General features: G+C 34.6%; 5 non-coding genes across 5 annotated transcripts; all 5 read right to left on the reverse strand.

Moving 5' to 3' along the window:
• Positions 1 to 16992: 16992 nt before the first annotated feature.
• Positions 16993 to 17064, reverse strand: TRNAD-GUC (transfer RNA aspartic acid (anticodon GUC)). Its single transcript has one exon. It is a non-coding gene; the product is annotated as a tRNA-Asp (tRNA).
• Positions 17065 to 28746: 11682 nt separating this feature from the next.
• TRNAD-GUC (transfer RNA aspartic acid (anticodon GUC)) lies at positions 28747 to 28818 on the reverse strand. Its single transcript has one exon. It is a non-coding gene; the product is annotated as a tRNA-Asp (tRNA).
• A 14370-nt stretch (positions 28819 to 43188) lies between these two features.
• TRNAD-GUC (transfer RNA aspartic acid (anticodon GUC)) lies at positions 43189 to 43260 on the reverse strand. Its single transcript has one exon. It is a non-coding gene; the product is annotated as a tRNA-Asp (tRNA).
• Positions 43261 to 50149: 6889 nt separating this feature from the next.
• Positions 50150 to 50221, reverse strand: TRNAD-GUC (transfer RNA aspartic acid (anticodon GUC)). The gene has a single exon. It is a non-coding gene; the product is annotated as a tRNA-Asp (tRNA).
• Positions 50222 to 62446: 12225 nt separating this feature from the next.
• Positions 62447 to 62518, reverse strand: TRNAD-GUC (transfer RNA aspartic acid (anticodon GUC)). Its single transcript has one exon. It is a non-coding gene; the product is annotated as a tRNA-Asp (tRNA).
• Positions 62519 to 72089: the final 9571 nt, after the last annotated feature.

The raw sequence follows: 72089 nt of genomic DNA on the forward strand, positions 1-72089 counted from the left end.
AAACATGTCATGGTTAGCTATCGAAATGTGTATGTCATTGGCCAAAGAGATTATATGCTACATTTTTTCAAGCTATTTTAAAACCTTAAAGAAATATTTAACCTATTATTTGGAAAATGAAAAGTCAGTAATATTGACAACATAATTTTACTCTTGCAATGCATAGCACTCTAAAGTCTTTTCTCCTGCTCTAACCAAGCAGTGTATTGAATCACTATTTATTACTTTGATAAATATACCCAAAACCAGGTCATGGGGACCTCGTAAATTCTACTTGTAGCACTGGCCATGAAGCTTACATGCAAGATTTTTTTCAAGTTGACATAATCCCTTTATTCAATTTAGATAAGGCATTTTTGTTATCTCAATGAAACAAAGTGAAACAGCATGCAAAAAAAGAGATTAAAAGTTCAAAACTCCCCATCAGGGTATTGAACCCCAGCCTCCCACATGACAGGCGGAGACACTTCACACTATACTAACGAGGACTTACTTGGTCAAATTTTGGCAAAATATGATCAAAATATATACCCAAAAAACATGTCATGGTTAGCTATCGAAATTTGTATGTCATTGGCCAAAGAGATTATATGCTACATTTTTTCAAGCTAATTTAAAACCCTAAAGAAATATTTAACCTTTTATTTGGCAAATGAAATGTCAGTAATATTGACAACATAATTATACTCTTGCAATGCATAGCACTCTAAAGTCTTTTCTCCTGCTCTAACCAAGCAGTGTATTGAATCACTATTTATTACTTTGATAAATATACCCAAAACCAGGTCATGGGGACCTCGTAAATTCTACTTGTAGCACTGGCCATGAAGCTTACATGCAAGATTTTTTTCAAGTTGACTTAATCCCTGGATTCAATTTAGATAAGGCATTTTTGTTATCTCAATGAAACAAAGTGAAACAGCATGCAAAAAAAGAGATTAAAAGTTCAAAACTCCCAGTCGAGAAATCAAACCCCGGTCTCCCGCTGGTCAGGCGGGGATACTTCACACTATACTAACGAGGACTTACTTGGTCAATTTTTGGTAAAATATGATCAAAAAATATACCCAAAAAACATGTCATGGTTAGCTATCGAAATGTGTATGTCATTGGCCAAAGAGATTATATGCTACATTTTTTCAAGCTAATTTAAAACCCTAAAGAAATATTGAACCTATTATTTGGCAAATGAAAAGTCAGTAATTTTGACAACATAATTTTACTCTTGCAATGCATAGCACTCTAAAGTCTATTATCCTGCTCTAACCAAGCAGTGTATTGAATAACTATTTATTACTTTGATAAATATACCTAAAGCCAGGTCATGGGGACCTCGCAAACTGTACTTGTAGCACTGGCCATGAAACTTACATGCAAGATTTTTTTCAAGTTGACATAAACCCTGGATTCAATTTGGATAAGGCATTTTTGTTATCTCAATGAAACAACGTGAAAGAGCACACAGAAAAGAGATTAAAAGTTCAAAACTCCCCGTCGGGGAATTGAACCCCGGTCTCCAACGTGACAGGCGGGGATACTCACCACTATACTAACGAGGATTTACTTGGTCAATTTTTGGCAAAATTTGATCAAAAAATATACCCAAAAAACATGTCATGGTTAGCTATCGAAATGTGTATGCCATTGGCCAAAGAGATTATATGCTACATTTTTTCAAGCTAATTTAAAACCCTAAAGAAATATTTAACCTATTATTTGGAAAATGAAAAGTTAGTAATATTGACAACATAACTTTACTCTTCCAATGCATAGCACTCTAAAGTCTTTTCTCCTGCTCTAACCAAGCAGTGTATTGAATCACTATTTATTACTTTGATAAATATACCCAAAACCAGGTCATGGGGACCTCGTAAATTCTACTTGTAGCACTGGCCATGAAGCTTACATGCAAGATTTTTTTCAAGTTGACATAATCCCTGGATTCAATTTAGATAAGGTATTTTTGTTATCTCAATGAAACAAAGTGAAACAGCATGCAAAAAAAGAGATTAAAAGTTCAAAACTCCCCATCGGGGAATTAAACCCCAGCTCCCGCATGACAGGCGGAGACACTTCACACTATACTAACGAGGACTTGCTTGGTCAATTTTTGGCAAAATATGATCAAAAAATATACCAAAAAAACATGTGATGGTTAGCTATCGAAATTTGTATGTCACTGGCCATAGAGATTATATGCTACATTTTTTCAAGCTAATTTAAAACCCTAAAGAAATATTTAACCTATTATTTGGCAAATGAAAAGTCAGTAATATTGACAACATAATTTTACTCTTGCAATGCATAGCACTCTAAAGTCTTTTCTCCTGCTCTAACCAAGCAGTGTATTGAATCACTATTTATTACTTTGATAAATATACCCAAAACCAGGTCATGGGGACCTTGTAAATTCTACTTGTAGCACTGGCCATGAAGCTTACATGCAAGATTTTTTTCAAGTTGACTTAATTCCTGGATTCAATTTAGATAAGGCATTTTTGTTATCTCAATGAAACAACGTGAAACAGCATGCAAAAATAGAGATTAAAAGTTCAAAACTCCCAGTCGAGAAATCAAACCCCGGTCTCCCGCTAGTCAGGCGGGGATACTTCACACTATACTAACGAGGACTTACTTGGTCTATTTTTGGTAAAATATGATCAAAAAATATACCCAAAAAACATGTCATGGTTAGCTATCGAAATGTGTATGTCATTGGCCAAAGAGATTATATGCTACATTTTTTCAAGCTAATTTAAAACCCTAAAGAAATATTGAACCTATTATTTGGCAAATGAAAAGTCAGTAATTTTGACAACATAATTTTACTCTTGCAATGCATAGCACTCTAAAGTCTATTCTCCTGCTCTAACCAAGCAGTGTATTGAATAACTATTTATTACTTTGATAAATATACCTAAAGCCAGGTCATGGGGACCTCGCAAACTGTACTTGTAGCACTGGCCATGAAACTTACATGCAAGATTTTTTTCAAGTTGACATAAACCCTGGATTCAATTTGGATAAGGCATTTTTGTTATCTCAATGAAACAACGTGAAACAGCACACAGAAAAGAGATTAAAAGTTCAAAACTCCCCATCGGGGAATTAAACCCCAGCTCCCGCATGACAGGCGGAGACACTTCACACTATACTAACGAGGACTTGCTTGGTCAATTTTTGGCAAAATATGATCAAAAAATATACCAAAAAAACATGTCATGGTTAGCTATCGAAATTTGTATGTCACTGGCCAAAGAGATTATATGCTACATTTTTTCAAGCTAATTTAAAACCCTAAAGAAATATTTAACCTATTATTTGGAAAATGAAAAATTAGTAATATTGACAACATAACTTTACTCTTCCAATGCATAGCACTCTAAAGTCTTTTCTCCTGCTCTAACCAAGCAGTGTATTGAATCACTATTTATTACTTTGATAAATATACCCAAAACCAGGTCATGGGGACCTCGTAAATTCTACTTGTAGCACTGGCCATGAAGCTTACATGCAAGATTTTTTTCAAGTTGACATAATCCCTGGATTCAATTTAGATAAGGTATTTTTGTTATCTCAATGAAACAAAGTGAAACAGCATGCAAAAAAAGAGATTAAAAGTTCAAAACTCCCCATCGGGGAATTAAACCCCAGCTCCCGCATGATAGGCGGAGACACTTCACACTATACTAACGAGGACTTGCTTGGTCAATTTTTGGCAAAATATGATCAAAAAATATACCCAAAAAACATGTCATGGTTAGCTATCGAAATGTGTATGTCATTGGCCAAAGAGATTATATGCTACATTTTTTCAAGCTAATTTAAAACCCTAAAGAAATATTGAACCTATTATTTGGCAAATGAAAAGTCAGTAATTTTGACAACATAATTTTACTCTTGCAATGCATAGCACTCTAAAGTCTATTCTCCTGCTCTAACCAAGCAGTGTATTGAATAATTATTTATTACTTTGATAAATATACCTAAAGCCAGGTCATGGGGACCTCGCAAACTGTACTTGTAGCACTGGCCATGAAACTTACATGCAAGATTTTTTTCAAGTTGACATAAACCCTGGATTCAATTTGGATAAGGCATTTTTGTTATCTCAATGAAACAACGTGAAACAGCACACAGAAAAGAGATTAAAAGTTCAAAACTCCCCATCGGGGAATTAAACCCCAGCTCCCGCATGACAGGCGGAGACACTTCACACTATACTAACGAGGACTTGCTTGGTCAATTTTTGGCAAAATATGATCAAAAAATATACCAAAAAAACATGTCATGGTTAGCTATTGAAATTTGTATGTCACTGGCCAAAGAGATTATATGCTACATTTTTTCAAGCTAATTTAAAACCCTAAAGAAATATTTAACCTATTATTTGGCAAATGAAAAGTCAGTAATATTGACAACATAATTTTACTCTTGCAATGCATAGCACTCTAAAGTCTTTTCTCCTGCTCTAACCAAGCAGTGTATTGAATCACTATTTATTACTTTGATAAATATACCCAAAACCAGGTCATGGGGACCTTGTAAATTCTACTTGTAGCACTGGCCATGAAGCTTACATGCAAGATTTTTTTCAAGTTGACATAATCCCTGGATTCAATTTAGATAAGGCATTTTTGTTATCTCAATGAAACAATGTGAAACAGCATGCAAAAAAAGAGATTAAAAGTTCAAAACTCCCAGTCGAGAAATCAAACCCCGGTCTCCCGCAGGTCAGGCGGGGATACTTCACTCTATACTAACGAGGACTTACTTGGTCAATTTTTGGCAAAATATGATAAAAAAATATACCCAAAAAACATGTCATGGTTAGCTATTGAAATATGTATGTCATTGGCCAAAGAAATTATATGCTACATTTTTTCAAGCTAATTTAAAACCCTAAAGAAATATTTAACCTATTATTTGGCAAATGAAAAGTCAGTAATTTTGACAACATAATTTTACTCTTGCAATGCATAGCACTCTAAAGTCTTTTCTCCTGCTCTAACCAAGCAGTGTATTGAATCACTATTTATTACTTTGATAAATATACCCAAAACCAGTTCATGGGGACCTCATAAATTCTACTTGTAGCACTGGCCATGAAGCTTACATGCAAGATTTTTTTCAAGTTGACATAATCCCTGGATTTAATTTAGATAAGGCATTTTTATTATCTCAATGAAACAAAGTGAAACAGCATGCAAAAAATGAGATTAAAAGTTCAAAACTCCCCGTCGGGGAATTGAACCACAGCTCCTGCATGACAGGCGGAGACACTTCACACTATACTAACGAGGACTTACTTGGTCAATTTTTGGCAAAATATGATCAAAAAATATACCCAAAAAACATGTCATGGTTAGCTATCGAAATGTGTATGTCATTGGCCAAAGAGATTATATGCTACATTTTTTCAAGCTATTTTAAAACCTTAAAGAAATATTTAACCTATTATTTGGAAAATGAAAAGTCAGTAATATTGACAACATAATTTTACTCTTGCAATGCATAGCACTCTAAAGTCTTTTCTCCTGCTCTAACCAAGCAGTGTATTGAATCACTATTTATTACTTTGATAAATATACCCAAAACCAGGTCATGGGGACCTCGTAAATTCTACTTGTAGCACTGGCCATGAAGCTTACATGCAAGATTTTTTTCAAGTTGACATAATCCCTTTATTCAATTTAGATAAGGCATTTTTGTTATCTCAATGAAACAAAGTGAAACAGCATGCAAAAAAAGAGATTAAAAGTTCAAAACTCCCCATCAGGGTATTGAACCCCAGCCTCCCACATGACAGGCGGAGACACTTCACACTATACTAACGAGGACTTACCTGGTCAAATTTTGGCAAAATATGATCAAAAAATATACCCAAAAAACATGTCATGGTTAGCTATCGAAATTTGTATGTCATTGGCCAAAGAGATTATATGCTACATTTTTTCAAGCTAATTTAAAACCCTAAAGAAATATTTAACCTTTTATTTGGCAAATGAAATGTCAGTAATATTGACAACATAATTATACTCTTGCAATGCATAGCACTCTAAAGTCTTTTCTCCTGCTCTAACCAAGCAGTGTATTGAATCACTATTTATTACTTTGATAAATATACCCAAAACCAGGTCATGGGGACCTCGTAAATTCTACTTGTAGCACTGGCCATGAAGCTTACATGCAAGATTTTTTTCAAGTTGACTTAATCCCTGGATTCAATTTAGATAAGGCATTTTTGTTATCTCAATGAAACAAAGTGAAACAGCATGCAAAAAAAGAGATTAAAAGTTCAAAACTCCCAGTCGAGAAATCAAACCCCGGTCTCCCGCTGGTCAGGCGGGGATACTTCACACTATACTAACGAGGACTTACTTGGTCAATTTTTGGTAAAATATGATCAAAAAATATACCCAAAAAACATGTCATGGTTAGCTATCGAAATGTGTATGTCATTGGCCAAAGAGATTATATGCTACATTTTTTCAAGCTAATTTAAAACCCTAAAGAAATATTGAACCTATTATTTGGCAAATGAAAAGTCAGTAATTTTGACAACATAATTTTACTCTTGCAATGCATAGCACTCTAAAGTCTATTATCCTGCTCTAACCAAGCAGTGTATTGAATAACTATTTATTACTTTGATAAATATACCTAAAGCCAGGTCATGGGGACCTCGCAAACTGTACTTGTAGCACTGGCCATGAAACTTACATGCAAGATTTTTTTCAAGTTGACATAAACCCTGGATTCAATTTGGATAAGGCATTTTTGTTATCTCAATGAAACAACGTGAAAGAGCACACAGAAAAGAGATTAAAAGTTCAAAACTCCCCGTCGGGGAATTGAACCCCGGTCTCCAACGTGACAGGCGGGGATACTCACCACTATACTAACGAGGATTTACTTGGTCAATTTTTGGCAAAATTTGATCAAAAAATATACCCAAAAAACATGTCATGGTTAGCTATCGAAATGTGTATGCCATTGGCCAAAGAGATTATATGCTACATTTTTTCAAGCTAATTTAAAACCCTAAAGAAATATTTAACCTATTATTTGGAAAATGAAAAGTTAGTAATATTGACAACATAACTTTACTCTTCCAATGCATAGCACTCTAAAGTCTTTTCTCCTGCTCTAACCAAGCAGTGTATTGAATCACTATTTATTACTTTGATAAATATACCCAAAACCAGGTCATGGGGACCTCGTAAATTCTACTTGTAGCACTGGCCATGAAGCTTACATGCAAGATTTTTTTCAAGTTGACATAATCCCTGGATTCAATTTAGATAAGGTATTTTTGTTATCTCAATGAAACAAAGTGAAACAGCATGCAAAAAAAGAGATTAAAAGTTCAAAACTCCCCATCGGGGAATTAAACCCCAGCTCCCGCATGACAGGCGGAGACACTTCACACTATACTAACGAGGACTTGCTTGGTCAATTTTTGGCAAAATATGATCAAAAAATATACCAAAAAAACATGTCATGGTTAGCTATCGAAATTTGTATGTCACTGGCCATAGAGATTATATGCTACATTTTTTCAAGCTAATTTAAAACCCTAAAGAAATATTTAATCTATTATTTGGCAAATGAAAAGTCAGTAATATTGACAACATAATTTTACTCTTGCAATGCATAGCACTCTAAAGTCTTTTCTCCTGCTCTAACCAAGCAGTGTATTGAATAACTATTTATTACTTTGATAAATATACCCAAAACCAGGTCATGGGGACCTTGTAAATTCTACTTGTAGCACTGGCCATGAAGCTTACATGCAAGATTTTTTTCAAGTTGACTTAATCCCTGGATTCAATTTAGATAAGGCATTTTTGTTATCTCAATGAAACAACATGAAACAGCATGCAAAAATAGAGATTAAAAGTTCAAAACTCCCAGTCGAGAAATCAAACCCCGGTCTCCCGCTAGTCAGGTGGGGATACTTCACACTATACTAACGAGGACTTACTTGGTCTATTTTTGGTAAAATATGATCAAAAAATATACCCAAAAAACATGTCATGGTTAGCTATCGAAATGTGTATGTCATTGGCCAAAGAGATTATATGCTACATTTTTTCAAGCTAATTTAAAACCCTAAAGAAATATTTAACCTATTATTTGGCAAATGAAAAGTCAGTAATTTTGACAACTTAATTTTACTCTTGCAATGCATAGCACTCTAAAGTCTATTCTCCTGCTCTAACCAAGCAGTGTATTGAATAACTATTTATTACTTAGATAAATATACCTAAAGCCAGGTCATGGGGACCTCGCAAACTGTACTTGTAGCACTGGCCATGAAACTTACATGCAAGATTTTTTTCAAGTTGACATAAACCCTGGATTCAATTTGGATAAGGCATTTTTGTTATCTCAATGAAACAACGTGAAACAGCACACAGAAAAGAGATTAAAAGTTCAAAACTCCCCATCGGGGAATTAAACCCCAGCTCCCGCATGACAGGCGGAGACACTTCACACTATACTAACGAGGACTTGCTTGGTCAATTTTTGGCAAAATATGATCAAAAAATATACCCAAAAAACATGTCATGGTTAGCTATCGAAATGTGTATGTCATTGGCCAAAGAGATTATATGCTACATTTTTTCAAGCTAATTTAAAACCCTAAAGAAATATTTAACCTATTATTTGGCAAATGAAAAGTCAGTAATATTGACAACATAATTTTACTCTTGCAATGCATAGCACTCTAAAGTCTTTTCTCCTGCTCTAACCAAGCAGTGTATTGAATCACTATTTATTACTTTGATAAATATACCCAAAACCAGTTCATGGGGACCTCGTAAATTCTACTTGTAGCACTGGCCATGAAGCTTACATGCAAGATTTTTTTCAAGTTGACATAATCCCTGGATTTAATTTAGATAAGGCATTTTTATTATCTCAATGAAACAAAGTGAAACAGCATGCAAAAAAAGAGATTAAAAGTTCAAAACTCCCCGTCGGGGAATTGAACCACAGCTCCCGCATGACAGGCGGAGACACTTCACACTATACTAACGAGGACTTACTTGGTCAAATTTTGGCAAAATATGATCAAAAAATATACCCAAAAAACATGTCATGGTTAGCTATCGAAATTTGTATGTCATTGGCCAAAGAGATTATATGCTACATTTTTTCAAGCTAATTTAAAACCCTAAAGAAATATTTAACCTTTTATTTGGCAAATGAAATGTCAGTAATATTGACAACATAATTATACTCTTGCAATGCATAGCACTCTAAAGTCTTTTCTCCTGCTCTAACCAAGCAGTGTATTGAATCACTATTTATTACTTTGATAAATATACCCAAAACCAGGTCATGGTGACTTCACAAATTGTACTTGTAGCACTGGCCATGAAGCTTACATGCAAGATTTTTTCAAGTTGACATAAACCCTTGATTCAATTTAGATAAGGCATTTTTGTTATCTCAATGAAACAAAGTGAAACAGCATGCAAAAAAAGCGATTGAAAGTTCAAAACTCCCAGTCGAGAAATCAAACCCCGGTCCTCTGCACGTCAGGCGGGGATACTTCACACTATACTAACGAGGACTTACTTGGTCAATTTTTGGCAAAATATGATCAAAAAATATACCCAAAAAACATGTCATGGTTAGCTATCGAAATGTGTATGTCATTGGCCAAAGAGATTATATGCTACATTTTTTCAAGCTAATTTAAAACCCTAAAGAAATATTTAACCTATTATTTGGAAAATGAAAAGTCAGTAATATTGACAACATAATTTTACTCTTGCAATGCATAGCAATCTAAAGTCTTTTCTCCTGCTCTAACCAAGCAGTGTATTGAATCACTATTTATTACTTTGATAAATATACCCAAAACCAGGTCATGGTGACTTCACAAATTGTACTTGTAGCACTGGCCATGAAGCTTACATGCAAGATTTTTTCAAGTTGACATAAACCCTTGATTCAATTTAGATAAGGCATTTTTGTTATCTCAATGAAACAAAGTGAAACAGCATGCAAAAAAAGCGATTGAAAGTTCAAAACTCCCAGTCGAGAAATCAAACCCCGGTCCTCTGCACGTCAGGCGGGGATACTTCACACTATACTAACGAGGACTTACTTGGTCAATTTTTGGTAATATATGATCAAAAAATATACCTAAAAAACATGTCATGGTTAGCTATCGAAATGTGTATGTCATTGGCCAAAGAGATGATATGCTACATTTTTTCAAGCTAATTTAAAACTCTAAAAAAATATTGAACCTATTATTTGGCAAATGAAAAGTCAGTAATTTTGACAACTTAATTTTACTCTTGCAATGCATAGCACTCTAAAGTCTATTCTCCTGCTCTAACCAAGCAGTGTATTGAATAACTATTTATTACTTTGATAAATATACCTAAAGCCAGGTCATGTGGACCTCGCAAACTGTCCTTGTAGCACTGGCCATGAAACTTACATGCAAGATTTTTTTCAGGTTGACATAATCCCTGGATTCAATTTAGATAAGGCATTTTTGTTATCTCAATGAAACAAAGTGAAACAGCATGCAAAAAAAGAGATTAAAAGTTCAAAACTCCCCGTCGGGGAATTGAACACCAGCTCCCGCATGACAGGCGGAGACACTTCACACTATACTAACGAGGACTTACTTGGTCAATTTTTGGCAAAATATGATCAAAAAATATACCCAAAAAACATGTCATGGTTAGCTATCGAAATGTGTATGTCATTGGCCAAAGAGATTATATGCTACATTTTTTCAAGCTAATTTAAAACCCTAAAGAAATATTTAACTTATTATTTGGAAAATGAAAAGTCAGTAATATTGACAACATAATTTTACTCTTGCAATGCATAGCACTCTAAAGTCTTTTCTCCTGCTCTAACCAAGCAGTGTATTGAATCACTATTTATTACTTTGATAAATATACCCAAAACCAGGTCATGGTGACCTCACAAATTGTATTTGTAGCACTGGCCATGAAGCTTACATGCAAGATTTTTTCAAGTTGACATAAACCCTGGATTCAATTTAGATAAGGCATTTTTGTTATCTCAATGAAACAACGTGAAACAGCACACAGAAAAGAGATTAAAAGTTCAAAACTCCCCGTCGGGGAATTGAACCCCGGTCTCCAACGTGACAGGCGGGGATACTCACCACTATACTAACGAGGATTTACTTGGTCAATCTTTGGCAAAATTTGATCAAAAAATATACCCAAAAAACATGTCATGGTTAGCTATCGAAATGTGTATGCCATTGGCCAAAGAGATTATATGCTACATTTTTTCAAGCTAATTTAAAACCCTAAAGAAATATTTAACCTATTATTTGGAAAATGAAAAGTTAGTAATATTGACAACATAACTTTACTCTTCCAATGCATAGCACTCTAAAGTCTTTTCTCCTGCTCTAACCAAGCAGTGTATTGAATTACTATTTATTACTTTGATAAATATACCCAAAACCAGGTCATGGGGACCTCGTAAATTCTACTTGTAGCACTGGCCATGAAGCTTACATGCAAGATTTTTTTCAAGTTGACATAATCGCTGGATTCAATTTAGATAAGGCATTTTTGTTATCTCAATGAAACAAAGTGAAACAGCATGCAAAAAAAGAGATTAAAAGTTCAAAACTCCCAGTCGAGAAATCAAACCCCGGTCTCCCGCTAGTCAGGCGGGGATACTTCACACTATACTAACGAGGACTTACTTGGTCAATTTTTGGTAAAATATGATCAAAAAATATACCCAAAAAACATGTCATGGTTAGCTATCGAAATGTGTATGTCATTGGCAAAAGAGATTATATGCTACATTTTTTCAAGCTAATTTAAAACCCTAAAGAAATATTTAAAATATTATTTGGCAAATGAAAAGTCAGTAATTTTGACAACATAATTTTACTCTTGCAATGCATAGCACTCTAAAGTCTATTCTCCTGCTCTAACCAAGCAGTGTATTGAATAATTATTTATTACTTTGATAAATATACCTAAAGCCAGGTCATGGGGACCTCGCAAACTGTACTTGTAGCACTGGCCACGAAACTTACATGCAAGATTTTTTTCAAGTTGACATAAACCCTGGATTCAATTTGGATAAGGCATTTTTGTTATCTCAATGAAACAACGTGAAACAGCACACAGAAAAGAGATTAAAAGTTCAAAACTCCCCATCGGGGAATTAAACCCCAGCTCACGCATGACAGGCGGAGACACTTCACACTATACTAACGAGGACTTGCTTGGTCAATTTTTGGCAAAATATGATCAAAAAATATACCCAAAAAACATGTCATGGTTAGCTATCGAAATTTGTATGTCATTGGCCAAAGAGATTATATGCTACATTTTTTCAAGCTAATTTAAAACCCTAAAGAAATATTTAACCTTTTATTTGGCAAATGAAATGTCAGTAATATTGACAACATAATTATACTCTTGCAATGCATAGCACTCTAAAGTCTTTTCTCCTGCTCTAACCAAGCAGTGTATTGAATCACTATTTATTACTTTGATAAATATACCCAAAACCAGGTCATGGTGACTTCACAAATTGTACTTGTAGCACTGGCCATGAAGCTTACATGCAAGATTTTTTCAAGTTGACATAAACCCTTGATTCAATTTAGATAAGGCATTTTTGTTATCTCAATGAAACAAAGTGAAACAGCATGCAAAAAAAGCGATTGAAAGTTCAAAACTCCCAGTCGAGAAATCAAACCCCGGTCCTCTGCACGTCAGGCGGGGATACTTCACACTATACTAACGAGGACTTACTTGGTCAATTTTTGGCAAAATATGATCAAAAAATATACCCAAAAAACATGTCATGGTTAGCTATCGAAATGTGTATGTCATTGGCCAAAGAGATTATATGCTACATTTTTTCAAGCTAATTTAAAACCCTAAAGAAATATTTAACCTATTATTTGGAAAATGAAAAGTCAGTAATATTGACAACATAATTTTACTCTTGCAATGCATAGCAATCTAAAGTCTTTTCTCCTGCTCTAACCAAGCAGTGTATTGAATCACTATTTATTACTTTGATAAATATACCCAAAACCAGGTCATGGTGACTTCACAAATTGTACTTGTAGCACTGGCCATGAAGCTTACATGCAAGATTTTTTCAAGTTGACATAAACCCTTGATTCAATTTAGATAAGGCATTTTTGTTATCTCAATGAAACAAAGTGAAACAGCATGCAAAAAAAGCGATTGAAAGTTCAAAACTCCCAGTCGAGAAATCAAACCCCGGTCCTCTGCACGTCAGGCGGGGATACTTCACACTATACTAACGAGGACTTACTTGGTCAATTTTTGGTAATATATGATCAAAAAATATACCTAAAAAACATGTCATGGTTAGCTATCGAAATGTGTATGTCATTGGCCAAAGAGATTATATGCTACATTTTTTCAAGCTAATTTAAAACTCTAAAAAAATATTGAACCTATTATTTGGCAAATGAAAAGTCAGTAATTTTGACAACTTAATTTTACTCTTGCAATGCATAGCACTCTAAAGTCTATTCTCCTGCTCTAACCAAGCAGTGTATTGAATAACTATTTATTACTTTGATAAATATACCTAAAGCCAGGTCATGTGGACCTCGCAAACTGTCCTTGTAGCACTGGCCATGAAACTTACATGCAAGATTTTTTTCAGGTTGACATAATCCCTGGATTCAATTTAGATAAGGCATTTTTGTTATCTCAATGAAACAAAGTGAAACAGCATGCAAAAAAAGAGATTAAAAGTTCAAAACTCCCCGTCGGGGAATTGAACACCAGCTCCCGCATGACAGGCGGAGACACTTCACACTATACTAACGAGGACTTACTTGGTCAATTTTTGGCAAAATATGATCAAAAAATATACCCAAAAAACATGTCATGGTTAGCTATCGAAATGTGTATGTCATTGGCCAAAGAGATTATATGCTACATTTTTTCAAGCTAATTTAAAACCCTAAAGAAATATTTAACTTATTATTTGGAAAATGAAAAGTCAGTAATATTGACAACATAATTTTACTCTTGCAATGCATAGCACTCTAAAGTCTTTTCTCCTGCTCTAACCAAGCAGTGTATTGAATCACTATTTATTACTTTGATAAATATACCCAAAACCAGGTCATGGTGACCTCACAAATTGTATTTGTAGCACTGGCCATGAAGCTTACATGCAAGATTTTTTCAAGTTGACATAAACCCTGGATTCAATTTAGATAAGGCATTTTTGTTATCTCAATGAAACAACGTGAAACAGCACACAGAAAAGAGATTAAAAGTTCAAAACTCCCCGTCGGGGAATTGAACCCCGGTCTCCAACGTGACAGGCGGGGATACTCACCACTATACTAACGAGGATTTACTTGGTCAATCTTTGGCAAAATTTGATCAAAAAATATACCCAAAAAACATGTCATGGTTAGCTATCGAAATGTGTATGCCATTGGCCAAAGAGATTATATGCTACATTTTTTCAAGCTAATTTAAAACCCTAAAGAAATATTTAACCTATTATTTGGAAAATGAAAAGTTAGTAATATTGACAACATAACTTTACTCTTCCAATGCATAGCACTCTAAAGTCTTTTCTCCTGCTCTAACCAAGCAGTGTATTGAATTACTATTTATTACTTTGATAAATATACCCAAAACCAGGTCATGGGGACCTCGTAAATTCTACTTGTAGCACTGGCCATGAAGCTTACATGCAAGATTTTTTTCAAGTTGACATAATCGCTGGATTCAATTTAGATAAGGCATTTTTGTTATCTCAATGAAACAAAGTGAAACAGCATGCAAAAAAAGAGATTAAAAGTTCAAAACTCCCAGTCGAGAAATCAAACCCCGGTCTCCCGCTAGTCAGGCGGGGATACTTCACACTATACTAACGAGGACTTACTTGGTCAATTTTTGGTAAAATATGATCAAAAAATATACCCAAAAAACATGTCATGGTTAGCTATCGAAATGTGTATGTCATTGGCCAAAGAGATTATATGCTACATTTTTTCAAGCTAATTTAAAACCCTAAAGAAATATTTAAAATATTATTTGGCAAATGAAAAGTCAGTAATTTTGACAACATAATTTTACTCTTGCAATGCATAGCACTCTAAAGTCTATTCTCCTGCTCTAACCAAGCAGTGTATTGAATAATTATTTATTACTTTGATAAATATACCTAAAGCCAGGTCATGGGGACCTCGCAAACTGTACTTGTAGCACTGGCCACGAAACTTACATGCAAGATTTTTTTCAAGTTGACATAAACCCTGGATTCAATTTGGATAAGGCATTTTTGTTATCTCAATGAAACAACGTGAAACAGCACACAGAAAAGAGATTAAAAGTTCAAAACTCCCCATCGGGGAATTAAACCCCAGCTCACGCATGACAGGCGGAGACACTTCACACTATACTAACGAGGACTTGCTTGGTCAATTTTTGGCAAAATATGATCAAAAAATATACCAAAAAAACATGTCATGGTTAGCTATCGAAATTTGTATGTCACTGGCCAAAGAGATTATATGCTACATTTTTTCAAGCTAATTTAAAACCCTAAAGAAATATTTAACCTATTATTTGGCAAATGAAAAGTCAGTAATATTGACAACATAATTTTACTCTTGCAATGCATAGCACTCTAAAGTCTTTTCTCCTGCTCTAACCAAGCAGTGTATTGAATCACTATTTATTACTTTGATAAATATACCCAAAACCAGGTCATGGGGACCTTGTAAATTCTACTTGTAGCACTGGCCATGAAGCTTACATGCAAGATTTTTTTCAAGTTGACATAATCCCTGGATTCAATTTAGATAAGGCATTTTTGTTATCTCAAAGAAAGAAAGTGAAACAGCATGCAAAAAAAGAGATTAAAAGTTCAAAACTCCCCGTCGGGGAATTGAACCCCAGCCTCCCGCATGACAGGCGGAAACACTTCACACTATACTAACGAGGACTAACTTTTCAAATTTTGGCAAAATATGATCAAAAAATATACCCAAAAAACATGTCATGGTTAGCTATCGAAATTTGTATGTCATTGGCCAAAGAGATTATATGCTACATTTTTTCAAGCTAATTTAAAACCCTAAAGAAATATTTAACCTATTATTTGGAAAATGAAATGTCAGTAATATTGACAACATAATTTTACTCTTGCAATGCATAGCACTCTAAAGTCTTTTCTCCTGCACTAACCAAGCAGTGTATTGAATCACTATTTATTACTTTGATAAATATACCCAAAACCTGGTCATGGTGACCTCACAAATTGTACTTGTAGCACTGGCCATGAAGCTTACATGCAAGATTTTTTCAAGTTGACATAAACCCTGGATTCAATTTAGATAAGGCATTTTTGTTATCTCAATGAAACAAAGTGAAACAGCATGCAAAAAAAGAGATTAAAAGTTCAAAACTCCCAGTCGAGAAATCAAACCCCAGTCTCACGCATGTCAGGCGGGGATACTTCACACTATACTAACGAGGACTTACTTGGTCAATTTTTGGTAAAATATGATCAAAAAATATACCCAAAAAACATGTCATGGTTAGCTATCGAAATGTGTATGTCATTGGCCAAAGAGATTATGTGCTACATTTTTTCAAGCTAATTTAAAACCCTAAAGAAATATTTAACCTATTATTTGGCAAATGAAAAGTCAGTAATTTTGACAACATAATTTTACTCTTGCAATGCATAGCACTCTAAAGTCTATTCTCCTGCTCTAACCAAGCAGTGTACAGAATAACTATTTATTACTTTGATAAATATACCTAAAGCCAGGTCATGGGGACCTAGCAAACTGTACTTGTAGCACTGGCCATGAAACTTACATGCAAGTTTTTTTTCAAGTTGACATAAACCCTGGATTCAATTTGGATAAGGCATTTTTGTTATCTCAATGAAACAACGTGAAACAGCACACAGAAAAGTTCAAAACTCCCCGTCGGGGAATTGAACCCCGGTCTCCCACGTGACAGGCGGGGATACTCACCACTATACTAACGAGGACTTACTTGGTCAATTTTTGGCAAAATTTGATCAAAAAATATACCCAAAAAACATGTCATGGTTAGCTATCGAAATGTGTATGCCATTGGCCAAAGAGATTATATGCTACATTTTTTCAAGCTAATTTAAAACCCTAAAGAAATATTTAACCTATTATTTGGAAAATGAAAAGTTAGTAATATTGACAACATAATTTTACTCTTCCAATGCATAGCACTCTAAAGTATTTTCTCCTGCTCTAACCAAGCAGTGTATTGAATCACTATTTATTACTTTGATAAATATACCCAAAACCAGGTCATGGGGACCTCGTAAATTCTACTTGTAGCACTGGCCATGAAGCTTACATGCAAGTTTTTTTTCAAGTTGACATAATCCCTGGATTCAATTTAGATAAGGCATTTTTGTTATCTCAATGAAAGAAAGTGAAACAGCATGCAAAAAAAGAGATTAAAAGTTCAAAACTCCCCGTCGGGGAATTGAACCCCAGCCTACCGCATAACAGGCGGAAACACTTCACACTATACTAACGAGGACTTACTTTTCAAATTTTGGCAAAATATGATCAAAAAATATACCCAAAAAACATGTCATGGTTAGCTATCGAAATTTGTATGTCATTGGCCAAAGAGATTATATGCTACATTTTTTCAAGCTAATTTAAAACCCTAAAGAAATATTTAACCTATTATTTGGCAAATGAAAAGTCAGTAATTTTGACACCATAATTTTACTCTTGCAATGCATAGCACTCTAAAGTCTTTTCTCCTGCTCTAACCAAGCAGTGTATTGAATCACTATTTATTACTTTGATAAATATACCCAAAACCAGGTCATGGTGACTTCACAAATTGTACTTGTAGCACTGGCCATGAAACTTACATGCAAGATTTTTTCAAGTTGACATAAACCCTGGATTCAATTTGGATAAGGCATTTTTGTTATCTCAATGAAAGAAAGTGAAACAGCATGCAAAAAAAGAGATTAAAAGTTCAAAACTCGCCGTCGGGGAATTGAACCCCAGCCTACCGCATAACAGGCGGAAACACTTCACACTATACTAACGAGGACTCACTTTTCAAATTTTGGCAAAATATGATCAAAAAATATACCCAAAAACATGTCATGGTTAGCTATCGAAATTTGTATGTCATTGGCCAAAGAGATTATATGCTACATTTTTTCAATCTAATTTAAAACCCTAAAGAAATATTTAACCTATTTTTTGGCAAATGAAAAGTCAGTAATTTTGACACCATAATTTTACTCTTGCAATGCATAGCACTCTAAAGTCGATTCTCCTGCTCTAACCAAGCAGTATATTGAATAACTATTTATTACTTTGATAAATATACCTAAAGCCAGGTCATGGGGACCTCGCAAACTGTACTTGTAGCACTGGCCATGAAGCTTACATGCAAGATTTTTTCAAGTTGACATAAACCCTGGATTCAACTTAGATAAGGCATTTTTGTTATCTCAATGAAGCAAAGTGAAACAGCATGCAAAAAAAGAGATTGAAAGTTCAAAACTCCCAGTCGAGAAATCAAACCCCGGTCTCCCGCAGGTCAGGCGGGGATACTTCACACTATACTAACGAGGACTTACTTGGTCAATTTTTGGCAAAATATGATCCAAAAAAATACCCAAAAAACATGTCATGGTTAGCTATCAAAATGTGTATGTCATTGGCCAAAGAGATTATATGCTTCATTTTTTCAAGCTAATTTAAAACCCTAAAGAAATATTTAACCTATTATTTGGCAAATGAAAAGTCAGTAATTTTGACAACATAATTTTACTCTTGCAATGCATAGCACTCTAAAGTCTATTATCCTTCTCTAACCAAGCAGTGTATTGAATAACTATTTATTACTTTGATAAATATACCTAAAGCCAGGTCATGGGGACCTCGCAAACTGTACTTGTAGCACTGGCCATGAAACTTACATGCAAGATTTTTTTCAAGTTGACATAAACCCTTGGATTCAATTTGGATAAGGTGTTTTTGTTATCTCAATGAAACATCGTGAAACAGCACACAGAAAAGAGATTAAAAGTTCAAAACTCCCCGTCGGGGAATTGGATCCCGGTCTCCCGCTTGACAGGAGGGGATACTCACCACTATACTAACGAGGACTTACTTGGTCATTTTTTGGCAAAATTTGATCAAAAAATATACCAAAAAAACATGTCATGGTTAGCTATCGAAATGTGTATGTCATTGGCCAAAGAGATTGTATGCTACATTTTTTCAAGCTAATTTAAAACCCTAAAGAAATATTTAACCTATTATTTGGTAAATGAAAAGTCAGTAATTTTGACAATATAATTTTACTCTTGCAATGCATAGCACTCTAAAGTCTATTCTCCTGCTCTAACCAAGGAGTGTATTGAATAACTATTTATTACTTTGATAAATATACCCAAAACCAAGTCATGGTGACCTCACAAATTGTACTTGTAGCACTGGCCATGAAGCTTACATGCAAGATTTTTTCAAGTTGACATAAACCCTGGATTCAATTTAGATAACGCATTTTTGTTATCTCAATGAAACAAAGTGAAACAGAATGCCAAAAAAGAGATTAAAAGTTCAAAACTCTCAGTTGGGGAATTGAACCCCAGCCTCCCGCATGACAGGCGGAGACACTTCACACTATACTAACGAGGACTTACTTGGTCAACTTTTGGCAAAATATGATCAAAAAATATTCCCATAAAACATGTCATGGTTAGCTATCGAAATGTGTATGTCATTGGCCAAAGAGATTATATGCTACATTTTTTCAAGCTAATTTAAAACCCTAAAGAAATATTTAACCTATTATTTGGCAAATGAAAAGTCAGTAATATTGACAACATAATTTTACTCTTGCAATGCATAGCACTCTAAAGTCTTTTCTCCTGATCTAACCAAGCAGTGTATTGAATCACTATTTATTACTTTGATAAATATACCCAAAACCAGGTCATGGTGACCTCACAAATTGTACTTGTAGCACTGGCCATGAAGCTTACATGCAAGATTTTTTCAAGTTGACATAAACCCTGGATTCAATTTTGATAAGGCATTTTTGTTATCTCAATGAAACAAAGTGAAACAGCACACATAAAAGAGATTAAAAGTTCAAAACTCCCCATCGGGGAATTGAAGCCCGGTCTCCCACGTGACAGATGGGGATACTCACCACTATACTAACGAGGACTTACTTGGTCAATTTTTGCCAAAATTTGATCAAAAAATATACCCAAAAAACATGTCATGGTTAGCTATCGAAATGTGTATGTCATTGGCCAAAGAGATTATATGCTACATTTTTTCAAGCTAATTTAAAACCCTAAAGAAATATTGAACCTATTATTTGGAAAATGAAAAGTCTGTAATATTGACAACATAATTTTTCTCTTGCAATGCATAGCACTCTAAAGTCTTTTCTCCTGCTCTAACCAAGCAGTGTATTGAATCACTATTTATTACTTTGATAAATATACCCAAAACCAGGTCATGGGGACCTCGTAAATTCTACTTGTAGCACTGGCCATGAAGCTTACATGCAAGATTTTTTTCAAGTTGACTTAATCCCTGGATTCAATTTAGATAAGGCATTTTTGTTATCTCAATGAAACAAAGTGAAACAGCATGCAAAAAAAGAGATTAAAAGTTCAAAACTCCCAGTCGAGAAATCAAACCCCGGTCTCCCGCTGTTCAGGCGGGGATACTTCACACTATACTAACGAGGACTTACTTGGTCAATTTTTGGTAAAATATGATCAAAAAATATACCCAAAAAACATGTCATGGTTAGCTATCGAAATGTGTATGTCATTGGCCAAAGAGATTATATGCTACATTTTTTCAAGCTAATTTAAAACCCTAAAGAAATATTTAACCTATTATTTGGAAAATGAAAAGTTAGTAATATTGACAACATAACTTTACTCTTCCAATGCATAGCACTCTAAAGTCTTTTCTCCTGCTCTAACCAAGCAGTGTATTGAATTACTATTTATTACTTTGATAAATATACCCAAAACCAGGTCATGGGGACCTCGTAAATTCTACTTGTAGCACTGGCCATGAAGCTTACATGCAAGATTTTTTTCAAGTTGACATAATCGCTGGATTCAATTTAGATAAGGCATTTTTGTTATCTCAATGAAACAAAGTGAAACAGCATGCAAAAAAAGAGATTAAAAGTTCAAAACTCCCCATCGGGGAATTAAACCCCAGCTCCCGCATGACAGGCGGAGACACTTCACACTATACTAACGAGGACTTGCTTGGTCAATTTTTGGCAAAATATGATCAAAAAATATACCAAAAAAACATATCATGGTTAGCTATCGAAATTTGTATGTCACTGGCCAAAGAGATTATATGCTACATTTTTTCAAGCTAATTTAAAACCCTAAAGAAATATTTAACCTATTATTTGGCAAATGAAAAGTCAGTAATATTGACAACATAATTTTACTCTTGCAATGCATAGCACTCTAAAGTCTTTTCTCCTGCTCTAACCAAGCAGTGTATTGAAAAACTATTTATTACTTTGATAAATATACCCAAAACCAGGTCATGGGGACCTTGTAAATTCTACTTGTAGCACTGGCCATGAAGCTTACATGCAAGATTTTTTTCAAGTTGACTTAATCCCTGGATTCAATTTAGATAAGGCATTTTTGTTATCTCAATGAAACAAAGTGAAACAGCATGCAAAAATAGAGATTAAAAGTTCAAAACTCCCAGTCGAGAAATCAAACCCCGGTCTCCCGCTAGTCAGGCGGGGATACTTCACACTATACTAACGAGGACTTACTTGGTCAATTTTTGGTAAAATATGATCAAAAAATATACCCAAAAAACATGTCATGGTTAGCTATCGAAATGTGTATGTCATTGGCCAAAGAGATTATATGCTACATTTTTTCAAGCTAATTTAAAACCCTAAAGAAATATTTAAAATATTATTTGGCAAATGAAAAGTCAGTAATTTTGACAACATAATTTTACTCTTGCAATGCATAGCACTCTAAAGTCTATTCTCCTGCTCTAACCAAGCAGTGTATTGAATAACTATAACTTTGATAAATATACCTAAAGCCAGGTCATGTGGACCTCGCAAACTGTACTTGTAGCACTGGCCACGAAACTTACATGCAAGATTTTTTTCAAGTTGACATAAACCCTGGATTCAATTTGGATAAGGCATTTTTGTTATCTCAATGAAACAACGTGAAACAGCACACAGAAAAGAGATTAAAAGTTCAAAACTCCCCATCGGGGAATTAAACCCCAGCTCACGCATGACAGGCGGAGACACTTCACACAATACTAACGAGGACTTGCTTGGTCAATTTTTGGCAAAATATGATCAAAAAATATACCAAAAAAACATGTCATGGTTAGCTATCGAAATTTGTATGTCACTGGCCAAAGAGATTATATGCTACATTTTTTCAAGCTAATTTAAAACCCTAAAGAAATATTTAACCTATTATTTGGCAAATGAAAAGTCAGTAATATTGACAACATAATTTTACTCTTGCAATGCATAGCACTCTAAAGTCTTTTCTCCTGCTCTAACCAAGCAGTGTATTGAATCACTATTTATTACTTTGATAAATATACCCAAAACCAGGTCATGGGGACCTTGTAAATTCTACTTGTAGCACTGGCCATGAAGCTTACATGCAAGATTTTTTTCAAGTTGACATAATCCCTGGATTCAATTTAGATAAGGCATTTTTGTTATCTCAAAGAAAGAAAGTGAAACAGCATGCAAAAAAAGAGATTAAAAGTTCAAAACTCCCCGTCGGGGAATTGAACCCCAGCCTCCCGCATGACAGGCGGAAACACTTCACACTATACTAACGAGGACTAACTTTTCAAATTTTGGCAAAATATGATCAAAAAATATACCCAAAAAACATGTCATGGTTAGCTATCGAAATTTGTATGTCATTGGCCAAAGAGATTATATGCTACATTTTTTCAAGCTAATTTAAAACCCTAAAGAAATATTTAACCTATTATTTGGAAAATGAAAAGTCAGTAATATTGACAACATAATTTTACTCTTGCAATGCATAGCACTCTAAAGTCTTTTCTCCTGCACTAACCAAGCAGTGTATTGAATCACTATTTATTACTTTGATAAATATACCCAAAACCTGGTCATGGTGACCTCACAAATTGTACTTGTAGCACTGGCCATGAAGCTTACATGCAAGATTTTTTCAAGTTGACATAAACCCTGGATTCAATTTAGATAAGGCATTTTTGTTATCTCAATGAAACAAAGTGAAACAGCATGCAAAAAAAGAGATTAAAAGTTCAAAACTCCCAGTCGAGAAATCAAACCCCAGTCTCACGCATGTCAGGCGGGGATACTTCACACTATACTAACGAGGACTTACTTGGTCAATTTTTGGTAAAATATGATCAAAAAATATACCCAAAAAACATGTCATGGTTAGCTATCGAAATGTGTATGTCATTGGCCAAAGAGATTATGTGCTACATTTTTTCAAGCTAATTTAAAACCCTAAAGAAATATTTAACCTATTATTTGGCAAATGAAAAGTCAGTAATTTTGACAACATAATTTTACTCTTGCAATGCATAGCACTCTAAAGTCTATTCTCCTGCTCTAACCAAGCAGTGTACAGAATAACTATTTATTACTTTGATAAATATACCTAAAGCCAGGTCATGGGGACCTCGCAAACTGTACTTGTAGCACTGGCCACGAAACTTACATGCAAGATTTTTTTCAAGTTGACATAAACCCTGGATTCAATTTGGATAAGGCATTTTTGTTATCTCAATGAAACAACGTGAAACAGCACACAGAAAAGAGATTAAAAGTTCAAAACTCCCCATCGGGGAATTAAACCCCAGCTCACGCATGACAGGCGGAGACACTTCACACTATACTAACGAGGACTTGCTTGGTCAATTTTTGGCAAAATATGATCAAAAAATATACCAAAAAAACATGTCATGGTTAGCTATCGAAATTTGTATGTCACTGGCCAAAGAGATTATATGCTACATTTTTTCAAGCTAATTTAAAACCCTAAAGAAATATTTAACCTATTATTTGGCAAATGAAAAGTCAGTAATATTGACAACATAATTTTACTCTTGCAATGCATAGCACTCTAAAGTCTTTTCTCCTGCTCTAACCAAGCAGTGTATTGAATCACTATTTATTACTTTGATAAATATACCCAAAACCAGGTCATGGGGACCTTGTAAATTCTACTTGTAGCACTGGCCATGAAGCTTACATGCAAGATTTTTTTCAAGTTGACATAATCCCTGGATTCAATTTAGATAAGGCATTTTTGTTATCTCAAAGAAAGAAAGTGAAACAGCATGCAAAAAAAGAGATTAAAAGTTCAAAACTCCCCGTCGGGGAATTGAACCCCAGCCTCCCGCATGACAGGCGGAAACACTTCACACTATACTAACGAGGACTAACTTTTCAAATTTTGGCAAAATATGATCAATAAATATACCCAAAAAACATGTCATGGTTAGCTATCGAAATTTGTATGTCATTGGCCAAAGAGATTATATGCTACATTTTTTCAAGCTAATTTAAAACCCTAAAGAAATATTTAACCTATTATTTGGAAAATGAAAAGTCAGTAATATTGACAACATAATTTTACTCTTGCAATGCATAGCACTCTAAAGTCTTTTCTCCTGCACTAACCAAGCAGTGTATTGAATCACTATTTATTACTTTGATAAATATACCCAAAACCTGGTCATGGTGACCTCACAAATTGTACTTGTAGCACTGGCCATGAAGCTTACATGCAAGATTTTTTCAAGTTGACATAAACCCTGGATTCAATTTAGATAAGGCATTTTTGTTATCTCAATGAAACAAAGTGAAACAGCATGCAAAAAAAGAGATTAAAAGTTCAAAACTCCCAGTCGAGAAATCAAACCCCAGTCTCACGCATGTCAGGCGGGGATACTTCACACTATACTAACGAGGACTTACTTGGTCAATTTTTGGTAAAATATGATCAAAAAATATACCCAAAAAACATGTCATGGTTAGCTATCGAAATGTGTATGTCATTGGCCAAAGAGATTATGTGCTACATTTTTTCAAGCTAATTAAAAAAAACCCTAAAGAAATATTTAACCTATTATTTGGCAAATGAAAAGTCAGTAATTTTGACAACATAATTTTACTCTTGCAATGCATAGCACTCTAAAGTCTATTCTCCTGCTCTAACCAAGCAGTGTACAGAATAACTATTTATTACTTTGATAAATATACCTAAAGCCAGGTCATGGGGACCTCGCAAACTGTACTTGTAGCACTGGCCATGAAACTTACATGCAAGATTTTTTTCAAGTTGACATAAACCCTGGATTCAATTTGGATAAGGCATTTTTGTTATCTCAATGAAACAACGTGAAACAGCACACAGAAAAGTTCAAACCTCCCCGTCGGGGAATTGAACCCCAGTCTCCCACGTGACAGGCGGGGATACTCACCACTATACTAACGAGGACTTACTTGGTCAATTTTTGGCAAAATTTGATCAAAAAATATACCCAAAAAACATGTCATGGTTAGCTATCGAAATGTGTATGCCATTGGCCAAAGAGATTATATGCTACATTTTTTCAAGCTAATTTAAAACCCTAAAGAAATATTTAACCTATTATTTGGAAAATGAAAAGTTAGTAATATTGACAACATAATTTTACTCTTCCAATGCATAGCACTCTAAAGTCTTTTCTCCTGCTCTAACCAAGCAGTGTATTGAATCACTATTTATTACTTTGATAAATATACCCAAAACCAGGTCATGGGGACCTCGTAAATTCTACTTGTAGCACTGGCCATGAAGCTTACATGCAAGATTTTTTTCAAGTTGACATAATCCCTGGATTCAATTTAGATAAGGCATTTTTGTTATCTCAATGAAAGAAAGTGAAACAGCATGCAAAAAAAGAGATTAAAAGTTCAAAACTCCCGTCGGGGAATTGAACCCCAGCCTACCGCATAACAGGCGGAAACACTTCACACTATACTAACGAGGACTTACTTTTCAAATTTTGGCAAAATATGATCAAAAAATATACCCAAAAAACATGTCATGGTTAGCTATCGAAATTTGTATGTCATTGGCCAAAGAGATTATATGCTACATTTTTTCAAGCTAATTTAAAACCCTAAAGAAATATTTAACCTATTATTTGGCAAATGAAAAGTCAGTAATTTTGACACCATAATTTTACTCTTGCAATGCATAGCACTCTAAAGTCTTTTCTCCTGCTCTAACCAAGCAGTGTATTGAATCCCTATTTATTACTTTGATAAATATACCCAAAACCAGGTCATGGTGACTTCACAAATTGTACTTGTAGCACTGGCCATGAAACTTACATGCAAGATTTTTTCAAGTTGACATTAACCCTGGATTCAATTTGGATAAGGCATTTTTGTTATCTCAATGAAAGAAAGTGAAACAGCATGCAAAAAAAGAGATTAAAAGTTCAAAACTCGCCGTCGGGGAATTGAACCCCAGCCTACCGCATAACAGGCGGAAACACTTCACACTATACTAACGAGGACTCACTTTTCAAATTTTGGCAAAATATGATCAAAAAATATACCCAAAAACATGTCATGGTTAGCTATCGAAATTTGTATGTCATTGGCCAAAGAGATTATATGCTACATTTTTTCAATCTAATTTAAAACCCTAAAGAAATATTTAACCTATTTTTTGGCAAATGAAAAGTCAGTAATTTTGACACCATAATTTTACTCTTGCAATGCATAGCACTCTAAAGTCGATTCTCCTGCTCTAACCAAGCAGTATATTGAATAACTATTTATTACTTTGATAAATATACCTAAAGCCAGGTCATGGGGACCTCGCAAACTGTACTTGTAGCACTGGCCATGAAGCTTACATGCAAGATTTTTTCAAGTTGACATAAACCCTGGATTCAACTTAGATAAGGCATTTTTGTTATCTCAATGAAGCAAAGTGAAACAGCATGCAAAAAAAGAGATTGAAAGTTCAAAACTCCCAGTCAAGAAATCAAACCCCGGTCTCCCGCAGGTCAGGCGGGCATACTTCACACTATACTAACAAGGACTTACTTGGTCAATTTTTGGCAAAATATGATCAAAAAATATACCCAAAAAACATGTCATGGTTAGCTATCGAAATGTGTATGTCATTGGCCAAAGAGATTATATGCTACATTTTTTCAAGCTAATTTAAAACCCTAAAGAAATATTGAACCTATTATTTGGCAAATGAAAAGTCAGTAATTTTGACAACATAATTTTACTCTTGCAATGCATAGCACTCTAAAGTCTATTCTCCTGCTCTAACCAAGCAGTGTATTGAATAACTATTTATTACTTTGATAAATATACCTAAAGCCAGGTCATGGGGACCTCGCAAACTGTACTTGTAGCACTGGCCATGAAACTTACATGCAAGATTTTTTTCAAGTTGACATAAACCCTGGATTCAATTTGGATAAGGCATTTTTGTTATCTCAATGAAACAACGTGAAACAGCACACAGAAAAGAGAATAAAAGTTCAAAACTCCCCGTCGGGAAATTGAACCCCGGTCTCCTGCGTGACAGGCGGGGTTACTCACCACTATACTAACGAGGACTTACTTGGTCTATTTTTGGCAAAATTTTCTCAAAAAATATACCCAAAAAACATGTCATGGTTAGCTATCGAAATTTGTATGTCATTGGCCAAAGAGATTATATGCTACATTTTTTCAAGCTAATTTAAAACCCTAAAGAAATATTTAACCTATTATTTGGCAAATGAAAAGTCAGAAATATTGACAACATAATTTTACTCTTACAATGCATAGCACTCTAAAGTCTTTTCTCCTGCTCTAACCAAGCAGTGTATTGAATCACTATTTATTACTTTGATAAATATATCCAAAACCAGGTTATGGTGACCTCACAAATTGTACTTGTAGCACTGGCCATGAAGCTTACATGCAAGATTTTTTCAAGTTGACATAAACCCTGGATTCCATTTAGATAAGGCATTTTTGTTATCTCAATGAAACAAAGTGAAACAGCATGCAAAAAAAGAGATTGAAAGTTCAAAACTCCCAGTCGAGAAATCAAATCCCGATCTCCCGCAGGTCAGGCTGGGATACTTCACACTATACTAACGAGGACTTACTTGGTCAATTTTTGGCCAAATATGATTAAAAAATAAACACAAAAAACATGTCATGGTTAGCTATTGAAATGTGTATGTCATTGGCCAAAGAGATTATATGCTACATTTTATCAAGCTAATTTAAAACCGTAAAGAAATATTTAACCTATTATTTGGCAAATGAAAAGTCAGTAATTTTGACAACATAATTTTACTCTTGCAATGCATAGCACTCTAAAGTCTATTCTCCTGCTCTAACCAAGCAGTGTATTGAATAACTATTTATTACTTTGATAAATATACCTAAAGCCAGGTCATGGGGACCTCGCAAACTGTACTTGTAGCACTGGCCATGAAACTTACATACAAGATTTTTTTCAAGTTGACTTAAACCCTGGATTCAATTTGGATAAGGCATTTTTGTTATCTCAATAAAACAACGTGAAACAGCACACAGAAAAGAGATTAAAAGTTCAAAACTCCCTGTCGGGGAATTGAACCCCGGTCTCCCGCGTGACAGGCGAGGATACTCACCACTATACTAACAAGGACTTACCTGTTCATTTTTTGGCAAAATTTGTAAAAAAATATACCAAAAAAACATGTCATGGTTAGCTATCGAAATGTGTATGTCATTGGCCAAAGTGATTATATGCTACATTTTTTCAAGCTAATTTAAAATCCTAAAGAAATATTTAACCTATTATTTGGAAAAAGAAAAGTCAGTAATATTGCCAACATAATTTTACCCTTGCAATGCATAGCACTCTAAAGTCTTTTCTCCTGCTCTAACCAAGCAGTGTATTGAATCACTATTTATTACTTTGATAAATATACCCAAAACCAGGTCATGGTGACCTCACAAATTGTACTTGTAGCACTGGCCATGAAGCTTACATGCAAGATTTTTTCAAGTTGACATAAACACTGGATTCAATTTAGATAAGGCATTTTTGTTATCTCAATGAAACAAAGTGAAACAGCATGCAAAAAAAGAGATTGAAAGTTCAAAACTCCCAGTCGAGAAAACAAACACCGGTCTCCCGCAGGTCAGGCGGGGATACTTTACACTATACTAACGAGGACTTACTTGGTCAATTTTTGGCAAAATATGATCAAAAAATATACCCAAAAAACATGTCATGGTTAGCTATCGAAATTTGTATGTCATTGGCCAAAGAGATTATATGCTAAACTTTTTCAAGCTAATTTAAAACCCTAAAGAAATATTTAACCTATTATTTGGAAAATGAAAAGTCAGTAATATTGACAACATAATTTTACTCTTGCAATGCATAGCACTCTAAAGTCTTTTCTCCTGCTCTAACCAAGCAGTGTATTGAATCACTATTTATTACTTTGATAAATATACCCAAAACCAGGTCATGGGGACCTCGTAAATTCTACTTGTAGCACTGGCCATGAAGCTTACATGCAAGATTTTTTTCAATTTGACATAATCCCTGGATTCAATTTAGATAAGGCATTTTTGTTATCTCAATGAAACACAGTGAAACAGCATGCAAAAAAAATAGATTAAAAGTTCAAAACTCCCCGTCGGGGAATTGAACCCCAGCCTCCCGCATGACAGGCGGAAACACTTCACACTATACTAACGAGGACTTACTTGGTCAACTTTTGGCAAAATAATATCAAAAAATATTCCCAAAAAACATGTCATGGTTAGCTATCGAAATTTGTATGTCATTGGCCAAAGAGATTATATGCTACATTTTTTCAAGCTAATTTAAAACCCTAAAGAAATATTTAACCTATTATTTGGCAAATGAAAAGTCAGTAATATTGACAACATAATTTTACTCTTGCAATGCATAGCACTCTAAAGTCTTTTCTCCTGCTCTAACCAAGCAGTGTATTGAATCACTATTTATTACTTTGATAAATATACCCAAAACCAGGTCATGGGGACCTCGCAAACTGTACTTGTAGCACTGGCCATGAAACTTACATGCAAGATTTTTTTCAAGTTGACATAAACCCTGGATTCAATTTGGAATAGGCATTTTTGTTATCTCAATGAAATAACGTGTAACAGCACACATAAAAGAGATTAAAACTTCAAAACTCCCAGTCGGGGAATTGAACCCCGGTCTCCCACGTGACAGGCGTGGATACTCACCACTATACTAATGAGGACTTATTTGGTCAATTTTTGGCAAAATTTGATCAAAAAATATACCCAAAAAACATGTCATGGTTAGCTATCGAAATGTGTATGTCATTGGCCAAAGAGATTATATGCTACATTTTTTAAAGCTAATTTAAAACCCTAAAGAAATATTTAACCTATTATTTGGCAAATGAAAAGTCAGTAATATTGACAACATATTTATACTCTTGCAATGCATAGCACTCTAAAGTCTTTTCTCCTGCTCTAACCAAGCAGTGTATTGAATCACTATTTATTACTTTGATAAATATACCCAAAACCAGGTCATGGTGACCTCACAAATTGTACTTGTAGCACTGGCCATGAAGCTTACATGCAAGATTTTTTCAAGTTGACATAAACACTGGATTCAATTTAGATAAGGCATTTTTGTTATCTCAATGAAACAAAGTGAAACAGCATGCAAAAAAAGAGATTGAAAGTTCAAAACTCCCAGTCGAGAAAACAAACACCGGTCTCCCGCAGGTCAGGCGGGGATACTTTACACTATACTAACGAGGACTTACTTGGTCAATTTTTGGCAAAATATGATCAAAAAATATACCCAAAAAACATGTCATGGTTAGCTATCGAAATTTGTATGTCATTGGCCAAAGAGATTATATGCTAAATTTTTTCAAGCTAATTTAAAACCCTAAAGAAATATTTAACCTATTATTTGGAAAATGAAAAGTCAGTAATATTGACAACATAATTTTACTCTTGCAAAGCATAGCACTCTAAAGTCTTTTCTCCTGCTCTAACCAAGCAGTGTATTGAATCACTATTTATTACTTTGATAAATATACCCAAAACCAGGTCATGGGGACCTCGTAAATTCTACTTGTAGCACTGGCCATGAAGCTTACATGCAAGATTTTTTTCAATTTGACATAATCCCTGGATTCAATTTAGATAAGGCATTTTTGTTATCTCAATGAAACACAGTGAAACAGCATGCAAAAAAAGAGATTGAAAGTTCAAAACTCCCAGTCAAGAAATCAAACCCCGGTCTCCCGCAGGTCAGGCGGGCATACTTCACACTATACTAACAAGGACTTACTTGGTCAATTTTTGGCAAAATATGATCAAAAAATATACCCAAAAAACATGTCATGGTTAGCTATCGAAATGTGTATGTCATTGGCCAAAGAGATTATATGCTACATTTTTTAAAGCTAATTTAAAACCCTAAAGAAATATTTAACCTATTATTTGGCAAATGAAAAGTCAGTAATATTGACAACATATTTTTACTCTTGCAATGCATAGCACTCTAAAGTCTTTTCTCCTGCTCTAACCAAGCAGTGTATTGAATCACTATTTATTACTTTGATAAATATACACAAAACCAGGTCATGGGGACCTCGTAAATTCTACTTGTAGCACTGGCCATGAAGCTTACATGCAAGATTTTTTTCAAGTTGACATAATCCCTGGATTCAATTTAGATAAGGCATTTTTGTTATCTCAATGAAACAAAGTGAAACAGCATGCAAAAAAAGAGATTGAAAGTTCAAAACTCCCAGTCGAGAAATCAAACCCCGGTCTCCCGCAGGTCAGGCGGGCATACTTCACACTATACTAACAAGGACTTACTTGGTCAATTTTTGGCAAAATATGATCAAAAAATATACCCAAAAAACATGTCATGGTTAGCTATCGAAATGTGTATGTCATTGGCCAAAGAGATTATATGCTACATTTTTTCAAGCTAATTTAAAACCCTAAAGAAATATTGAACCTATTATTTGGCAAATGAAAAGTCAGTAATTTTGACAACATAATTTTACTCTTGCAATGCATAGCACTCTAAAGTCTATTCTCCTGCTCTAACCAAGCAGTGTATTGAATAACTATTTATTACTTTGATAAATATACCTAAAGCCAGGTCATGGGGACCTCGCAAACTGTACTTGTAGCACTGGCCATGAAACTTACATGCAAGATTTTTTTCAAGTTGACATAAACCCTGGATTCAATTTGGATAAGGCATTTTTGTTATCTCAATGAAACAACGTGAAACAGCACACAGAAAAGAGAATAAAAGTTCAAAACTCCCCATCGGGAAATTGAACCCCGGTCTCCTGCGTGACAGGCGGGGTTACTCACCACTATACTAACGAGGACTTACTTGGTCTATTTTTGGCAAAATTTTCTCAAAAAATATACCAAAAAAACATGTCATGGTTAGCTATCGAAATGTGTATGTCATTGGCCAAAGAGATTATATGCTACATTTTTTCAAGCTAATTTAAAATCCTAAAGAAATATTTAACCTATTATTTGGAAAAAGAAAAGTCAGTAATATTGCCAACATAATTTTACCCTTGCAATGCATAGCACTCTAAAGTGTTTTCTCCTGCTCTAACCAAGCAGTGTATTGAATCACTATTTATTACTTTGATAAATATACCCAAAACCAGGTCATGGTGACCTCACAAATTGTACTTGTAGCACTGGCCATGAAGCTTACATGCAAGATTTTTTCAAGTTGACATAAACACTGGATTCAATTTAGATAAGGCATTTTTGTTATCTCAATGAAACAAAGTGAAACAGCATGCAAAAAAAGAGATTGAAAGTTCAAAACTCCCAGTCGAGAAAACAAACACCGGTCTCCCGCAGGTCAGGCGGGGATACTTTACACTATACTAACGAGGACTTACTTGGTCAATTTTTGGCAAAATATGATCAAAAAATATACCCAAAAAACATGTCATGGTTAGCTATCGAAATTTGTATGTCATTGGCCAAAGAGATTATATGCTAAATTTTTTCAAGCTAATTTAAAACCCTAAAGAAATATTTAACCTATTATTTGGAAAATGAAAAGTCAGTAATATTGACAACATAATTTTACTCTTGCAATGCATAGCACTCTAAAGTCTTTTCTCCTGCTCTAACCAAGCAGTGTATTGAATCACTATTTATTACTTTGATAAATATACCCAAAACCAGGTCATGGGGACCTCGTAAATTCTACTTGTAGCACTGGCCATGAAGCTTACATGCAAGATTTTTTTCAATTTGACATAATCCCTGGATTCAATTTAGATAAGGCATTTTTGTTATCTCAATGAAACACAGTGAAACAGCATGCAAAAAAAATAGATTAAAAGTTCAAAACTCCCCGTCGGGGAATTGAACCCCAGCCTCCCGCATGACAGGCGGAAACACTTCACACTATACTAACGAGGACTTACTTGGTCAACTTTTGGCAAAATAATATCAAAAAATATTCCCAAAAAACATGTCATGGTTAGCTATCGAAATTTGTATGTCATTGGCCAAAGAGATTATATGCTACATTTTTTCAAGCTAATTTAAAACCCTAAAGAAATATTTAACCTATTATTTGGCAAATGAAAAGTCAGTAATATTGACAACATAATTTTACTCTTGCAATGCATAGCACTCTAAAGTCTTTTCTCCTGCTCTAACCAAGCAGTGTATTGAATCACTATTTATTACTTTGATAAATATACCCAAAACCAGGTCATGGGGACCTCGCAAACTGTACTTGTAGCACTGGCCATGAAACTTACATGCAAGATTTTTTTCAAGTTGACATAAACCCTGGATTCAATTTGGAATAGGCATTTTTGTTATCTCAATGAAACAACGTGTAACAGCACACATAAAAGAGATTAAAACTTCAAAACTCCCAGTCGGGGAATTGAACCCCGGTCTCCCACGTGACAGGCGTGGATACTCACCACTATACTAATGAGGACTTACATGGACAATTTTTGGCAAAATTTGATCAAAAAATATACCCAAAAAACAAGTCATGGTTAGCTATCGAAATGTGTATGTCATTGGCCAAAGAGATTATATGCTACATTTTTTCAAGCTAATTTAAAACCCTAAATAAATATTTAACCTATTATTTGGCAAATGAAAAGTCAGTAATATTGACAACATAATTTTACTCTTGCAATGCATAGCACTCTAAAGTCTTTTCTCCTGCTCTAACCAAGCAGTGTATTGAATCACTATTTATTACTTTGATAAATATACTCAAAACCAGGTCATGGGGACCTCGTAAATTCTACTTGTAGCACTGGCCATGAAGCTTACATGCAAGATTTTTTTCAAGTTGACATAATCCCTGGATTCAATTTAGATAAGGCATTTTTGTTATCTCAATGAAACAAAGTGAAACAGCATGCAAAAAAAGAGATTGAAAGTTCAAAACTCCCAGTCGAGAAATCAAACCCCGGTCTCCCGCAGGTCAGGCGGGCAAACTTCACACTATACTAACGAGGACTTACTTGGTCAATTTTTGGCAAAATATGATCAAAAAATATACCCAAAAAACATGTCATGGTTAGCTATCGAAATGTGTATGTCATTGGCCAAAGAGATTATATGCTACATTTTTTCAAGCTAATTTAAAACCCTAAAGAAATATTGAACCTATTATTTGGCAAATGAAAAGTCAGTAATTTTGACAACATAATTTTACTCTTGCAATGCATAGCACTCTAAAGTCTTTTCTCCTGCTCTAACTATGCAGTGTATTGAATCACTATTTATTACTTTGATAAATATACCTAAAGCCAGGTCATGGGGACCTCGTAAATTCTACTTGTAGCACTGGCCATGAAGCTTACATGCAAGATTTTTTTCAAGTTGACATAAAAGCTGGAATCAATTTGGATAAGGCATTTTTGTTATCTCAATGAAACAACGTGAAACAGCACACAGAAAAGAGATTAAAAGTTCAAAACTCCCCATCGGGGAATTGAACCCTGGTCTCCTGCGTGACAGGCGGGGATACTCACCACTATACTAATGAGGACTTATTTGGTCAATTTTTGGCAAAATTTGATCAAAAAATATACCCAAAAAACATGTCATGGTTAGCTATCGAAATGTGTATGTCATTGGCCAAAGAGATTATATGCTACATTTTTTAAAGCTAATTTAAAACCCTAAAGAAATATTTAACCTATTATTTGGAAAAAGAAAAGTCAGTAATATTGCCAACATAATTTTACCCTTGCAATGCATAGCACTCTAAAGTCTTTTCTCCTGCTCTAACCAAGCAGTGTATTGAATCACTATTTATTACTTTGATAAATATACCCAAAACCAGGTCATGGTGACCTCACAAATTATACTTGTAGCACTGGCCATGAAGCTTACATGCAAGATTTTTTCAAGTTGACATAAACACTGGATTCAATTTAGATAAGGCATTTTTGTTATCTCAATGAAACAAAGTGAAACAGCATGCAAAAAAAGAGATTGAAAGTTCAAAACTCCCAGTCGAGAAAACAAACACCGGTCTCCCGCAGGTCAGGCGTGGATACTTTACACTATACTAACGAGGACTTACTTGGTCAATTTTTGGCAAAATATGATCAAAAAATATACCCAAAAAACATGTCATGGTTAGCTATCGAAATTTGTATGTCATTGGCCAAAGAGATTATATGCTAAATTTTTTCAAGCTAATTTAAAACCCTAAAGAAATATTTAACCTATTATTTGGCAAATGAAAAGTCAGAAATATTGACAACATAATTTTACTCTTGCAATGCATAGCACTCTAAAGTCTCTTCTCCTGCTCTAACCAAGCAGTGTATTGAATCACTATTTATTACTTTGATAAATATACCCAAAACCAGTTCATGGTGACCTCACAAATTGTACTTGTAGCACTGGCCATGAAGCTTACATGCAAGATTTTTTCAAGTTGACATAAACCCTGGATTCAATTTAGATAAGGCATTTTTGTTATCTCAATGAAACAAAGTGAAACAGCATGCAAAAAAAGAGATTGAAAGTTCAAAACTCCCCATCGAGAAATCAAACCCCGGTCTCCCGCAGGTCAGGTGGGGATACTTCACACTACTCTAACGAGGACTTACTTGGTCAATTTTTGGAAAAATATGATCAAAAAATATACCCAAAAAACATGTCATGGTTAGTTATCGAAATGTGTATGTCATTTGCCAAAGAGATTATATGCTTCATTTTTTCAAGCTAATTTAAAACCCTAAAGAAATATTTAACCTATTATTTGGCAAATGAAACGTCAGTAATTTTGACAACATAATTTTACTCTTGCAATGCATAGCACTCTAAAGTCTATTCTCCTGCTCTAACCAAGCAGTGTATTGAATAACTATTTATTACTTTGATAAATATACCTAAAGCCAGGTCATGGGGACCTCACAAACTGTACTTGTAGCACTGGCCATGAAGCTTACATGCAAGCTTTTTTTCAAGTTGACATAAACCCTGGATTCAATTTGGATAAGGCATTTTTGTTATCTCAATGAAACAACGTGAAACAGCACACATAAAAGAGATTAAAAGTTCAAAACTCCCCATTGGGAAATTGAACCCCGGTCTCCCACGTGACAGGCATGGATACTCACCACTATACTAACGAGGACTTACTTGGTCAATTTTTGGCAAAATTTGATCAAAAAATATACCCAAAAAATAAGTCATGGTTAGCTATCGAAATGTGTATGCCATTGGCCAAAGAGATTATATGCTACATTTTTTCAAGCTAATTTAAAACCCTAAAGAAATATTGAACCTATTATTTGGCAAATGAAAAGTCAGTAATTTTGACAACATAATTTTACTCTTGCAATGCATAGCACTCTAAAGTCTATTCTCCTGCTCTAACTATGCAGTGTATTGAATCACTATTTATTACTTTGATAAATATACCTAAAGCCAGGTCATGGGGACCTCGCAAACTGTACTTGTAGCACTGGCCATGAAACTTACATGCAAGATTTTTTTCAAGTTGACATAAAAGCTGGAATCAATTTGGATAAGGCATTTTTGTTATCTCAATGAAACAACGTGAAACAGCACACAGAAAAGAGATTAAAAGTTCAAAACTCCCCGTCGGGGAATTGAACCCTGGTCTCCTGCGTGACAGGCGGGGATACTCACCACTATACTAATGAGGACTTATTTGGTCAATTTTTGGCAAAATTTGATCAAAAAATATACCCAAAAAACAAGTCATGGTTAGCTATCGAAATGTGTATGTCATTGGCCAAAGAGATTATATGCTACATTTTTTAAAGCTAATTTAAAACCCTAAAGAAATATTTAACCTATTATTTGGAAAAAGAAAAGTCAGTAATATTGCCAACATAATTTTACCCTTGCAATGCATAGCACTCTAAAGTCTTTTCTCCTGCTCTAACCAAGCAGTGTATTGAATCACTATTTATTACTTTGATAAATCTACCCAAAACCAGGTCATGGTGACCTCACAAATTATACTTGTAGCACTGGCCATGAAGCTTACATGCAAGATTTTTTCAAGTTGACATAAACACTGGATTCAATTTAGATAAGGCATTTTTGTTATCTCAATGAAACAAAGTGAAACAGCATGCAAAAAAAGAGATTGAAAGTTCAAAACTCCCAGTCGAGAAAACAAACACCGGTCTCCCGCAGGTCAGGCGGGGATACTTTACACTATACTAACGAGGACTTACTTGGTCAATTTTTGGCAAAATATGATCAAAAAATATACCCAAAAAACATGTCATGGTTAGCTATCGAAATTTGTATGTCATTGGCCAAAGAGATTATATGCTAAATTTTTTCAAGCTAATTTAAAACCCTAAAGAAATATTTAACCTATTATTTGGCTAATGAAAAGTCAGTAATATTGACAACATAATTTTACTCTTGCAATGCATAGCACTCTAAAGTCTCTTCTCCTGCTCTAACCAAGCAGTGTATTGAATCACTATTTATTACTTTGATAAATATACCCAAAACCAGTTCATGGTGACCTCACAAATTGTACTTGTAGCACTGGCCATGAAGCTTACATGCAAGATTTTTTCAAGTTGACATAAACCCTGGATTCAATTTAGATAAGGCATTTTTGTTATCTCAATGAAACAAAGTGAAACAGCATGCAAAAAAAGAGATTGAAAGTTCAAAACTCCCCGTTGAGAAATCAAACCCCGGTCTCCCGCAGGTCAGGCGGGGATACTTCACACTACTCTAACGAGGACTTACTTGGTCAATTTTTGGCAAAATATGATCAAAAAATATACCCAAAAAACATGTCATGGTTAGTTATCGAAATGTGTATGTCATTTGCCAAAGAGATTATATGCTTCATTTTTTCAAGCTAATTTAAAACCCTAAAGAAATATTTAACCTATTATTTGGCAAATGAAAAGTCAGTAATTTTGACAACATAATTTTACTCTTGCAATGCATAGCACTCTAAAGTCTATTCTCCTGCTCTAACCAAGCAGTGTATTGAATAACTATTTATTACTTTGATAAATATACCTAAAGCCAGGTCATGGGGACCTCACAAACTGTACTTGTAGCACTGGCCATGAAGCTTACATGCAAGCTTTTTTTCAAGTTGACATAAACCCTGGATTCAATTTGGATAAGGCATTTTTGTTATCTCAATGAAACAACGTGAAACAGCACACATAAAAGAGATTAAAAGTTCAAAACTCCCCATTGGGAAATTGAACCCCGGTCTCCCACGTGACAGGCATGGATACTCACCACTATACTAACGAGGACTTACTTGGTCAATTTTTGGCAAAATTTGATCAAAAAATATACCCAAAAAATAAGTCATGGTTAGCTATCGAAATGTGTATGCCATTGGCCAAAGAGATTATATGCTACATTTTTTCAAGCTAATTTAAAACCCTAAAGAAATATTTAACCTATTATTTGGAAAATGAAAAGTCAGTAATATTGACAACATAATTTTACTCTTGCAATGCATAGCACTCTAAAGTCTTTTCTCCTGCTCTAACCAAGCAGTGTATTGAATCACTATTTATTACTTTGATAAATATACCCAAAACCAGGTCATGGTGACCTCACAAATTGTACTTGTAGCACTGGCCATGAAGCTTACATGCAAGATTTTTTCAAGTTGACATAAACCCTGGATTCAATTTAGATAAGGCATTTTTGTTATCTCAATGAAACAAAGTGAAACAGCATGCAAAAAAAGAGATTGAAAGTTCAAAACTCCCAGTCGAGAAATCAAACCCCGGTCTCCCGCAGGTCAGGCGGGGATACTTTACACTATACTAACGAGGACTTACTTGGTCAATTTTTGGCAAAATATGATCAAAAAATATACCCAAAAAACATGTCATGGTTAGCTATCGAAATGTGTATGTCATTGGCCAAAGAGATTATATGCTACATTTTTTCAAGCTAATTTAAAACCCTAAAGAAATATTGAACCTATTATTTGGCAAATGAAAAGTCAGTAATTTTGACAACATAATTTAACTCTTGCAATGCATAGCACTCTAAAGTCTATTCTCCTGCTCTAACCAAGCAGTGTATTGAATAACTATTTATTACTTTGATAAATATACCTAAAGCCAGGTCATGGGGACCTCGCAAACTGTACTTGTAGCACTGGCCATGAAACTTACATGCAAGATTTTTTTCAAGTTGACATAAACCCTGGATTCAATTTGGATAAGGCATTTTTGTTATCTCAATGAAACAACACACATAAAAGAGATTAAAAGTTCAAAACTCCCAGTCGGGAAATTGAACCCCGGTCTCCCACGTGACAGGCGTGGATACTCACCACTATACTAATGAGGACTTACATGGACAATTTTTGGCAAAATTTGATCAAAAAATATACCCAAAAAACAAGTCATGGTTAGCTATCGAAATGTGTATGTCATTGGCCAAAGAGATTATATGCTACATTTTTTCAAGCTAATTTAAAACCCTAAAGAAATATTTAACCTATTATTTGGCAAATGAAAAGTCAGTAATATTGACAACATAATTTTACTCTTGCAATGCATAGCACTCTAAAGTCTCTTCTCCTGCTCTAACCAAGCAGTGTATTGAATCACTATTTATTACTTTGATAAATATACCCAAAACCAGTTCATGGTGACCTCACAAATTGTACTTGTAGCACTGGCCATGAAGCTTACATGCAAGATTTTTTCAAGTTGACATAAACCCTGGATTCAATTTAGATAAGGCATTTTTGTTATCTCAATGAAACAAAGTGAAACAGCATGCAAAAAAAGAGATTGAAAGTTCAAAACTCCCCGTTGAGAAATCAAACCCCGGTCTCCCGCAGGTCAGGCGGGGATACTTCACACTACTCTAACGAGGACTTACTTGGTCAATTTTTGGCAATATATGATCAAAAAATATACCCAAAAAACATGTCATGGTTAGTTATCGAAATGTGTATGTCATTTGCCAAAGAGATTATATGCTTCATTTTTTCAAGCTAATTTAAAACCCTAAAGAAATATTTAACCTATTATTTGGCAAATGAAAAGTCAGTAATTTTGACAACATAATTTTACTCTTGCAATGCATAGCACTCTAAAGTCTATTCTCCTGCTCTAACCAAGCAGTGTATTGAATAACTATTTATTACTTTGATAAATATACCTAAAGCCAGGTCATGGGGACCTCACAAACTGTACTTGTAGCACTGGCCATGAAGCTTACATGCAAGCTTTTTTTCAAGTTGACATAAACCCTGGATTCAATTTGGATAAGGCATTTTTGTTATCTCAATGAAACAACGTGAAACAGCACACATAAAAGAGATTAAAAGTTCAAAACTCCCCATTGGGAAATTGAACCCCGGTCTCCCACGTGACAGGCATGGATACTCACCACTATACTAACGAGGACTTACTTGGTCAATTTTTGGCAAAATTTGATAAAAAAATATACCCAAAAAATAAGTCATGGTTAGCTATCGAAATGTGTATGCCATTGGCCAAAGAGATTATATGCTACATTTTTTCAAGCTAATTTAAAACCCTAAAGAAATATTTAACCTATTATTTGGCAAATGAAAAGTCAGTAATATTGACAACATAATTTTACTCTTGCAATGCATAGCACTCTAAAGTCTTTTCTCCTGCTCTAACCAAGCAGTGTATTGAATCACTATTTATTACTTTGATAAATATACCCAAAACCAGGTCATGGTGACCTCACAAATTGTACTTGTAGCACTGGCCATGAAGCTTACATGCAAGATTTTTTCAAGTTGACATAAACCCTGGATTCAATTTAGATAAGGCATTTTTGTTATCTCAATGAAACAAAGTGAAACAGCATGCAAAAAAAGAGATTGAAAGTTCAAAACTCCCAGTCGAGAAATCAAACCCCGGTCTCCCGCAGGTCAGGCGGGGATACTTTACACTATACTAACGAGGACTTACTTGGTCAATTTTTGGCAAAATATGATCAAAAAATATACCCAAAAAACATGTCATGGTTAGCTATCGAAATGTGTATGTCATTGGCCAAAGAGATTATATGCTACATTTTTTCAAGCTAATTTAAAACCCTAAAGAAATATTGAACCTATTATTTGGCAAATGAAAAGTCAGTAATTTTGACAACATAATTTAACTCTTGCAATGCATAGCACTCTAAAGTCTATTCTCCTGCTCTAACCAAGCAGTGTATTGAATAACTATTTATTACTTTGATAAATATACCTAAAGCCAGGTCATGGGGACCTCGCAAACTGTACTTGTAGCACTGGCCATGAAACTTACATGCAAGATTTTTTTCAAGTTGACATAAACCCTGGATTCAATTTGGATAAGGCATTTTTGTTATCTCAATGAAACAACGTGAAACAGCACACATAAAAGAGATTAAAAGTTCAAAACTCCCAGTCGGGGAATTGAACCCCGGTCTCCCACGTGACAGGCGTGGATACTCACCACTATACTAATGAGGACTTACATGGACAATTTTTGGCAAAATTTGATCAAAAAATATACCCAAAAAACAAGTCATGGTTAGCTATCGAAATGTGTATGTCATTGGCCAAAGAGATTATATGCTACATTTTTTCAAGCTAATTTAAAACCCTAAATAAATATTTTACCTATTATTTGGCAAATGAAAAGTCAGTAATATTGACAACATAATTTTACTCTTGCAATGCATAGCACTCTAAAGTCTTTTCTCCTGCTCTAACCAAGCAGTGTATTGAATCACTATTTATTACTTTGATAAATATACACAAAACAAGGTCATGGGGACCTCGTAAATTCTACTTGTAGCACTGGCCATGAAGCTTACATGCAAGATTTTTTTCAAGTTGACATAATCCCTGGATTCAATTTAGATAAGGCATTTTTGTTATCTCAATGAAACAAAGTGAAACAGCATGCAAAAAAAGAGAATGAAAGTTCAAAACTCCCAGTCGAGAAATCAAACCCCGGTCTCCCGCAGGTCAGGCGGGCATACTTCACACTATACTAACGAGGACTTACTTGGTCAATTTTTGGCAAAATATGATCAAAAAATATACCCAAAAAACATGTCATGGTTAGCTATCGAAATGTGTATGTCATTGGTCAAAGAGATTATATGGTACATTTTTTCAAGCTAATTTAAAACCCTAAAGAAATATTGAACCTATTATTTGGCAAATGAAAAGTCAGTAATTTTGACAACATAATTTTACTCTTGCAATGCATAGCACTCTAAAGTCTATTCTCCTGCTCTAACTATGCAGTGTATTGAATCACTATTTATTACTTTGATAAATATACCTAAAGCCAGGTCATGGGGACCTCGCAAACTGTACTTGTAGCACTGGCCATGAAACTTACATGCAAGATTTTTTTCAAGTTGACATAAAAGCTGGAATCAATTTGGATAAGGCATTTTTGTTATCTCAATGAAACAACGTGAAACAGCACACAGAAAAGAGATTAAAAGTTCAAAACTCCCCGTCGGGGAATTGAACCCCGGTCTCCTGCGTGACAGGCGGGGATACTCACCACTATACTAACGAGGACTTATTTGGTCAATTTTTGGCAAAATTTGATCAAAAAATATACCCAAAAAACATGTCATGGTTAGCTATCGAAATGTGTATGTCATTGGCCAAAGAGATTATATGCTACATTTTTTCAAGCTAATTTAAAACCCTAAAGAAATATTTAACCTATTATTTGGAAAAAGAAAAGTCAGTAATATTGCCAACATAATTTTACCCTTGCAATGCATAGCACTCTAAAGTCTTTTCTCCTGCTCTAACCAAGCAGTGTATTGAATCACTATTTATTACTTTGATAAATATACCCAAAACCAGGTCATGGGGACCTCGTAAATTCTACTTGTAGCACTGGCCATGAAGCTTACATGCAAGATTTTTTTCAAGTTGACATAATCCCTGGATTCAATTTAGATAAGGCATTTTTGTTATCTCAATGAAACAAAGTGAAACAGCATGCAAAAAAAGAGATTGAAAGTTCAAAACTCCCAGTCGAGAAATCAAACCCGGTCTCCCGCAGTTCAGGCGGGCATACTTCACACTATTCTAACGAGGACTTACTTGGTCAATTTTTGGCAAAATATGATCAAAAAATATACCCAAAAAACATGTCATGGTTAGCTATCGAAATGTGTATGTCATTGGCCAAAGAGATTATATGCTACATTTTTTCAAGCTAATTTAAAACCCTAAAGAAATATTGAACCTATTATTTGGCAAATGAAAAGTCAGTAATTTTGACAACATAATTTTACTCTTGCAATGCATAGCACTCTAAAGTCTATTCTCCTGCTCTAACCAAGCAGTGTATTGAATAACTATTTATTACTTTGATAAATATACCTAAAGCCAGGTCATGGGGACCTCACAAACTGTACTTGTAGCACTGGCCATGAAGCTTACATGCAAGCTTTTTTTCAAGTTGACATAAACCCGTGATTCAATTTTGATAAGGCATTTTTGTTATCTCAATGAAACAACGTGAAACAGCATGCAAAAAAAGAGATTAAAAGTTCAAAACTCCCCGTTGGGGAATTGAACCCCGGTCTCCCACGTGACAGGCATGGATACTCACCACTATACTAACGAGGACTTACTTGGTCAACTTTTGGCAAAATTTGATCAAAAAATATACCCAAAAAACAAGTCATGGTTAGCTATCGAAATGTGTATGCCATTGGCCAAAGAGATTATATGCTACATTTTTTCAAGCTAATTTAAAACCCTAAAGAAATATTTAACCTATTATTTGGCAAATGAAAAGTCAGTAATTTTGACAACATAATTTTACTCTTGCAATGCATAGCACTCTAAAGTCTTTTCTCCTGCTCTAACCAAGCAGTGTATTGAATCACTATTTATTACTTTGATAAATATATCCAAAACCAGGTCATGGTGACCTCACAAATTGTACTTGTAGCACTGGCCATGAAGCTTACATGCAAGATTTTTTTCAAGTTGACATAAACCCTGGATTCAATTTAGATAAGGCATTTTTGTTATCTCAATGAAACAAAGTGAAACAGCATGCAAAAAAAGAGATTGAAAGTTCAAAACTCCCAGTCGAGAAATCAAACCCCGGTCTCCCGCAGGTCAGGCGGGGATACTTCACACTATACTAACGAGGACTTACTTGGTCAATTTTTGGCAAAATATGATCAAAAAATATACCCAAAAAACATGTCATGGTTAGCTATCGAAATTTGTATGTCATTGGCCAAAGAGATTATATGCTACATTTTTTCAAGCTAATTTAAAACCCTAAAGAAATATTTAACCTATTATTTGGCAAATGAAAAGTCAGTAATATTGACAACATAATTTTACTCTTGCAATGCATAGCACTCTAAAGTCTTTTCTCCTGCTCTAGCCAAGCAGTGTATTGAATCACTATTTATTACTTTGATAAATATACCTAAAGCCAGGTCATGGGGACCTCGCAAACTGTACTTGTAGCACTGGCCATGAAACTTACATGCAAGATTTTTTTCAAGTTGACATAAACCCTGGATTCAATTTGGATAAGGCATTTTTGTTATCTCAATGAAACAACGTGAAACAGCACACATAAAAGAGATTAAAAGTTCAAAACTCCCAGTCGGGGAATTGAACCCCGGTCTCCCACGTGACAGGCATGGATACTCACCACTATACTAATGAGGACTTACATGGACAATTTTTGGCAAAATTTGATCAAAAAATATACCCAAAAAACAAGTCATGGTTAGCTATCGAAATGTGTATGTCATTGGCCAAAGAGATTATATGCTAAATTTTTTCAAGCTAATTTAAAACCCTAAATAAATATTTAACCTATTATTTGGCAAATGAAAAGTCAGTAATATTGACAACATAATTTTACTCTTGCAATGCATAGCACTCTAAAGTCTTTTCTCCTGCTCTAACCAAGCAGTGTATTGAATCACTATTTATTACTTTGATAAATATACCCAAAACCAGGTCATGGGGACCTCGTAAATTCTACTTGTATCACTGGCCATGAAGCTTACATGCAAGATTTTTTTCAAGTTGACATAATCCCTGGATTCAATTTAGATAAGGCATTTTTGTTATCTCAATGAAACAAAGTGAAACAGCATGCAAAAAAAGAGATTGAAAGTTCAAAACTCCCAGTCGAGAAATCAAACCCGGTCTCCCGCAGGTCAGGCGGGCATACTTCACACTATTCTAACGAGGACTTACTTGGTCAATTTTTGGCAAAATATGATCAAAAAATATACCCAAAAAACATGTCATGGTTAGCTATCGAAATGTGTATGTCACTGGCCAAAGAGATTATATGCTACATTTTTTCAAGCTAATTTAAAACCCTAAAGAAATATTTAACCTATTATTTGGCAAATGAAAAGTCAGTAATATTGACAACATAATTTTACTCTTGCAATGCATAGCACTCTAAAGTCTATTCTCCTGCTCTAACCAAGCAGTGTATTGAATAACTATTTATTACTTTGATAAATATACCTAAAGCCAGGTCATGGGGACCTCACAAACTGTACTTGTAGCACTGGCCATGAAGCTTACATGCAAGCTTTTTTTCAAGTTGACATAAACCCGTGATTCAATTTTGATAAGGCATTTTTGTTATCTCAATGAAACAACGTGAAACAGCATGCAAAAAAAGAGATTAAAAGTTCAAAACTCCCCGTTGGGGAATTGAACCCCGGTCTCCCACGTGACAGGCATGGATACTCACCACTATACTAACGAGGACTTACTTGGTCAACTTTTGGCAAAATTTGATCAAAAAATATACCCAAAAAACAAGTCATGGTTAGCTATCGAAATGTGTATGCCATTGGCCAAAGAGATTATATGCTACATTTTTTCAAGCTAATTTAAAACCCTAAAGAAATATTTAACCTATTATTTGGCAAATGAAAAGTCAGTAATTTTGACAACATAATTTTACTCTTGCAATGCATAGCACTCTAAAGTCTTTTCTCCTGCTCTAACCAAGCAGTGTATTGAATCACTATTTATTACTTTGATAAATATACACAAAACCAGGTCATGGGGACCTCGTAAATTCTACTTGTAGCACTGGCCATGAAGCTTACATGCAAGATTTTTTTCAAGTTGACATAATCCCTGGATTCAATTTAGATAAGGCATTTTTGTTATCTCAATGAAACAAAGTGAAACAGCATGCAAAAAAAGAGATTGAAAGTTCAAAACTCCCAGTCGAGAAATCAAACCCCGGTCTCCCGCAGGTCAGGCGGGCATACTTCACACTATTCTAACGAGGACTTACTTGGTCAATTTTTGGCAAAATTTGATCAAAAAATATACCCAAAAAACATGTCATGGCTAGCTATCAAAATGTGTATGTCATTGGCCAAAGAGATTATATGCTACATTTTTTCAAGCTAATTTAAAACCCTAAAGAAATATTGAACCTATTATTTGGCAAATGAAAAGTCAGTAATTTTGACAACATAATTTTACTCTTGCAATGCATAGCACTCTAAAGTCTATTCTCCTGCTCTAACCAAGCAGTGTATTGAATAACTATTTATTACTTTGATAAATATACCTAAAGCCAGGTCATGGGGACCTCACAAACTGCACTTGTAGCACTGGCCATGAAGCTTACATGCAAGCTTTTTTTCAAGTTGACATAAACCCGTGATTCAATTTTGATAAGGCATTTTTGTTATCTCAATGAAACAACGTGAAACAGCATGCAAAAAAAGAGATTAAAAGTTCAAAACTCCCCGTTGGGGAATTGAACCCCGGTCTCCCACGTGACAGGCATGGATACTCACCACTATACTAACGAGGACTTACTTGGTCAACTTTTGGCAAAATTTGATCAAAAAATATACCCAAAAAACAAGTCATGGTTAGCTATCGAAATGTGTATGCCATTGGCCAAAGAGATTATATGCTACATTTTTTCAAGCTAATTTAAAACCCTAAAGAAATATTTAACCTATTATTTGGCAAATGAAAAGTCAGTAATTTTGACAACATAATTTTACTCTTGCAATGCATAGCACTCTAAAGTCTTTTCTCCTGCTCTAACCAAGCAGTGTATTGAATCACTATTTATTACTTTGATAAATATATCCAAAACCAGGTCATGGTGACCTCACAAATTGTACTTGTAGCACTGGCCATGAAGCTTACATGCAAGATTTTTTCAAGTTGACATAAACCCTGGATTCAATTTAGATAAGGCATTTTTGTTATCTCAATGAAACAAAGTGAAACAGCATGCAAAAAAAGAGATTGAAAGTTCAAAACTCCCAGTCGAGAAATCAAACCCCGGTCTCCCGCAGGTCAGGCGGGGATACTTCACACTATACTAACGAGAACTTACTTGGTCAATTTTTGGCAAAATATGATCAAAAAATATACCCAAAAAACATGTCATGGTTAGCTATCGAAATTTGTATGTCATTGGCCAAAGAGATTATATGCTACATTTTTTCAAGCTAATTTAAAACCCTAAAGAAATATTTAACCTATTATTTGGCAAATGAAAAGTCAGTAATATTGACAACATAATTTTACTCTTGCAATGCATAGCACTCTAAAGTCTTTTCTCCTGCTCTAACCAAGCAGTGTATTGAATCACTATTTATTACTTTGATAAATATACCCAAAACCAGGTCATGGTGACCTCACAAATTGTACTTGTAGCACTGGCCATGAAGCTTACATGCAAGATTTTTTCAAGTTGACATAAACCCTGGATTCAATTTAGATAAGGCATTTTTGTTATCTCAATGAAACAAAGTGAAACAGCATGCAAAAAAAGAGATTGAAAGTTCAAAACTCCCAGTCGAGAAATCAAACCCCGGTCTCCCGCAGGTCAGGCGGGGATACTTTACACTATACTAACGAGGACTTACTTGGTCAATTTTTGGCAAAATATGATCAAAAAATATACCCAAAAAACATGTCATGGTTAGCTATCGAAATGTGTATGTCATTGGCCAAAGAGATTATATGCTACATTTTTTCAAGCTAATTTAAAACCCTAAAGAAATATTGAACCTATTATTTGGCAAATGAAAAGTCAGTAATTTTGACAACATAATTTAACTCTTGCAATGCATAGCACTCTAAAGTCTATTCTCCTGCTCTAACCAAGCAGTGTATTGAATAACTATTTATTACTTTGATAAATATACCTAAAGCCAGGTCATGGGGACCTCGCAAACTGTACTTGTAGCACTGGCCATGAAACTTACATGCAAGATTTTTTTCAAGTTGACATAAACCCTGGATTCAATTTGGATAAGGCATTTTTGTTATCTCAATGAAACAACGTGAAACAGCACACATAAAAGAGATTAAAAGTTCAAAACTCCCAGTCGGGGAATTGAACCCCGGTCTCCCACGTGACAGGCGTGGATACTCACCACTATACTAATGAGGACTTACATGGACAGTTTTTGGCAAAATTTGATCAAAAAATATACCCAAAAAACAAGTCATGGTTAGCTATCGAAATGTGTATGTCATTGGCCAAAGAGATTATATGCTACATTTTTTCAAGCTAATTTAAAACCCTAAATAAATATTTTACCTATTATTTGGCAAATGAAAAGTCTGTAATATTGACAACATAATTTTACTCTTGCAATGCATAGCACTCTAAAGTCTTTTCTCCTGCTCTAACCAAGCAGTGTATTGAATCACTATTTATTACTTTGATAAATATACACAAAACCAGGTCATGGGGACCTCGTAAATTCTACTTGTAGCACTGGCCATGAAGCTTACATGCAAGATTTTTTTCAAGTTGACATAATCCCTGGATTCAATTTAGATAAGGCATTTTTGTTATCTCAATGAAACAAAGTGAAACAGCATGCAAAAAAAGAGAATGAAAGTTCAAAACTCCCAGTCGAGAAATCAAACCCCGGTCTCCCGCAGGTCAGGCGGGCATACTTCACACTATACTAACGAGGACTTACTTGGTCAATTTTTGGCAAAATATGATCAAAAAATATACCCAAAAAACATGTCATGGTTAGCTATCGAATTGTGTATGTCATTGGCCAAAGAGATTATATGCTACATTTTTTCAAGCTAATTTAAAACCCTAAAGAAATATTGAACCTATTATTTGGCAAATGAAAAGTCAGTAATTTTGACAACATAATTTTACTCTTGCAATGCATAGCACTCTAAAGTCTATTCTCCTGCTCTAACTATGCAGTGTATTGAATCACTATTTATTACTTTGATAAATATACCTAAAGCCAGGTCATGGGGACCTCGCAAACTGTACTTGTAGCACTGGCCATGAAACTTACATGCAAGATTTTTTTCAAGTTGACATAAAAGCTGGAATCAATTTGGATAAGGCATTTTTGTTATCTCAATGAAACAACGTGAAACAGCACACAGAAAAGAGATTAAAAGTTCAAAACTCCCCGTCGGGGAATTGAACCCCGGTCTCCTGCGTGACAGGCGGGGATACTCACCACTATACTAACGAGGACTTATTTGGTCAATTTTTGGCAAAATTTGATCAAAAAATATACCCAAAAAACATGTCATGGTTAGCTATCGAAATGTGTATGTCATTGGCCAAAGAGATTATATGCTACATTTTTTCAAGCTAATTTAAAACCCTAAAGAAATATTGAACCTATTATTTGGAAAAAGAAAAGTCAGTAATATTGCCAACATAATTTTACACTTGCAATGCATAGCACTCTAAAGTCTATTCTCCTGCTCTAACCAAGCAGTGTATTGAATAACTATTTATTACTTTGATAAATATACCTAAAGCCAGGTCATGGGGACCTCACAAATTGTACTTGTAGCACTGGCCATGAAGCTTACATGCAAGCTTTTTTTCAAGTTGACATAAACCCGTGATTCAATTTTGATAAGGCATTTTTGTTATCTCAATGAAACAACGTGAAACAGCATGCAAAAAAAGAGATTAAAAGTTCAAAACTCCCCGTTGGGGAATTGAACCCCGGTCTCCCACGTGACAGGCATGGATACTCACCACTATACTAACGAGGACTTACTTGGTCAACTTTTGGCAAAATTTGATCAAAAAAAATACCCAAAAAACAAGTCATGGTTAGCTATCGAAATGTGTATGCCATTGGCCAAAGAGATTATATGCTACATTTTTTCAAGCTAATTTAAAACCCTAAAGAAATATTTAACCTATTATTTGGCAAATGAAAAGTCAGTAATTTTGACAACATAATTTTACTCTTGCAATGCATAGCACTCTAAAGTCTTTTCTCCTGCTCTAACCAAGCAGTGTATTGAATCACTATTTATTACTTTGATAAATATATCCAAAACCAGGTCATGGTGACCTCACAAATTGTACTTGTAGCACTGGCCATGAAGCTTACATGCAAGATTTTTTCAAGTTGACATAAACCCTGGATTCAATTTAGATAAGGCATTTTTGTTATCTCAATGAAACAAAGTGAAACAGCATGCAAAAAAAGAGATTGAAAGTTCAAAACTCCCAGTCGAGAAATCAAACCCCGGTCTCCCGCAGGTCAGGCGGGGAAACTTCACACTATACTAACGAGGACTTACTTGGTCAATTTTTGGCAAAATATGATCAAAAAATATACCCAAAAAACATGTCATGGTTAGCTATCGAAATTTGTATGTCATTGGCCAAAGAGATTATATGCTACATTTTTTCAAGCTAATTTAAAACCCTAAAGAAATATTTAACCTATTATTTGGCAAATGAAAAGTCAGTAATATTGACAACATAATTTTACTCTTGCAATGCATAGCACTCTAAAGTCTTTTCTCCTGCTCTAACCAAGCAGTGTATTGAATCACTATTTATTACTTTGATAAATATACCCAAAACCAGGTCATGGTGACCTCACAAATTGTACTTGTAGCACTGGCCATGAAGCTTACATGCAAGATTTTTTCAAGTTGACATAAACCCTGGATTCAATTTAGATAAGGCATTTTTGTTATCTCAATGAAACAAAGTGAAACAGCATGCAAAAAAAGAGATTGAAAGTTCAAAACTCCCAGTCGAGAAATCAAACCCCGGTTTCCCGCAGGTCAGGCGGGAATACTTTATACTATACTAACGAGGACTTACTTGGTCAATTTTTGGCAAAATATGATCAAAAAATATACCCAAAAAACATGTCATGGTTAGCTATCGAAATGTGTATGTCATTGGCCAAAGAGATTATATGCTACATTTTTTCAAGCTAATTTAAAACCCTAAAGAAATATTGAACCTATTATTTGGCAAATGAAAAGTCAGTAATTTTGACAACATAATTTAACTCTTGCAATGCATAGCACTCTAAAGTCTATTCTCCTGCTCTAACCAAGCAGTGTATTGAATAACTATTTATTACTTTGATAAATATACCTAAAGCCAGGTCATGGGGACCTCGCAAACTGTACTTGTAGCACTGGCCATGACACTTACATGCAAGATTTTTTTCAAGTTGACATAAACCCTGGATTCAATTTGGATAAGGCATTTTTGTTATCTCAATGAAACAACGTGAAACAGCACACATAAAAGAGATTAAAAGTTCAGAACTCCCAGTCAGGGAATTAAACCCCGGTCTCCCACGTGACAGGCGTGGATACTCACCACTATACTAATGAGGACTTACATGGACAATTTTTGGCAAAATTTGATCAAAAAATATACCCAAAAAACAAGTCATGGTTAGCTATCGAAATGTGTATGTCATTGGCCAAAGAGATTATATGCTACATTTTTTCAAGCTAATTTAAAACCCTAAATAAATATTTTACCTATTATTTGGCAAATGAAAAGTCAGTAATATTGACAACATAATTTTACTCTTGCAATGCATAGCACTCTAAAGTCTTTTCTCCTGCTCTAACCAAGCAGTGTATTGAATAACTATTTATTACTTTGATAAATATACACAAAACCAGGTCATGGGGACCTCGTAAATTCTACTTGTAGCACTGGCCATGAAGCTTACATGCAAGATTTTTTTCAAGTTGACATAATCCCTGGATTCAATTTAGATAAGGCATTTTTGTTATCTCAATGAAACAAAGTGAAACAGCATGCAAAAAAAGAGAATGAAAGTTCAAAACTCCCAGTCGAGAAATCAAACCCCGGTCTCCCGCAGGTCAGGCGGGCATACTTCACACTATACTAACGAGGACTTACTTGGTCAATTTTTGGCAAAATATGATCAAAAAATATACCCAAAAAACATGTCATGGTTAGCTATCGAAATGTGTATGTCATTGGCCAAAGAGATTATATGCTACATTTTTTCAAGCTAATTTAAAACCCTAAAGAAATATTGAACCTATTATTTGGCAAATGAAAAGTCAGTAATTTTGACAACATAATTTTACTCTTGCAATGCATAGCACTCTAAAGTCTATTCTCCTGCTCTAACTATGCAGTGTATTGAATCACTATTTATTACTTTGATAAATATACCTAAAGCCAGGTCATGGGGACCTCGCAAACTGTACTTGTAGCACTGGCCATGAAACTTACATGCAAGATTTTTTTCAAGTTGACATAAAAGCTGGAATCAATTTGGATAAGGCATTTTTGTTATCTCAATGAAACAACGTGAAACAGCACACAGAAAAGAGATTAAAAGTTCAAAAGTCCCCGTCGGGGAATTGAACCCCGGTCTCCTGCGTGACAGGCGGGGATACTCACCACTATACTAACGAGGACTTATTTGGTCAATTTTTGGCAAAATTTGATCAAAAAATATACCCAAAAAACATGTCATGGTTAGCTATCGAAATGTGTATGTCATTGGCCAAAGAGATTATATGCTACATTTTTTCAAGCTAATTTAAAACCCTAAAGAAATATTTAACCTATTATTTGGAAAAAGAAAAGTCAGTAATATTGCCAACATAATTTTACCCTTGCAATGCATAGCACTCTAAAGTCTTTTCTCCTGCTCTAACCAAGCAGTGTATTGAATCACTATTTATTACTTTGATAAATATACCCAAAACCAGGTCATGGTGACCTCACAAATTGTACTTGTAGCACTGGCCATGAAGCTTACATGCAAGATTTTTTCAAGTTGACATAAACACTGGATTCAGTTTAGATAAGGCATTTTTGTTATCTCAATGAAACAAAGTGAAACAGCATGCAAAAAAAGAGATTGAAAGTTCAAAACTCCCAGTCGAGAAAACAAACACCGGTCTCCCGCAGGTCAGGCGGGGATACTTTACACTACACTAACGAGGACTTACTTGGTCAATTTTTGGCAAAATATGATCAAAAAATATACCCAAAAAAAAATGTCATGGTTAGCTATCGAAATTTGTATGTCATTGGCCAAAGAGATTATATGCTAAATTTTTTCAAGCTAATTTAAAACCCTAAAGAAATATTTAACCTATTATTTGGCAAATGAAAAGTCAGTAATTTTGACAACATAATTTTACTCTTGCAATGCATAGCACTCTAAAGGCTATTCTCCTGCTCTAACCAAGCAGTGTATTGAATAACTATTTATTACTTTGATAAATATACCTAAAGCCAGGTCATGGGGACCTCACAAACTGTACTTGTAGCACTGGCCATGAAGCTTACATGCAAGCTTTTTTTCAAGTTGACATAAACCCTGGATTCAATTTGGATAAGGCATTTTTGTTATCTCAATGAAACAACGTGAAACAGCACACATAAAAGAGATTAAAAGTTCAAAATTCCCCTTTGGGAAATTGAACCCCGGTCTCCCACGTGACAGGCATGGATACTCACCACTATACTAACGAGGACTTACTTGGTCAATTTTTGGCAAAATTTGATCAAAAAATATACCCAAAAAATAAGTCATGGTTAGCTATCGAAATGTGTATGCCATTGGCCAAAGAGATTATATGCTACATTTTTTCAAGCTAATTTAAAACCCTAAAGAAATATTTAACCTATTATTTGGCAAATGAAAAGTCAGTAATATTGACAACATAATTTTACTCTTGCAATGCATAGCACTCTAATGTCTTTTCTCCTGCTCTAACCAAGCAGTGTATTGAATCACTATTTATTACTTTGATAAATATACCCAAAACCAGGTCATGGGGACCTCGTAAATTCTACTTGTAGCACTGGCCATGAAGCTTACATGCAAGATTTTTTTCAAGTTGACATAATCCCTGGATTCAATTTAGATAAGGCATTTTTGTTATCTCAATGAAACAAAGTGAACCAGCATGCAAAAAAAGAGATTGAAAGTTCAAAACTCCCAGTCGAGAAATCAAACCCGGTCTCCCGCAGGTCAGGCGGGCATACTTCACACTATTCTAACGAGGACTTATTTGGTCAATTTTTGGCAAAATATGATCAAAAAATATACCCAAAAAACATGTCATGGTTAGCTATCGAAATGTGTATGTCATTGGCCAAAGAGATTATATGCTACATTTTTTCAAGCTAATTTAAAACCCTAAAGAAATATTGAACCTATTATTTGGCAAATGAAAAGTCAGTAATTTTGACAACATAATTTTACTCTTGCAATGCATAGCACTCTAAAGTCTATTCTCCTGCTCTAACCAAGCAGTGTATTGAATAACTATTTATTACTTTGATAAAAATACCTAAAGCCAGTTCATGGGGACCTCACAAACTGTACTTGTAGCACTGCCCATGAAGCTTACATGCAAGCTTTTTTTCAAGTTGACATAAACCCGTGATTCAATTTTGATAAGGCATTTTTGTTATCTCAATGAAACAACGTGAAACAGCATGCAAAAAAAGAGATTAAAAGTTCAAAACTCCCCGTTGGGGAATTGAACCCCGGTCTCCCACGTGACAGGCATGGATACTCACCACTATACTAATGAGGACTTACATGGACAATTTTTGGCAAAATTTGATCAAAAAATATACCCAAAAAACAAGTCATGGTTAGCTATCGAAATGTGTATGTCATTGGCCAAAGAGATTATATGCTACATTTTTTCAAGCTAATTTAAAACCCTAAATAAATATTTAACCTATTATTTGGCAAATGAAAAGTCAGTAATATTGACAACATAATTTTACTCTTGCAATGCATAGCACTCTAAAGTCTTTTCTCCTGCTCTAACCAAGCAGTGTATTGAATCACTATTTATTACTTTGATAAATATACCCAAAACCAGGTCATGGGGACCTCGTAAATTCTACTTGTAGCACTGGCCATGAAGCTTACATGCAAGATTTTTTTCAAGTTGACATAATCCCTGGATTCAATTTAGATAAGGCATTTTTGTTATCTCAATGAAACAAAGTGAAACAGCATGCAAAAAAAGAGATTGAAAGTTCAAAACTCCCAGTCGAGAAATCAAACCCGGTCTCCCGCAGGTCAGGCGGGCATACTTCACACTATTCTAACGAGGACTTACTTGGTCAATTTTTGGCAAAATATGATCAAAAAATATACCCAAAAAACATGTCATGGTTAGCTATCGAAATGTGTATGTCATTGGCCAAAGAGATTATATGCTACATTTTTTCAAGCTAATTTAAAACCCTAAAGAAATATTGAACCTATTATTTGGCAAATGAAAAGTCAGTAATTTTGACAACATAATTTTACTCTTGCAATGCATAGCACTCTAAAGTCTTTTCTCCTGCTCTAACCAAGCAGTGTATTGAATCACTATTTATTACTTTGATAAATATACCCAAAACCAGGTCATGGTGACCTCACAAATTGTACTTGTAGCACTGGCCATGAAGCTTACATGCAAGATTTTTTCAAGTTGACATAAACACTGGATTCAATTTAGATAAGGCATTTTTGTTATCTCAATGAAACAAAGTGAAACAGCATGAAAAAAAAAAGATTGAAAGTTCAAAACTCCCAGTCGAGAAATCAAACCCCGGTCTCCCGCAGGTCAGGCGGGGATACTTTACACTATACTAACGAGGACATATTGGTCAATTTTTGGCAAAATATGATCAAAAAATATACCCAAAAAACATGTCATGGTTAGCTATCGAAATGTGTATGTCATTGGCCAAAGAGATTATATGCTACATTTTTTCAAGCTAATTTAAAACCCTAAAGAAATATTGAACCTATTATTTGGCAAATGAAAAGTCAGTAATTTTGACAACATAATTTAACTCTTGCAATGCATAGCACTCTAAAGTCTATTCTCCTGCTCTAACCAAGCAGTGTATTGAATAACTATTTATTACTTTGATAAATATACCTAAAGCCAGGTCATGGGGACCTCGCAAACTGTACTTGTAGCACTGGCCATGAAACTTACATGCAAGATTTTTTTCAAGTTGACATAAACCCTGGTTTCAATTTGGATAAGGCATTTTTGTTATCTCAATGAATCAACGTGAAACAGCACACATAAAAGAGATTAAAAGTTCAAAACTCCCAGTCGGGGAATTGAACCCCGGTCTCCCACGTGACAGGCGTGGATACTCACCACTATACTAATGAGGACTTACATGGACAATTTTTGGCAAAATTTGATCAAAAAATATACCCAAAAAACAAGTCATGGTTAGCTATCGAAATGTGTATGTCATTGGCCAAAGAGATTATATGCTACATTTTTTCAAGCTAATTTAAAACCCTAAAGAAATATTTAACCTATTATTTGGAAAATGAAAAGTCAGTAATATTGACAACATAATTTTACTCTTGCAATGCATAGCACTCTAAAGTCTTTTCTCCTGCTCTAACCAAGCAGTGTATTGAATCACTATTTATTACTTTGATAAATATACACAAAACCAGGTCATGGGGACCTCGTAAATTCTACTTGTAGCACTGGCCATGAAGCTTACATGCAAGATTTTTTTCAAGTTGACATAATCCCTGGATTCAATTTAGATAAGGCATTTTTGTTATCTCAAAGAAACAAAGTGAAACAGCATGCAAAAAAAGAGATTGAAAGTTCAAAACTATCAGTCGAGAAATCAAACCCCGGTCTCCCGCAGGTCAGGCGGGCATCCTTCACACTATACTAACGAGGACTTACTTGGTCAATTTTTGGCAAAATATGATCAAAAAATATACCCAAAAAACATGTCATGGTTAGCTATCGAAATGTGTATGTCATTGGCCAAAGAGATTATATGCTACATTTTTTCAAGCTAATTTAAAACCCTAAAGAAATATTGAACCTATTATTTGGCAAATGAAAAGTCAGTAATTTTGACAACATAATTTTACTCTTGGAATGCATAGCACTCTAAAGTCTATTCTCCTGCTCTAACTATGCAGTGTATTGAATCACTATTTATTACTTTGATAAATATACCTAAAGCCAGGTCATGGGGACCTCGCAAACTGTACTTGTAGCACTGGCCATGAAACTTACATGCAAGATTTTTTTCAAGTTGACATAAAAGCTGGAATCAATTTGGATAAGGCATTTTTGTTATCTCAATGAAACAACGTGAAACAGCACACAGAAAAGAGATTAAAAGTTCAAAACTCCGCGTCTGGGAATTGAACCCCGGTCTCCTGCGTGACAGGCGGGGATACTCACCACTATACTAACGAGGACTTAGTTGGTCAATTTTTGGCAAAATTTGATCAAAAAATATACCCAAAAAACATGTCATGGTTAGCTATCGAAATGTGTATGTCATTGGCCAAAGAGATTATATGCTACATTTTTTAAAGCTAATTTAAAACCCTAAAGAAATATTTAACCTATTATTTGGAAAAAGAAAAGTCAGTAATATTGCCAACATAATTTTACCCTTGCAATGCATAGCACTCTAAAGTCTTTTCTCCTGCTCTAACCAAGCAGTGTATTGAATCACTATTTATTACTTTGATAAATATACCCAAAACCAGGTCATGGTGACCTCACAAATTGTACTTGTAGCACTGGCCATGAAGCTTACATGCAAGATTTTTTCAAGTTGACATAAACACTGGATTCAATTTAGATAAGGCATTTTTGTTATCTCAATGAAACAAAGTGAAACAGCATGCAAAAAAAGAGATTGAAAGTTCAAAACTCCCAGTCGAGAAAACAAACACCGGTCTCCCGAAGGTCAGGCGGGGATACTTTACACTATACTAACGAGGACTTACTTGGTCAATTTTTGGCAAAATATGATCAAAAAATATACCCAAAAAACATGTCATGGTTAGCTATCGAAATTTGTATGTCATTGGCCAAAGAGATTATATGCTAAATTTTTTCAAGCTAATTTAAAACCCTAAAGAAATATTTAACCTATTATTTGGCAAATGAAAAGTCAGTAATATTGACAACATAATTTTACTCTTGCAATGCATAGCACTCTAAAGTCTCTTCTCCTGCTCTAACCAAGCAGTGTATTGAATCACTATTTATTACTTTGATAAATATACCCAAAACCAGGTCATGGTGACCTCACAAATTGTACTTGTAGCACTGGCCATGAAGCTTACATGCAAGATTTTTTCAAGTTGACATAAACCCTGGATTCAATTTAGATAAGGCATTTTTGTTATCTCAATGAAACAAAGTGAAACAGCATGCAAAAAAAGAGATTGAAAGTTCAAAACTCCCCGTCGAGAAATCAAACCCCGGTCTCCCGCAGGTCAGGCGGGGATACTTCACACTACTCTAACGAGGACTTACTTGGTCAATTTTTGGCAAAATATGATCAAAAAATATACCCAAAAAACATGGCATGGTTAGCTATCGAAATGTGTATGTCATTGGCCAAAGAGATTATATGCTACATTTTTTCAAGCTAATTTAAAACCCTAAAGAAATATTTAACCTATTATTTGGCAAATGAAAAGTCAGTAATTTTGACAACATAATTTTACTCTTGCAATGCATAGCACTCTAAAGTCTATTCTCCTGCTCTAACCAAGCAGTGTATTGAATAACTATTTATTACTTTGATAAATATACCTAAAGCCAGGTCATGGGGACCTCACAAACTGTACTTGTAGCACTGGAAATGAAGCTTACATGCAAGCTTTTTTTCAAGTTGACATAAACCCGTGATTCAATTTTGATAAGGCATTTTTGTTATCTCAATGAAACAAAGTGAAACAGCATGCAAATAAAGAGATTGAAAGTTCAAAACTCCCAGTCGAGAAATCAAACCCCGGTCTCCCACAGGTCAGGCGGGGATACTTCACACTATACTAACGAGGACTTACTTGGTCAATTTTTGGCAAAATATGATCAAAAAATATACCCAAAAAACATGTCATGGTTAGCTATCGAAATTTGTATGTCATTGGCCAAAGAGATTATATGCTACATTTTTTCAAGCTAATTTAAAACCCTAAAGAAATATTTAACCTATTATTTGGCAAATGAAAAGTCAGTAATTTTGACAACATAATTTTACTCTTGCAATGCATAGCACTCTAAAGTATTTTCTCCTGCTCTAACCAAGCAGTGTATTGAATCACTATTTATTACTTTGATAAATATACCCAAAACCAGGTCATGGTGACCTCACAAATTGTTCTTGTAGCACTGGCCATGAAGCTTACATGCAAGATTTTTTCAAGTTGACATAAACCCTGGATTCAATTTAGATAAGGCATTTTTGTTATCTCAATGAAACAAAGTGAAACAGCATGCAAAAAAAGAGATTGAAAGTTCAAAACTCCCAGTCGAGAAATCAAACCCCGGTCTCCCGCAGGTCAGGCGGGGATACTTCACACTATACTAACGAGGACTTACTTGGTAAATTTTTGGCAAGATAATCAAAAAATATACCCAAAAAACATGTCATGGTTAGCTATCGAAATGTGTATGTCATTGGCCAAAGAGATTATATGCTACATTTTTTCAAGCTAATTTAAAACCCTAAAGAAATATTTAACCTATTATTTGGCAAATGAAAAGTCAGTAATTTTGACAACATAATTTTACTCTTGCAATGCATAGCACTCTAAAGTCTATTCTCCTGCTCTAACCAAGCAGTGTATTGAATAACTATTTATTACTTTGATAAATATACCTAAAGCCAGGTCATGGGGACCTCACAAACTGTACTTGTAGCACTGGCCATGAAGCTTACATGCAAGCTTTTTTTCAAGTTGACATAAACCCTGGATTCAATTTGGATAAGGCATTTTTGTTATCTCAATGAAACAACGTGAAACAGCACACATAAAAGAGATTAAAAGTTCAAAACTCCCCGTTGGGGAATTGAACCACGGTCTCCCACGTGACAGGCGTGAATACTCACCACTATACTAACGAGGACTTACTTGGTCAATTTTTGGCAAAATTTGATCAAAAAATATACCCAAAAAATAAGTCATGGTTAGCTATCGAAATGTGTTTGCCATTTGCCAAAGAGATTATATGCTACATTTTTTCAAGCTAATTTAAAACCCTAAAGAAATATTTAACCTATTATTTGGCAAATGAAAAGTCAGTAATATTGACAACATAATTTTACTCTTGCAATGCATAGCACTCTAAAGTCTTTTCTCCTGCTCTAACCAAGCAGTGTATTGAATCACTATTTATTACTTTGATAAATATACCCAAAACCAGGTCATGGGGACCTCGTAAATTCTACTTGTAGCACTGGCCATGAAGCTTACATGCAAGATTTTTTTCAAGTTGACATAATCCCTGGATTCAATTTAGATAAGACATTTTTGTTATCTCAATGAAACAAAGTGAAACAGCATGCAAAAAAAGAGATTGAAAGTTCAAAACTCCCAGTCGAGAAATCAAACCCCGGTCTCCCGCAGGTCAGGCGGGCATACTTCACACTATACTAACAAGGACTTACTTGGTCAATTTTTGGCAAAATATGATCAAAAAATATACCCAAAAAACATGTCATGGTTAGCTATCGAAATTTGTATGTCATTGGCCAAAGAGATTATATGCTACATTTTTTCAAGCTAATTTAAAACCCTAAAGAAATATTTAACCTATTATTTGGCAAATGAAAAGTCAGAAATATTGACAACATAATTTTACTCTTACAATGCATAGCACTCTAAAGTCTTTTCTCCTGCTCTAACCAAGCAGTGTATTGAATCACTATTTATTACTTTGATAAATATATCCAAAACCAGGTCATGGTGACCTCACAAATTGTACTTGTAGCACTGGCCATGAAGCTTACATGCAAGATTTTTTCAAGTTGACATAAACCCTGGATTCAATTTGGATAAGGCATTTTTGTTATCTCAATGAAACAACACACAGAAAAGAGATTAAAAGTTCAAAATTCCCAGTTGGGGAATTGAACCCAAGCCTCCCGCATCACAGGCGGAAACACTTCACACTATACTAACGAGGACTTACTTGGTCAATTTTTGGCAAAATATGATTAAAAAAAAACACAAAAAACATGTCATGGTTAGCTATTGAAATGTGTATGTCATTGGCCAAAGAGATTATATGCTACATTTTATCAAGCTAATTTAAAACCCTAAAGAAATATTTAACCTATTATTTGGCAAATGAAAAGTCAGTAATTTTGACAACATAATTTTACTCTTGCAATGCATAGCACTCTAAAGTCTATTCTCCTGCTCTAACCAAGCAGTGTATTGAATAACTATTTATTACTTTGATAAATATACCTAAAGCCAGGTCATGGGGACCTCGCAAACTGTACTTGTAGCACTGGCCATGAAACTTACATACAAGATTTTTTTCAAGTTGACTTAAACCCTGGATTCAATTTGGATAAGGCATTTTTGTTATCTCAATGAAACAACGTGAAACAGTACACAGAAAAGAGATTAAAAGTTCAAAACTCCCTGTCGGGGAATTGAACCCCGGTCTCCCGCGTGACAGGCGGGGATACTCACCACTAAACTAACAAGGACTTACTTGTTCATTTTTTGGCAAAATTTGATAAAAAAATATACCCAAAAAACATGTCATGGTTAGCTATCGAAATGTGTATGTCATTGGCCAAAGAGATTATATGCTACATTTTTTCAAGCTAATTTAAAACCCTAAAGAAATATTTAACCTATTATTTGGAAAATGAAAAGTCAGTAATATTGACAACATAATTTTACTCTTGCAATGCATAGCACTCTAAAGTATTTTCTCCTGCTCTAACCAAGCAGTGTATTGAATCAATATTTATTACTTTGATAAATATACCCAAAACCAGGTCATGGTGACCTCACAAATTGTACTTGTAGCACTGGCCATGAAGCTTACATGCAAGATTTTTTCAAGTTGACATAAACACTGGATTCAATTTAGATAAGGCATTTTTGTTATCTCAATGAAACAAAGTGAAACAGCATGCAAAAAAAGAGATTGAAAGTTCAAAACTCCCAGTCGAGAAATCAAACCCCGGTCTCCCGCAGGTCAGGCGGGGATACTTTACACTATACTAACGAGGACTTACTTGGTCAATTTTTGGCAAAATATGATCAAAAAATATACCCAAAAAACATGTCATGGTTAGCTATCGAAATGTGTATGTCATTGGCCAAAGAGATTATATGCTACATTTTTTCAAGCTAATTTAAAACCCTAAAGAAATATTGAACCTATTATTTGGCAAATGAAAAGTCAGTAATTTTGACAACATAATTTTACTCTTGCAATGCATAGCACTCTAAAGTCTATTCTCCTGCTCTAACCAAGCAGTGTATTGAATAACTATTTATTACTTTGATAAATATACCTAAAGCCAGGTCATGGGGACCTCGCAAACTGTACTTGTAGCACTGGCCATGAAACTTACATGCAAGATTTTTTTCAAGTTGACATAAACCCTGGATTCAATTTGGATAAGGCATTTTTGTTATCTCAATGAAACAACGTGAAACAGCACACAGAAAAGAGATTAAAAGTTCAAAACTCCCCGTCGGGGAATTGAACCCCGGTCTCCTGCGTGACAGGCGAGGATACTCACCACTATACTAACGAGGACTTACTTGGTAAATTTTTGGCAAAATTTGATCAAAAAATATACCCAAAAAACATGTCATGGTTAGCTATCAAAATGTGTATGTCATTGGCCAAAGAGATTATATGCTACATTTTTTAAAGCTAATTTAAAACCCTAAAGAAATATTTAACCTATTATTTGGAAAAAGAAAAGTCAGTAATATTGCCAACATAATTTTACCCTTGCAATGCATAGCACTCTAAAGTATTTTCTCCTGCTCTAACCAAGCAGTGTATTGAATCACTATTTATTACTTTGATAAATATACCCAAAACCAGGTCATGGTGACCTCACAAATTGTACTTGTAGCACTGGCCATGAAGCTTACATGCAAGATTTTTTCAAGTTGACATAAACACTGGATTCAATTTAGATAAGGCATTTTTGTTATCTCAATGAAACAAAGTGAAACAGCATGCAAAAAAAGAGATTGAAAGTTCAAAACTCCCAGTCGAGAAAACAAACACCGGTCTCCCGCAGGTCAGGCGGGGATACTTTACACTATACTAACGAGGACTTACTTGGTCAATTTTTGGCAAAATATGATCAAAAAATATACCCAAAAAACATGTCATGGTTAGCTATCGAAATTTGTATGTCATTGGCCAAAGAGATTATATGCTAAATTTTTTCAAGCTAATTTAAAACCCTAAAGAAATATTTAACCTATTATTTGGCAAATGAAAAGTCAGTAATATTGACAACATAATTTTACTCTTGCAATGCATAGCACTCTAAAGTCTTTTCTCCTGCTCTAACCAAGCAGTGTATTGAATCACTATTTATTACTTTGATAAATATACCCAAAACCAGGTCATGGTGACCTCACAAATTGTACTTTTAGCACTGGCCATGAAGCTTACATGCAAGATTTTTTCAAGTTGACATAAACCCTGGATCCAATTTAGATAAGGCATTTTTGTTATCTCAATGAAACAAAGTGAAACAGCATGCAAAAAAGAGATTGAAAGTTCAAAACTCCCCGTCGAGAAATCAAACCCCGGTCTCCCGCAGGTCAGGCGGGGATACTTTACACTATACTAACGAGGACTTACTTGGTCAATTTTTGGCAAAATATGATCAAAAAATATACCCAAAAAACATGTCATGGCTAGTTATCGAAATGTGTATGTCATTGGCCAAAGAGATTATATGCTACATTTTTTCAAGCTAATTTAAAACCCTAAAGAAATATTTAACCTATTATTTGGCAAATGAAAAGTCAGTAATTTTGACAACATAATTTTACTCTTGCAATGCATAGCACTCTAAAGTCTATTCTCCTGCTCTAACCAAGCAGTGTATTGAATAACTATTTATTACCTTGATAAATATACCCAAAACCAGGTCATGGGGACCTCGTAAATTCTACTTGTAGCCCTGGCCATGAAGCTTACATGCAAGATTTTTTTTAAGTTGACATAATCCCTGGATTCAATTTAGATAAGGCATTTTTGTTATCTCAATGAAACAAAGTGAAACAGCATGCAAAAAAAGAGATTGAAAGTTCAAAACTCCCAGTCGAGAAATCAAACCCCGGTCTCCCGCAGGTCAGGCGGGCATACTTCACACTATTCTAACAAGGACTTACTTGGTCAATTTTTGGCAAAATATGATCAAAAAATATACCCAAAAAACATGTCATGGTTAGCTATCGAAATGTGTATGTCATTGGCCAAAGAGATTATATGCTACATTTTTTCAAGCTAATTTAAAACCCTAAAGAAATATTGAACCTATTATTTGGCAAATGAAAAGTCAGTAATTTTGACAACATAATTTTACTCTTGCAATGCATAGCACTCTAAAGTCTATTCTCCTGCTCTAACCAAGCAGTGTATTGAATAACTATTTATTACTTTGATAAATATACCTAAAGCCAGGTCATGGGGACCTCACAAACTGTACTTGTAGCACTGGCCATGAAGCTTACATGCAAGCTTTTTTTCAAGTTGACATAAACCCGTGATTCAATTTTGATAAGGCATTTTTGTTATCTCAATGAAACAACGTGAAACAGCATGCAAAAAAAGAGATTAAAAGTTCAAAACTCCCCATTGGGGAATTGAACCCCGGTCTCCCACGTGACAGGCATGGATACTCACCACTATACTAACGAGGACTTACTTGGTCAACTTTTGGCAAAATTTAATCAAAAAATATACCCAAAAAACAAGTCATGGTTAGCTATCGAAATGTGTATGCCATTGGCCAAAGAGATTATATGCTACATTTTTTCAAGCTAATTTAAAACCCTAAAGAAATATTTAACCTATTATTTGGCAAATGAAAAGTCAGTAATTTTGACAACATAATTTTACTCTTGCAATGCATAGCACTCTAAAGTCTTTTCTCCTGCTCTAACCAAGCAGTGTATTGAATCACTATTTATTACTTTGATAAATATATCCAAAACCAGGTCATGGTGACCTCACAAATTGTACTTGTAGCACTGGCCATGAAGCTTACATGCAAGATTTTTTCAAGTTGACATAAACCCTGGATTCAATTTAGATAAGGCATTTTTGTTATCTCAATGAAACAAAGTGACACAGCATGCAAAAAAAGAGATTGAAAGTTCAAAACTCCCAGTCGAGAAATCAAACCCCGGTCTCCCGCAGGTCAGGCGGGGATACTTCACAATATACTAACGAGGAATTACTTGGTCAATTTTTGGCAAAATATGATCAAAAAATATACACAAAAAACATGTCATGGTTAGCTATCGAAATGTGTATGTCATTGGCCAAAGAGATTATATGCTACATTTTATCAAGCTAATTTAAAACCCTAAAGAAATATTTAACCTATTATTTGGCAAATGAAAAGTCAGTAATTTTGACAACATAATTTTACTCTTGCAATGCATAGCACTCTAAAGTCTATTCTCCTGCTCTAACCAAGCAGTGTATTGAATAACTATTTATTACTTTGATAAATATACCTAAAGCCAGGTCATGGGGACCTCGCAAACTGTACTTGTAGCACTGGCCATGAAACTTACATGCAAGATTTTTTTCAAGTTGACATAAACCCTGGATTCAATTTGGATAAGGTATTTTTGTTATCTCAATAAAACAATGTGAAACAGCACACAGAAAAGAGTTTAAAAGTTCAAAACTCCCCGTCAGGGAATTGAACCCCGGTCTCCCGGGTGACAGGCAGGGATACTCACCACTATACTAACGAGGACTTACTTGGTCAATTTTTGGCAAAATTTGATCAAAAAATATACCCAAAAAACATGTCATGGTTAGCTATCGAAATGTGTAAATCATTGTCCAAAGAGATTATATGCTACATTTTTTCAAGCAAATTTAAAACCCTAAAGAAATATTTAACCTATTATTTGGAAAAAGAAAAGTCAGTAATATTGACAACATAATTTTACTCTTGCAATGCATAGCACTCTAAAGTCTTTTCTCCTGCTCTAACCAAGCAGTGTATTGAATCACTATTTATTACTTTGATAAATATACCCAAACCAGGTCATGGTGACCTCACAAATTGTACTTGTAGCAATGGCCATGAAGCTTACATGCAAGATTTTTTCAAGTTGACATAAACACTGGATTCAATTTAAATAAAGCATTTTTGTTATCTCAATGAAACAAAGTGAAACAGCATGCAAAAAAAGAGATTGAAAGTTCAAAACTCCCAGTCGAGAAATCAAACCCCGGTCTCCCGCAGGTCAGGCGGGGATACTTCACACTATACTAACGAGGACTTACTTGGTCAATTTTTGGCAAAATATGATCAAAAAATATACCCAAAAAACATGTCATGGTTAGCTATCGAAATGTGTAAGTCATTGGCCAAAGAGATTATATGCTACATTTTTTCAAGCAAATTTAAAACCCTAAAGAAATATTTAACCTATTATTTGGAAATAGAAAAGTCAGTAATATTGCCAACATAATTTTACTCTTGCAATGCATAGCACTCTAAAGTATTTTCTCCTGCTCTAACCAAGCAGTGTATTGAATCACTATTTATTACTTTGATAAATATACCCAAAACGAGGTCATGGTGACCTCACAAATTGTACTTGTAGCAATGGCCATGAAGCTTACATGCAAGATTTTTTCAAGTTGACATAAACACTGGATTCAATTTAGATAAGGCATTTTTGTTATCTCAATGAAACAAAGTGAAACAGCATGCAAAAAAAGAGATTGAAAGTTCAAAACTCCCAGGCGAGAAATCAAACCCCGGTCTCCCACGTGACAGGCGTGGATACTCACCACTATACTAACGAGGACTTACTTGGTCAATTTTTGGCAAAATTTGATCAAAAAATATACCCAAAAAACATGTCATGGTTAGCTATCGAAATGTGTATGTCATTGGCCAAAGAGATTATGTGCTACATTTTTTCAAGCTAATTTAAAACCCTAAATAAATATTTAACCTATTATTTGGAAAATGAAAAGTCAGTAATATTGACAACATAATTTAACTCTTGCAATGCATAGCACTCTAAAGTCTTTTCTCCTGCTCTAACCAAGCAGTGTATTGAATCACTATTTATTACTTTGATAAATATACCCAAAACCAGGTCATGGGGACCTCGTAAATTCTACTTGTAGCACTGGCCATGAAGCTTACATGCAAGATTTTTTTCAATTTGACATAATCCCTGGATTCAATTTAGATAAGGCATTTTTGTTATCTCAATGAAACAAAGTGAAACAGCATGCAAATAAAGAGATTGAAAGTTCAAAACTCCCAGTCGAGAAATCAAACCCCGGTCTCCCGCAGGTCCGGCGGGGATACTTTACACTATACTAACGAGGACTTACTTGGTCAATTTTTGGCAAAATATGATAAAAAAATATACCCAAAAAACATGTCATGGTTAGCTATCGAAATTTGTATGTCATTGGCCAAAGAGATTATATGCTACATTTTTTCAAGCTAATTTAAAACCCTAAAGAAATATTTAACCTATTATTTGGCAAATGAAAAGTCAGTAATTTTGACAACATAATTTTACTCTTTCAATGCATAGCACTCTAAAGTCTATTCTCCTGCTCTAACCAAGCAGTGTATTGAATAACTATTTATTACTTTGATAAATATACCTAAAGCCAGGTCATGGGGACCTCACAAACTGTACTTGTAGCACTGGCAATGAAACTTACATGCAAGATTTTTTTCAAGTTGACATAAACCCAGGATTCAATTTGGATAAGATATTTTTGTTATCTCAATAAAACAACGTGAAACAGCACACAGAAAAGAGATTAAAAGTTCAAAACTCCCCGTCGGGGAATTGAACCCCGTTCTCCCGGGTGACAGGTGGGGATACTCACCACTATACTAACGAGGACTTACTTGGTCAATTTTTGGCAAAATTTGATCAAAAAATATACCCAAAAAACATGTCATGGTTAGCTATCGAAATGTGTATGTCATTGGCCAAAGAGATTATATGCTACATTTTTTCAAGCTAATTTAAAACCCTAAAGAAATATTTAACCTATTATTTGGAAAATGAAAAGTCAGTAATTTTGACAACATAATTTTACTCTTGCAATGCATAGCACTCTAAAGTCTTTTCTCCTGCTCTAACCAAGCAGTGTATTGAATCACTATTTATTACTTTGATAAATATACCCAAAACCAGGTCATGGGGACCTCGTAAATTCTACTTGTAGCACTGGCCATGAAGCTTACATGCAAGATTTTTTTCAATTTGACATAATCCCTGGATTCAATTTAGATAAGGCATTTTTGTTATCTCAAAGAAACACAGTGAAACAGCATGCAAAAAAAATAGATAAAAAGTTCAAAACTCCCCGTCGGGGAATTGAACCCAAGCCTCCCGCATCACAGGCGGAAACACTTCACACTATACTAACGAGGACTTACTTGGTCAATTTTTGGCAAAATATGATCAAAAAATATACCCAAAAAATATGTCATGGTTAGCTATCGAAATGTGTATGTCATTGGCCAAAGAGATTATATGCTACATTTTTTCAAGCTAATTTAAAACCCTAAAGAAATATTTAACCTATTATTTGGCAAATGAAAAGTCAGTAATTTTGACAACATAATTTTACTCTTGCAATGCATAGCACTCTAAAGTCTATTCTCCTGCTCTAACCAAGCAGTGTATTGAATCACTATTTATTACTTTGATAAATATACCCAAAACCAGGTCATGGTGACTTCACAAATTGTACTTGTAGCACTGGCCATGAAGCTTACATGCAAGCTTTTTTTCAAGTTGACATAAACCCTGGATTCAATATGGATAAGGCATTTTTGTTATCTCAATGAAACAACGTGAAACAGCACACATAAAAGAGATTAAAAGTTCAAAACTCCCCATTGGGGAATTGAACCCCAGTCTCCCACGTGACAGGTGTGGATACTCACCACTATACTAACGAGGACTTACTTGGTCAATTTTTGGCAAAATTAGATCAAAATATATACCCAAAAAACAAGTCATGGTTAGCTATCGAAATGTGTATGCCATTGGCCAAAGAGATTATATGCTACATTTTTTCAAGCTAATTTAAAACCCTAAAGAAATATTTAACCTATTATTTGGCAAATGAAAAGTCAGTAATATTGACAACATAATTTTACTCTTGCAATGCATAGCACTCTAAAGTCTTTTCTCCTGCTCTAACCAAGCAGTGTATTGAATCACTATTTATTACTTTGATAAATATACCCAAACCAGGTCATGGTGACCTCACAAATTGTACTTGTAGCAATGGCCATGAAGCTTACATGCAAGATTTTTTCAAGTTGACATAAACACTGGATTCAATTTAAATAAGGCATTTTTGTTATCTCAATGAAACAAAGTGAAACAGCATGCAAAAAAAGAGATTGAAAGTTCAAAACTCCCAGTCGAGAAATCAAACCCCGGTCTCCCGCAGGTCAGGCGGGGATACTTCACACTATACTAACGAGGACTTACTTGGTCAATTTTTGGCAAAATATGATCAAAAAATATACCCAAAAAACATGTCATGGTTAGCTATCGAAATGTGTAAGTCATTGGCCAAAGAGATTATATGCTACATTTTTTCAAGCAAATTTAAAACCCTAAAGAAATATTTAACCTATTATTTGGAAATAGAAAAGTCAGTAATATTGCCAACATAATTTTACTCTTGCAATGCATAGCACTCTAAAGTATTTTCTCCTGCTCTAACCAAGCAGTGTATTGAATCACTATTTATTACTTTGATAAATATACCCAAAACGAGGTCATGGTGACCTCACAAATTGTACTTGTAGCAATGGCCATGAAGCTTACATGCAAGATTTTTTCAAGTTGACATAAACACTGGATTCAATTTAGATAAGGCATTTTTGTTATCTCAATGAAACAAAGTGAAACAGCATGCAAAATAAGAGATTGAAAGTTCAAAACTCCCAGGCGAGAAATCAAACCCCGGTCTCCCACGTGACAGGCGTGGATACTCACCACTATACTAACGAGGACTTACTTGGTCAATTTTTGGCAAAATTTGATCAAAAAATATACCCAAAAAACATGTCATGGTTAGCTATCGAAATGTGTATGTCATTGGCCAAAGAGATTATGTGCTACATTTTTTCAAGCTAATTTAAAACCCTAAATAAATATTTAACCTATTATTTGGAAAATGAAAAGTCAGTAATATTGACAACATAATTTAACTCTTGCAATGCATAGCACTCTAAAGTCTTTTCTCCTGCTCTAACCAAGCAGTGTATTGAATCACTATTTATTACTTTGATAAATATACCCAAAACCAGGTCATGGGGACCTCGTAAATTCTACTTGTAGCACTGGCCATGAAGCTTACATGCAAGATTTTTTTCAATTTGACATAATCCCTGGATTCAATTTAGATAAGGCATTTTTGTTATCTCAATGAAACAAAGTGAAACAGCATGCAAATAAAGAGATTGAAAGTTCAAAACTCCCAGTCGAGAAATCAAACCCCGGTCTCCCGCAGGTCCGGCGGGGATACTTTACACTATACTAACGAGGACTTACTTGGTCAATTTTTGGCAAAATATGATAAAAAAATATACCCAAAAAACATGTCATGGTTAGCTATCGAAATTTGTATGTCATTGGCCAAAGAGATTATATGCTACATTTTTTCAAGCTAATTTAAAACCCTAAAGAAATATTTAACCTATTATTTGGCAAATGAAAAGTCAGTAATTTTGACAACATAATTTTACTCTTTCAATGCATAGCACTCTAAAGTCTATTCTCCTGCTCTAACCAAGCAGTGTATTGAATAACTATTTATTACTTTGATAAATATACCTAAAGCCAGGTCATGGGGACCTCACAAACTGTACTTGTAGCACTGGCAATGAAACTTACATGCAAGATTTTTTTCAAGTTGACATAAACCCAGGATTCAATTTGGATAAGATATTTTTGTTATCTCAATAAAACAACGTGAAACAGCACACAGAAAAGAGATTAAAAGTTCAAAACTCCCCGTCG

This window comes from Taudactylus pleione, unplaced genomic scaffold (genome assembly GCF_031769625.1).
Source record: "Taudactylus pleione unplaced genomic scaffold, aTauple2 ptg000117l, whole genome shotgun sequence".
Classification (NCBI taxonomy): Eukaryota; Metazoa; Chordata; class Amphibia; order Anura; family Myobatrachidae; genus Taudactylus; species Taudactylus pleione.